The sequence below is a fragment of the Brachypodium distachyon genome, chromosome 1 (genome assembly GCF_000005505.3).
Source record: "Brachypodium distachyon strain Bd21 chromosome 1, Brachypodium_distachyon_v3.0, whole genome shotgun sequence".
NCBI lineage: Eukaryota > Viridiplantae > Streptophyta > Magnoliopsida > Poales > Poaceae > Brachypodium > Brachypodium distachyon.
This window is the reverse complement of record NC_016131.3, coordinates 66149672-66201565: the sequence shown is the minus strand read 5'-3', so window position 1 is coordinate 66201565 and position 51894 is coordinate 66149672. Positions and strand designations below refer to the sequence as shown.

The 51894-nt window shown below is 45.6% G+C and overlaps 8 protein-coding genes and 1 pseudogene across 11 annotated transcripts; 6 read left to right on the top strand and 3 right to left on the bottom strand.

The window, feature by feature from the left end:
* Positions 1-2467: 2467 nt before the first annotated feature.
* LOC100824529 (nodulation-signaling pathway 2 protein) lies at positions 2468-4255 on the top strand. The gene has a single exon (XM_003558252.4). The coding sequence runs from the start codon at positions 2468-2470 to the stop codon at positions 4103-4105; it is 1638 nt and encodes a 545-aa protein (XP_003558300.2). The 3' UTR covers positions 4106-4255.
* Positions 4256-6557: 2302 nt separating this feature from the next.
* LOC100824225 (mitochondrial phosphate carrier protein 3, mitochondrial) lies at positions 6558-10081 on the top strand. The gene is made up of 6 exons (XM_003558251.4): positions 6558-7156; positions 7241-7602; positions 7696-7739; positions 8869-9083; positions 9209-9333; positions 9436-10081. Exons 1-6 carry the CDS (start codon positions 6857-6859, stop codon positions 9512-9514), a joined length of 1125 nt encoding a protein of 374 aa, XP_003558299.1. The 5' UTR covers positions 6558-6856; the 3' UTR covers positions 9515-10081.
* Positions 10082-10510: 429 nt separating this feature from the next.
* LOC100823915 (splicing factor 3A subunit 2) lies at positions 10511-13999 on the bottom strand. Its single transcript, XM_003558250.4, has 7 exons — positions 13785-13999; positions 13517-13686; positions 12337-12413; positions 11556-11621; positions 11376-11450; positions 11192-11266; positions 10511-11098 (listed from the first exon to the last, which is right to left on the bottom strand). The coding sequence occupies exons 1-7, from the start codon at positions 13934-13936 to the stop codon at positions 10751-10753; spliced, it is 963 nt and encodes a 320-aa protein (XP_003558298.1). The 5' UTR covers positions 13937-13999; the 3' UTR covers positions 10511-10750.
* Positions 14000-14907: 908 nt separating this feature from the next.
* LOC100823612 (protein STRICTOSIDINE SYNTHASE-LIKE 13) lies at positions 14908-16660 on the bottom strand. The gene is made up of 4 exons (XM_003558249.4): positions 16206-16660; positions 15819-16103; positions 15571-15738; positions 14908-15484 (listed from the first exon to the last, which is right to left on the bottom strand). The coding sequence occupies exons 1-4, from the start codon at positions 16583-16585 to the stop codon at positions 15079-15081; spliced, it is 1239 nt and encodes a 412-aa protein (XP_003558297.1). The 5' UTR covers positions 16586-16660; the 3' UTR covers positions 14908-15078.
* Positions 16661-17566: 906 nt separating this feature from the next.
* Positions 17567-18797, top strand: LOC106865705 (annotated as a pseudogene).
* A 7221-nt stretch (positions 18798-26018) lies between these two features.
* On the top strand, positions 26019-29295 carry LOC100823099 (selenoprotein K homolog). Of its 3 annotated transcripts, XM_010230529.3 has the most exons (6): positions 26041-26122; positions 26203-26253; positions 28327-28422; positions 28504-28607; positions 28725-28890; positions 28980-29295. In XM_010230529.3, exons 2-6 carry the CDS (start codon positions 26235-26237, stop codon positions 29012-29014), a joined length of 420 nt encoding a protein of 139 aa, XP_010228831.1. In that variant the 5' UTR covers positions 26041-26122; positions 26203-26234; the 3' UTR covers positions 29015-29295. The 3 variants fall into 3 exon arrangements, with proteins under 3 accessions (XP_010228832.1, XP_010228831.1, XP_003558296.1); XM_010230530.3 differs by lacking the exon at positions 28327-28422 and having other exon boundaries at positions 26019-26122; XM_003558248.4 differs by having other exon boundaries at positions 26069-26253.
* Positions 29296-35076: 5781 nt separating this feature from the next.
* On the top strand, positions 35077-39167 carry LOC100822787 (probable BOI-related E3 ubiquitin-protein ligase 3). Its single transcript, XM_003558246.3, has 4 exons — positions 35077-35264; positions 35363-35460; positions 35553-35848; positions 38450-39167. The coding sequence occupies exons 1-4, from the start codon at positions 35173-35175 to the stop codon at positions 38978-38980; spliced, it is 1017 nt and encodes a 338-aa protein (XP_003558294.1). The 5' UTR covers positions 35077-35172; the 3' UTR covers positions 38981-39167.
* Positions 39168-40912: 1745 nt separating this feature from the next.
* Positions 40913-44054, top strand: LOC100822476 (uncharacterized TPR repeat-containing protein At1g05150). The gene has a single exon (XM_003558245.4). It carries the CDS (start codon positions 41261-41263, stop codon positions 43787-43789), a length of 2529 nt encoding a protein of 842 aa, XP_003558293.1. The 5' UTR covers positions 40913-41260; the 3' UTR covers positions 43790-44054.
* Positions 44055-46732: 2678 nt separating this feature from the next.
* Positions 46733-51173, bottom strand: LOC100822162 (ASC1-like protein 3). Of its 2 annotated transcripts, XM_003558244.4 has the most exons (6): positions 50714-51160; positions 49578-49786; positions 48958-49113; positions 48076-48261; positions 47812-47990; positions 46733-47322 (listed from the first exon to the last, which is right to left on the bottom strand). In XM_003558244.4, exons 1-6 carry the CDS (start codon positions 50816-50818, stop codon positions 47303-47305), a joined length of 855 nt encoding a protein of 284 aa, XP_003558292.1. In that variant the 5' UTR covers positions 50819-51160; the 3' UTR covers positions 46733-47302. The 2 variants fall into 2 exon arrangements, with proteins under 2 accessions (XP_003558292.1, XP_014754223.1); XM_014898737.2 differs by lacking the exon at positions 46733-47322 and having other exon boundaries at positions 47818-47990; positions 48188-48261; positions 50714-51173.
* Between the last annotated feature and the right edge of the window lie 721 nt (positions 51174-51894).

Here is a 51894-nt window from a genome sequence, read left to right as displayed (position 1 = left end):
GTAGATTTTTGGGCAAGTTGTTGCTTTGCATAAGATAAAAAGTAGTAGCCCGTCAATTATTGCTTAGGTTAACAGTGGTTCATGGCTGATAAATAAGGTTTGTTCATGAGCAACTTGGGAGGTCAGGTCAAGATGCCAATCTGTTGAACCCAAAAGCAAATATAGTACGTTGTGTTTCCTCCTGAAATGGGTTGCCCTGACTCTGAGGGCCGGGCTTCCGATGGTATAGCAATGATTCTAAAATGTTTACACTTGGAATTCTTAAAAACAGGTTATTCCCGTTCTTTATTGGGTTCAGCCACAAAGCTTAGCATGGCCGCCTAATCGAATCCAGCAGATGAGACACCAAAAGAGACAAATTAATGCTCACTTAGCTTCACTACTCAACTTTGTTTGGGGGAATCTTTTTGGTGCAATGGTAACCTACAACTCATCATTCTTAGATGCAATCACAAACCATAACAAACATATTATCCAACGGTACAGACAAGAAAAAAAGGAAGCATGGACAGAAACAAGAGCAGGGCAAAATATTAGTGAAGCCAAACCAAGGTAAAGATCTCAAAATCATTGGGCTAAACCTTTGTCTTTTTGAAAAGGAAAGCCCTTGCCTTTGACGCACACATAAATGACACAACCTGGGATGTGCAGCTTCTAGTTTCACCATTTGAGAGCCATTTTGGTTTGTTTATCATGTAAAATAATGTTTTGACATGTGGTATGCTAAAGTAGGAGTTATTTGCAAATGTTAGGAAGTTGAGGGGGTTGTTTGCTCAAGAAAAATTATAGTTTCTCCCCTTGCTCGAAAATAGTCAATGAGCTGTGTGTTCTTGAGAGCTCTAGTGTTAGGGTGACAGGAGAGACATTTGATCTGCCAAATTCACCTAAATTTGTGATAGATTGCTGAGGATTTGGAAACTTCCCATCCTTGTTGGCATGAGTTCCCAATATTGTGTGGGGAGAATACACAGCGATACCTTTTTTAATAATTTCTTACTAAGAATAAAGAATTTTAAAAATTATTGGGTGTGACGTGCCCCACATAACCCGACTGGGTCCGCCCCTGCAGCTGTGGATTAGATGCCGGGGTTCACCTGCGCGGCAAGGCCTGGCGAGATCTGTCCACAAACGCCACCCTGATTTCTAATCATTTTGGAAGCACAGAAACATAATCGTTTTCGACGGTGTGAGCTCGAGCATCAGCGAGGCTTAGGAGGCCATCCATTCGGAAGGTATACCTTGGAGAGATGCCAGCCTGCTGGGAGGCAGCGTCAACTGTTTCTGCGCGGCTATGTGGTCAAGTGTTGAGTGGAGAGATGCGGGGTAATTGTAATTTCATCCACCCTTTAGGGTTGTAACTCCTTTGCAGTGTTCTTCAATGGATGATGCACCTGTTTTTGTGTATTCCAGAGAGAAAAAAATCGGTCTATCAACAACGCGCTTGCTTCTATCTGGCAAAGTCCCATGTTAGCTTAAGGTTAGGTGCACAGTTCATGTACATTCAAACAGATGAAAACACTACAACATAGTTAAAACGAGTCATAATCGTCATTCGATTAAAGTGCTCCGAAGATGGTTACATACGACATAGCATCAGTACAAAGTTTTGCTTCAATGTACCGAATCTTCTGAGTGTCCATTTTCTAGCGTGCTGCAACTGGCGTGTAGGCGTGAAATCAGATTATGACTTCCGTACCCGTAAAATCAGGATCATGACTTCCCTATACGACACTAGAAATTAATACTCGTGGCCATCGTCAAGACCAAACAGGTCATTTTTTTTCCGTGAGTCCTCATACCAGCCCAAACCATGTGCACAGGCCTTCTGATCTCTCCCTGATCTGTACAGTATGACCTTGAGATCTCTGTGCGTAGTGCATTGATGTTATGGCTAGAGCGTCAATGTATAAGCCTACCCACTCATTGAGTGTACGTAGGGTTTGCTCTATCCACGGAGAGACAAAATTGAGGATTATTAACGTGCAATGGACAAAAGTTGAGCGGTCAGTTTAACGAGAAAAACAAAAAACCCGCCCGTCTTGTCCAATATTCTAGGCCCAATTGCGCTCCAGGTGTTCGAGAGTGCCAGAACCGGTGCACCGTCGCTGTTTATTCCCGTTTCAGCGCGCACCTGCTAGTGCCGGTCCGGCGGAGGCCCGGTGCTTTGATCCATGGCCTATAAATAAGGGCAGATACCGTGTCCTCCTCTATACTTTAAATTAAAATCCGTGCTCCCTGCCCACCGCTCTCTCCTTCCCCTGTTCCCACGCGCCAAAACATTACGTTCCCGATCGAGCACCAAAACCCAGCGTGAAGACAGACAACGAGCTAAGCTCAGAGTGACAGATTAAATTTGAGAGGCATGGACGTGACCATGGAGGATGTGGTCGGGGATCTGGAGATCTCCGGCTGCAGCAGCTCCACCGCCACCTCTTCTCCGTCCTCCTCCTCCCTCGTGGACGACGACATGGGCCTGTACGCGTGGAATGCGCTGTCCCCGGTCGCCGACTGGGGTCCCTTCTGCTCCGACGACGGCGGCCAGGACCTTCACGGCCTCATCGAGTCCATGCTCTCCGACGACGCGCTCGTCGGCGCCGACCCGGCCAGCAGCCTGTTCCACCAGGCCGGCCCGTGCTACTCCAACGGGTCCGACCCAAGCAGCACCACGACAACGAACCCTGGCACCCCAGTGTACGACGACCCGGCTCAGGCGCAGGCGGAGTGCAGCCCCGAGAAGGGGCTCCGGCTGCTGCACCTGCTGATGGCGGCCGCCGAGGCGCTGTCCGGCCCGCACAAGAGCCGGGAGCTGGCACGGGTGATATTGGTTCGGCTCAAGGACATGGTCTCCAGTACCAGCGACGCCGCCGCCTCCAACATGGAGCGCCTCGCCGCGCACTTCACCGACGCGCTCCAGGGCCTCCTCGACGGCTCCCACCCCCTCTCCGGCGCCGGCAAGCAGGCCGCCGCCATGGCCGCCGCCGCGTCTTCTTCTTCCCTCCACCACCACCACTACAACGCCAGCGACGTGCTCACGGCGTTCCAGATGCTCCAGGACATGTCCCCCTACATGAAGTTCGGCCACTTCACGGCCAACCAGGCCATCCTGGAGGCCGTGGCGGGCGACCGCCGCGTGCACGTCGTCGACTACGACCTAGCCGAGGGCATCCAGTGGGCGTCGCTGATGCAGGCCATGACGTCGCGCCCGGACGGCGTGTCCCCGCCCCACCTGCGCATCACGGCCGTCACACGAGGCGGCGGTGGCGGGGCGCGGGCTGTCCAGGAAGCCGGGCGGCGTCTCGCGGCCTTCGCGGGGTCCATTGGGCAGCCCTTCTCGTTCGGGCATTGCCGGCTCGACTCGGACGAGCGGTTCAGGCCGGCGACGGTGCGGATGGTGAAAGGGGAGACGCTCGTGGCCAACTGCATCCTCCACCAGGCCGCGGCCACGACCACGGTCAGGCGGCCCACGGGGTCCGTGGCGTCGTTCCTGACCGGCATGGCCGCGCTCGGGGCCAAGGTGGTGACCGTCGTGGAGGAGGAAGGGGAGGCATCATCGGAGAAGGAGTCGGACGAGAAGGAAGAGGGCGCGGCGGGCGGGTTCGTGGCGCGGTTCATGGAGGAGCTGCACCGGTACTCGGCGGTGTGGGACTCGCTGGAGGCCGGGTTCCCGACGCAGAGCCGGGTGCGGGGACTCGTGGAGCGGGTCATCCTGGGGCCCAACATCGCGGGCGCCGTGAGCCGCGCCTACCGAGGAGGGATGGACGGCGGCAGGGGCGGGTGGGGCGAGTGGATGCGGGGGAGCGGCTTCAAGGCCGTGCCGCTCAGCTGCTTCAACCACAGCCAGGCCAGGCTGCTCCTCGGCCTCTTCAACGACGGCTACACCGTGGAGGAGACCAGGCCCAACAAGATCGTGCTCGGGTGGAAGGCCCGCCGCCTGCTCTCGGCGTCCGTGTGGGCGCCGCCGCCGCTGTCCGTGCCGTCGTCGCCCGCGGAAGCCGTGTTCCAGCCCATTGGGATGGCGATGGCGCCGGCGGCAAGCGGCTTTGGCCGGATGGAGTTCGATTTCATTGACTCCTTCCTCGTAGAGCCTGCTTACGCGCTAGTCTGAACTTTGCATTTGCAAGCAGGTTTAGCTTTAGCTGTCATTTCATTGGAAATATTCAGATGTCTTGTACAAATTAAATCTTATACGGAGTAGTTGCTTTGTGAGGTTGAATTTCCCGCTCGTTCGTGTGTCAAAACCGGTCCGATTGCAAGATGTTGAGAGTTGCTGACTCTAGTGCCCAATCTACTTCCAGTGACTGGTTTGTGTCGTACGGTGTAGGAACTAGAAAGTTGAGTACAAGTCAGAACAAAAGAGGTACGGTTCGATTCTGATGCTCGGGTGTACGAATATACCTGACTGAATTTTTATCCACGGAGAATACATACGGTAGCTCCTTGAGCTCGCTGAAGTTGATCTTTTACTTTCCCAGTTCGAATTAGATGTTGCCTTCGACAACGAAATAGCTGTCAGATAAGAGCAGTCCAACTCTGACGTGGAGAAGCTATTTACTTGTGGTGCAGAAAATTTGTAGATTTGCACGGGCATTCTTTTTTTGATAGAGTATTCTTTTGTGGAATTTTGGTATCTACTCCTCCATCCCATAATTCTTGTCGTTGTTTTAGTTCAAATTCTTGTACTTCCTCCATCCAATAAAAGATGTCTCAAGTTTGTCAAAATTTAGATGTATCTAGACATGACTTAGTGTATAGGTGCATTCAAATTTGGCGGCGTATCCAGTGAAAACCTTCATTCGGTGCAAACCTTGCAAATTTCATAAAAATCATGTTTAAAAGTTTTAGAAAAATTCTACAAAAATGCCATATGTTGGGAGTGTAATGTTCTACAAACCTGCAAAATTTCAAGTTCAAGGTCAAAATCATTTGGAATGAATTAAAAAGAGAAATTTACGATGAATAGTGTCAGACATTGAAAGATCACTATTCATGCAGAATTTGTTTTTTTCGCTGCTACCAAATGCCATTGAGTTTGGACTTGAAATTTTGCACATATATAAAACATCACTTTTCTAACATATGTAATTTTTTTGAGAATTTTTTAAATCTTTTTCGATGGAGTTTTCACAGTTTGCACCGTAGAGGTGGTTTTTACTGGATATTTTGCCTTCAAATTTAGTCAAAATTGATACATCATTTGTTGGACGGAGGAAATATCAAATTTATAATAAAACAATGACAAGAATTTGAACTAAAACAACGACACGAATTGTGGCATCGTGGGAGTAGTACAATTTTGAAAGAAAAAAAAGTGTTTAGCCAATTTCACCGTGCAAGTCACATCCATCTTCTAACCAATCCCATGACCAGGAAAGATTGACCCGGAGTTAAGAATACATGCACATCAGCCAACTTGTAAATAGCAACTTATAAATAGGAAAGCAAAGTTTTTTTTGAATGGCTTGAAAGAATATATTTAAACATGTTTCCTGCGACCTGGTTTTCGGCCTGCAGGCCAGTTTGATTACCATGCATTTTAAATACGATCAAAAAAATAAAAATGTATCAATTCCAGACTTGGCCGTCTCTCCCTCTGTCTGTAGTTTGAACCTCAGACTCTCCTAGGGCCTCCTCCTTTTTCAAGAATCTACTCTGCAGGCTCTTTTTTCTGGTGGTCTACTGTCCTTTCTGCGGATTACTCCTGTTGAAGGCCTTTATCACAATTCATAACTCGTGGTAGGCTGGCAGCTCGTGTTAATTTGAGCTTAACTGTATTCTTGGGCCTTTAAAAGGACGGTGATGGGCTGGGTTACCATTTCCAGTCCAAGAAACAGATAGTCGGGCCTGCCACTCGTTGAAATGACATCCTCCGCCTCTCCGAGTGTAATCGTGCCCGATGATAATAAACCTCTTCGCTCCGAGAAGAAAACCGAGGAAAATGTTCAGTTTAACGTTAGTTTGCATTTGGTAGTACAGTAAAAGAGAAATCATACTTAGCATTGTGGTACTAGATCATTTTGATTTAGCTTTTGCACATCTTACCACTTGGACAATTACTTACATAAAGATTGACACGGTTTTAAATTAGAGATAGTTTAAATCCATGCCAACCTTTATAAAACGGTGGCACGGTTTTAAATTAGAGCCAGTTCAAATCCATGCCAACCTTTTGTTTATTTTACTATGTGTCAGAATAAATTCCAACAATAAAGCTCACTAACCGTAAAACAGAGGATGTTGGAATATCACTCACATGCTGAGAAACGCTGACACGCTGTTGCACTAGCTGGCGTCGCTTATTGCCTGCCAACATGTCGAAACTATCAGCGCCAGGTTACAGAAGAGCTCAGGGGGGAGCGGCAGATCAACGGCGTGGCAAATGCGGCACAAGCTTTGTGTAGGGTCAAGACCACGCGCGGCAACACGCGCTTGACACCCGCAGTGCATGCCGCGACCGTGCTGCACTGCTGCTGCAAGCCTGCAAGTGTACCGCGGCATATTCCTCCGTCGATCATAAATCCTACTCTTCACCGCATTTCGTAGTACAACCTTTTTTTTTCTCTATCTCCAGGCAAGCGTGGTGGGGTCCGTCCTGGCCGACTGCCCGACTGGCCGTTGCGCGGGGCGGCAGACACCATCGCACCCCATCCGCCTCCGCACGCCCCCAAATCTCGCGTCGGCGTCCCAGGGAAGGAATAGCCGCCGCCGCCAGTGCAAGCTCGAGAAGCCGAAGAAGCCCCGGAGACCAGCGGGCTTCTTCGCCCGAGCCTGCTCCCTCCCCTCTGCTCCCCCCTACCATGCGCGTCCCCGCCCGCGACGCCCTCCCTCCCGTGTACTCGCCCCCAGCTCCAGTCCCCACATGGCGAGCCGCGACAAGGTCAGCGTGAGTTGCTGCAGCCCGAACACGCTCCCCCTCGACCGCCTGCTGGCCTCGCTCGCCGCCAACGTGGAGCAGCTCGGGAAGAGGTGGGAGATCGCCGTCCGCGACCAGAGGGCCAAGGGGCGCAGGGCGGCCGCCCGGAGGGCGGAGGAGGCGGATGTGCCGGTGCAGCTGCACACGCCGCTGTTCTACGCCACCTGCGCCCTCGGCGGGGTCCTCAGCACCGGTCTCACCCACCTCGCCGTCACTCCGCTCGACCTCGTCAAGTGCAATATGCAGGTCTGTGATTGATGTGTAGGGCGAATTTCTCGCTTCCCCTGATGTCTAACTGTAGTTGCTTGCCTCAATGTCCGTTCTTTGCAGGTTGACCCTGTTAGGTACAGGGACATATCATCTGGCTTCCGTGTCTTACTCCAAGAGCAAGGTCTTGGTGGGTTCTTCAAAGGCTGGATGGCCACACTGGTTGGTTATAGTAGCCAGGGGGCATGCAAGTTTGGGTTCTACGAGTTCTTCAAGAAGTGCTACTCGGACATTGCTGGCCCCGAGAATTCTCAAAAGTTGAAGACCGTCATCTACCTTGCCGCATCGGCCTCGGCTGAGGTCATTGCAGATATAGCTCTCTGCCCCATGGAAGCCGTCAAGGTTCGAATCCAGACACAGCCGGGGTTTGCTCGATGCCTGACCGATGGGCTTCCGAAGCTTGTCCAGTCCGAAGGTGCCTTTGGGTATAGATACTGCATGTCTTGTATAGATTATGTTAAGATTAGTTCCATGGAAGGTGCTGCTGAACACTCTTTAACGCCGTGTGTTAATTTCAGGCTTTACAAAGGACTATTTCCTCTTTGGGGCCGCCAAATACCTTGTGAGTTGAATTCATTACCAGTTATCTTCCTATTGTATTTGCATGCCAAGGGTTTCATGGGCCAAACAATAGCAGTATTGACTAAATTTGGTATAAGAATCTTCTGTTGGCTCTTTTCGGATCCACTATTTTAGAGCTCATAATATTGCGTTGAAGGCCTTAAATTTCTCGGTTTTGCTATATCTAAGTCGCCTGATTTTTACTTAGAGATTAGTCGATCATTCAGCCTTCGGATCTGGCTTGTGCTTTAAGACTCGGAATGAACGATGGAGATGAAGTGTAGAGACGGTGTCTAGATACAAGTCCGACGGCTTAGATACCGCCGACTGAGATTTAAGCCTTGTGCTTAAAAATCAGGCGCTTGAGACATAGCCACACCCTAAATTTCTTGCGACATGCATGGGGTTGGGGCTGACATAATTTCAGAATGCCCACGATATTGAATTAGCCATTTATCGCTCCTGATTTTTCTAGAGATCAAACAATCTGGGGGTCTCTTTGATTGAAATGAATTTTGAAGGATTATATTCCAAAGGAATCTTTCCTATACTACCCCTTTGATTTGTTGGATTTGAAACACTAGGAATTTTTCTATGAACTACTTTGCATGCAATTCCAAAGAAAAATTTCCACAAGGTCCAACCTCATGGAAAATTCCTTTTGTTTCTATGACAACTATGGCTAGCATATAATCCTTCATGTAAGTTCTTGTATTTTTCCTGTGGTGCAATCAAACAGCTTCTATTGCAAATTCTTGTGTTTTGAATTCCAGTGGGATTCAATATGGCATGACATTCAATTCCTCTGTTTTTCCTATTCCTGTGTTTTTGAAATTCTGCAAATCAAAGAGGCCCTAGAAGTTTGACGCTACCTAATATCTCTAATTTGACCTAGTTTGCAGCACTTGCTCCTGCACCATGAAAATCCTAGTTGATTTTTTTTTGCTTCCTATTATGGAGGTATGCGAAAATGCATAATCATCATGAGGCAACCCAAGGTTGTATGATCTATGTACTTGATTGCTTGCTGTAGTCTAATCCATATCATCTATAGTTGTCACTGCACTTTATTGTTTAGCATGGCTACACAACAGTAAGGTGTGCACCTGATTACCTTCATTACGTTGCAGACACTATGATGAAATTTGCTTGCTTTGAGACCATTGTTGAAATGGTTTACAAGCATGCTGTCCCAAAACCAAAAGATCAATGCAGTAAGCCACTCCAGCTAGCAGTGAGTTTTGCAGGTGGGTACATTGCTGGAGTCTTGTGTGCTGCTATCTCTCATCCTGCAGACAACCTGGTGTCTTTCCTCAACAATGCGAAGGGCGCCACCGTGGCAGATGTAAGCTGTAAATCCTATCCCAACACAGAATAAAATGCTCAGAACTGTAACCATATAGTAGGTTACATCCATCTCATTGTCACATGGTATTTTCGAACTGTACTGATCATGAACTCCACTTCCAGGCTGTAGCAACCCTTGGGCTGTGGGGCCTTTTCACTCGTGGTCTTCCGCTCCGTATTATCATGGTCGGTACTCTTACGGGAGCGCAATGGGCAACATATGATGCGTTTAAAGTCTTCGTTGGACTGTAAGTAGATCTTGATATGTATTGCATGCCTCTCTGTCTCCGTCCACAAGTTTTTACGGCGATATCAAGTCATATCATGATTGCTTGTGATTAATTCTACAGACCAACATCCGGGGGAGTCATCTCTAGTTGTCATGCTGCCACTGCGTCGCACCAAGTGGGTCATGTAAAGCAGAACTGACTGCACTGGGCAGGTCATGTGCTGAACTATCTGTAAACAGAGTAGATGAATAACAGGCACTCTGGTGACAGCTCTGATTCTTGCAAGAGCTCCAGCATAGGAGTATGAAGCGTTAAATGAGAATTGTGACACTGCCTTTAACCGGTAGGAAGTTTCACTTTCAAGGGGGTTTTGTTGCTACCTCTTGGATGTCACAAAATCTGTTTAGGAATGCGACAAAGCTTCAGAGGTGTATCTGGCACATTGGCATACTGATCTGGTATTTGGCACATTGCCTCCGCTTGTCTGCCTGCCTGGTTAGCTGTCCGTGTTTATCAGGACCTTAATGGATGTTCTGCCTACATAATTGGAAGAACGAAGGAAACGAATTTGAAGAAATCGTTGGGTACTCAAAGTACAGCTAACATCACTGGTCTTAGATAACTTTAGACAAATCCTAAGTCATTGGTCACTACGTAGTGCTCCTAAAATTGCCAGTGCAGATATCATTGCTGTAAGAAATGGCACTACAGTACAAATTTCCCTCGTGTACTGCACTCTAATACCCAGTACCATTTTCGTGGCAAACACTATAGCACGAGTAGCACTTTAGATTTGCATGAGGTTACTTGTTTAGCTGTTTGATTTACATTTCAACATGGGTGTCACTTAAGCAACGGTAGAGGTTTTCTCTTATGCATTCCACAATGTTTATTAAAGAAAATAAAACATGATATCCGATAGACGGATAGGTTACCTTCTGGCATCATATTTTGGAACTGATGTTGGATGAATAAAATGGAAAACGTTGTTTTACCTTGTGAAGAAATCATTCTTTGTTATGAGAAGACTCACACTTTTTTTCATTCCTCTCTTTTCTTTCACATCAGCAATTATCAGAAGTGATATTGTTAAGAGAAAGCTGACATCACTCATCGTTACCGTACATGCCCTAAACAGACTATGGAAGAGAAAATGTAACTTGCAGAAAAATTGGTTGACTCACAAAAACCGCCATTCACAGGTTCAGCAACAACCATAGATCCATTATGAAATGACATTTTTAAAACAAAGATCCAACGAGATAAAACATAATCAAATAAAATACTTTGCTGGAATAATTCAACAAGGTTACAGTATATTGATGTCTCGATTACCATGTCATGCATATGGCAACATGCTGGTTTGGATCAAAAGGGCGGTAAAGCCTGTGTTTAATATAGGTTGCCTGATCTTGGTTGTTGTCCCTCAAGTCACCTACTGCTGAGGCCCAGGAAAGCCTTGCATCGGAGGACGTGGTGGGGGAGCTCCAGGAGTGAAGTTAGCCATTGCACCACCAGCAGGAGGCGGAGGTGGTATTGACCGTGGAGGACCATTTGCCATCGGAGGTGGCGGGGGTGGAGGTTGAAGACCGCTCATTGGTGGCAGTGGGATCCTAGGGGGCATCCCTATAGGTGCATTAGGTGGAGGGGGTGGCGGAGCCTGTGGCTGGGATGGCGGCCTCGGCGGAGGACCAGGAGGACCACCTGTCCCATTTGGGACAGTCCCAGGAGCTGCTGGCTGTCTGTTAGCCTCTGGTGGTCTCGGCTTGAAGTATAGTTGCAACTGTTCCCAAAAAACAAAGTGAAGGTTGTCAAACCAAGATCGTTTATAAATGCAGGTAAATGAATAGCAAAAACCAGTATACAAAACACTCACAATGTATGACTTCTTGTCTGGATCCCAATATGAGAAAAACTTATCTGCTGATTTGTCAATCTCTGTGCTTGGTATCTGCAAACAACAAACAGTATTACTATTACATCCAGTGGGCTGTGGGTCTGATATCCCAGCAGCAAAACTTTGCAAGAGATGTTGTCAAAAAACTTTGCAAGGGATGCACCTTAAAGCTAATGATTTCATAGGGGTCCGCTGCGAAAAGTAGATACTGGTACCTCTTATCCCAAGATTCAATTTTCTGCACAAATAATAGTAGCACGTTAGCACATGGAAGAGTACAAGTGTGCAATGGAAAAATAGCATATATCTGGCATGATCAAAGCTCACACTTAAGTTTTATCACCTGCTCATACGATGCCATGAAACGGTGCCTTGGCTTGATATTATCTTCAATTTCAGGGTACTCGATCTAAAAACAAAATGAGGAATTTACCACTCCAGAATATAAAAATATTTAAAAATTAAAACAAAAGAATCTTTTTCATGCCCATCACTTTGCGAGTGAACTGGTGCACTATTCAAGGATTTGTTACTAGTCTATTCTGAATGGTTAACTCTTCAATAAGGACGTTATCAAAAGATAAAATTTCTAGAGAGCAATATGAAATTAGTTTGCCTATGTGAGTAACCGAAAATGTATAAAGAATGTACTAGAAAAATGCAAGAATCTGGAAGATGGAAAAGGGAACTAACATAAGCGGTATCACTACAAGATCCTTGGCATATATAATTATAATTCAGAGGCCCTACACAACATAACATGGACACAAAATGTACAAAAATATTATGTCTAGATATGGGTAGATGGGAGGAAAAGTAAAACTCAACAGACGAGGATTCCACAATAGTACAAAATCCCATATTGGCTACTATCTCCTTTTCACAATATCTGTCACGTGTACATATGGAGGCACAAAATTGAATTAATGTTTAACAGAATTGGGCCATACTTGTTCTAGGTAGATAGATTAGTGGTATATCTATCTAATTGTAGCAAACATGGTCCGACTATATCAAATATTAGTTAACCTTTTGCCATCTAACTACGCCCGCATAACATGGTTATGAGGATATGTGAAACATAGGGGGAGTGCCACATGAGTGCAGACACCACAAATACTAACCTCAAAAAGAAACGAGTGCTGCTTCGTGTCAGGATCATATTGTTTGGTCACTGTATACCCAGGTCTACCAATCTTAACTGCAAAGCAAGGAAACATGGTTATGAGAATAGTTAACTCAACTGTGTGCAGAGAACACGTCGAAGATAGCATAACTGTACGACAACAAGGAAACAAATATAAAGGTCCAAATAGCTTATACAACACAAAACTCGATGTCATTGATGTCTTAAACTTTCAGGAGTTGATTGACTAAAACTATGCCTAGCCCGATAAAGCCCAAAATTCATTGTTTGGTAAAAAAACACAGGAATTTTTTCTATGGATTATGTACATGCCATAGTTGCCATAGACACAAAGGAAAATTTTCAAGAGGTAAGGACGTTGGACCCAATGGAGATTTTTCTTTGGAACTGTGCTCCAAGAAATATTCCTTAGGAACTAGGGGCCAAGCGAGCGACAGAAAAAAAACCCGTAAGGATTCTAATCTTGAAAATCAAACAATCTGTAGGAAAAAAAAATCCTGGGACTGATATCCTACAAATTTACTTTGAATGAAAGTGGCCCAGAGGTTAAAGACACATCTAAACAACAGTTGATAAATGAAGATCAGGCTATTATGAAACTAATGTTTGCAAACTTAATACACATTCTGCTATCCATCAGAAACATTCTAACCTGGCCATCTTATCATCATGCCATTAAATAAAATTATCAAAAAACACAAAACATGATACAAGATTGCAAGATAAAGGTGCAAAGTATGACACTCTACAGATCCATAATGATATGCATCCAGCAATCTCACGCTTGCACCATTGAAATATACAGAGGACAGGATGATTTCATGCCAAAGATGAAACTTGAGATACCATGAAAATCTTCATAAAATTAACAAATATGAGCACTACATCGCTCAAAGCATCAAATTCCATTGTAACAAAAAGAAAGAAACCAAATGTTATATGAGGGTATGGCTCACTCTAAGTACTACAAACAAACCTACCCCGTAACAGACTGATAATCGATTTAACAAACGTAGTCCCAGCAGATGCAGAAGAAAATATATAAATTCTTAGCTAATGGAACCATGCGAAGTCACTGCAGCTTAATTCTAGTAAGGTAATTCAATTCTAGACTTCTAATAGGCTCAGAGGAAAAGAGAGGGGAGCAATAATTCTACCAGACTTGCGGGGCGCGAGCTTGCGCTTGTTAGGCTGGGGCTGCGCCGGCGCGTCCTTGGCCTCGCGAGCGGCGCGCTTGGCGAGATTCGTCTGGTGCCGCTTCCCCTGCGTGTGCGCCAGGTAGTTCCCCTCGTTGTTGTGCAGCGTCAGGCAAAGTTTGCACTCGTAGCTTGAAAACACAATAACCAAGCGGAATAAGCACGCAGAGCGAAGCGAATCGAGAGGCAGGGTAAGCACGAGGAATCTAGGGTTTAGCGGGGGGAGTACCTGCCGAGATGGTTGCGCATGAAGTAGGGGTCCTTGGCAAGGTCGATGGTCTCGAGGGCGAGGCGCCGGAGGCGCTCCCGCCGGTCGATGGCCTCATTCTGGGCGGAGGCCGCGCCGCCGCTGCCTGGCTTCGAGCCCCACTCGCGATCCATGGCGTCTGCTCGGCTTGGCCGCCTCTCTCGACTGTCGGGTTAGAGACCCTCTTGTTATCTTTTGATGCGAGCCGCTCTGTTAAGATTTAGAGGTCGGTTGATCGGCCCGAGCCCAACTTACCGACATATACTGTGAATATTGTTCGGATGGGCTTCAACCTGGGCTTTCTTCCCTCAAAAAACAACAAGACAAGACCCATACGGCCATACATTGTTAGTTCAGCTTGATCGCTAAAAAAAAGTTTAGCTCAGTTTGTGCAAGTATGGTATTCTGTAATTTTGTCAATAAATACGTGGAGAAGCATCAAGATGCGAAGGATGGATCAAGAGAAGTTTACTTCAAAGGACTACAATGAAGTTTTTAGTTTTGTTGAGTATTTTTGTCATTTGTGTTCGTTCGTGTATCGATCTTTTGTATTTTATCTCATGAATCAATAAAGCCAGATCGTTGCTCTAAAAAAAACTTCAGAGAAAACTCCTACGGTTGTTTCCCGAGAAAAATAGTGTTCCGATGTTGTTGGTTTTTTCAGACTGGAATTCCGAACAAGATGGAGGCAAAAATATTTATCGACGCTATACGAGCGTCATTTAGCGCGCTAATAGCGAGAATAGCGGCAAAGCGAGAAAAATTGCTTAAACGTAGCGTCGGGTATTCAGATATGCTATAGCGATGCTATAACGTGGAAATAACGCGCTATTAAAAACCATGGGTAATACATTCTTTAAATACGAAAATACCAAAAATAATATTATTACATCAACAAGATATCAAGATATCAAGTCATAAAAACCGTAGCTGCCGTTGATAAAATCCTGGCATGTTTTGTGAACTGCATTATATTAATCTTCCTTTTCTTCTCTTTTTTTTCCCTTCTGAAATTATAGACCGTGTTTTTTTTTGACCAAAAAATTATAGACCGTGTTGGTGTCAACTAATGATGTTATTTGTACTAGTCTAATTTAATCGATCGTAAAGGTAAGAAAGTGAACCTCCTTGAAAGCCTATACCAAGAATTCACCACCAAATTCATAACATGGTCATTAGACAAATCCAATAAACAGACCTTAAACCGATACACATTCTTTCCAATGAAAAAAGGAACCCCAAGCAAATGCATGTACTGCATGCGCGCTAGCTCCCGCTATTCCAACGGGTAGGGGAGCGTGGCGATGTGGTTGTGCGCGACGGTCCCGATCCACAGCCTCCGGTCCACCTCCCTCACTTCGCTCACCAGCTTCATCACCTCGCCGCCCCGGTCCTCGAGCACCTCGACGACGTTCCCCTCGACGTCGAGGAGCGCGAGTAGAGTGTACATTCTCATGCTCACCATCTTCCCGAGCGCCTTCATCGGCACCGGGATCTTGAAGTAGGCGGCCCGCAGCCACGGCCTCCGCGCGAACACCTCCTGCGTCGGCGTCCGGCAGCAGTCGATGGCCACCCAGAATTGCCCGTTGCTGTTCAGGCGCACGTTGTCCGGGAACCCCGGCAGGTTCGCGAACAGCTCCACCTGCCCCGCTCTTGGGCCTTCCAGCCAGTACCTCATTATCCTAGGGGTGCATGAGCCGTTATTAGTTCCTGATCGAATTTCTGGTTGATTTTTCGAACTGGTGTTAGAATCCTGAGTTTATTTTACCTGCAGTTTGTTGTCTCGGAGAAGAGGAGGAATCGTTGGTCCTGTGAGATCTGCACGCCATTCGGGAAGACCAGCCCGTCCAGCACGACGTGAGCAGAACGGGTGTCTGGGTCATATCTCAGCAGCCTGCCCGTGCCTTCTCCTTCTAGCAGAATGTTCAGATGGTCCCTGCATAACTAGTCATAGTCAAACACAAATATTGACAACCAAATTAAACACAAAGGCATCATACCGAACATTCTGCTCACTTTCTGCTGTATCTCGTGCTGGTGTCGGTGAAGAATATGGAGCCGTTCTTGTGGACGTCAAGGTCGTTGGCGAAGTGGACCGGGCTGCCGCCGGCTTCCCTCGCGAGGGAGGTGGCCACGCCGCCGCTCTGGCCGACGGACATGAGCCCGTAGTACGCGTCGGCGATAAGGAGCTCGCCCGTGTCCCCGTGAAACCTCAGCCCCAGAGGCCGGCCGCACCACTGCTCCTTCCCGTGCTGCTTCCTCGTCGTCGACTCCACTCCGTTCGCACAAACTTCCTCCGACCTTTTTCCAAACAAAGAACAATGTTAATTTGCACCTACACGCACGCTGTGAATTTCTGTAAGAACAATATAATCTTGGGAGTACTGCGCTTGGTTTATTTACCAGTCAGGATTCATGACGGCGAACGTCTCCCACCCGGTCTCCTCCCCCATCCAGCGCACGACGCGGCCGTCGGCGAGCCCCGCGTACGGCCCGCGGCCCAGGCGGTCGAACTCGATGGACTCCGGCCCGAACACCTCGTTCACGAACTCGAGCCTGCCGAGCCTGAGCCGGCTGCCGTTGTCCCTGGGCCAGCGGGCCATGACCTCCCCGTACGGCGCGAGCTCGTGCCTCACGGGCCGGTAGTCGATGCCGGCGAGCGGCCCGAGGTGGAACGGGTCCATGACGAGCAGGGCCAGCGCCAGGGCCGCGAAGAAGAGGTGCGGGTACTGAAGGATGCCGCCGCCATCGCGCTGCCTCCGCGGCTTCTTCTTCTCTTCCATGGAGACTATAGTTATGGAGGGCAGAGCTAGGCAGGCAGGCAGGCAGGCAGATCAGATTTTGGTTTGCATGCAGAGAAGGATAAAGTGCTGGAGAAGGTGAACTTAAATTCTTAATGGATTTGGTCCGGAAGTATATTCCGACATGCACGGGAGTTTCATGGGCAAGTGTGACTGTTTGGGAGTAGGTGCACTTTCGGTTCAGAACAGCAAGGATCTCGCACTTTTGGATATTGTGAGTTTGTTGTTTTCGTTGCTCACAACGTGATGCAAGATGTACAGGTCAACAAGCATAATAGATGATGCTCGAGGATACCGTCGATTTTAGCGTGACTGAGGGGTACAGTCTGCAATTTGACACTAGGAAGAAATTTTTCCAGAATCCACATGTGAGAGACATTCCTGTAAAACTTTAGAGCATCACCAGCAACTTTAGAGCATCACCAGCAGACTACCTAAATGTGAGCTCTTAAATTTTCATATGGGGACTCCCTAGTATACATTCACTCTCTAAATTTGTCATCTCCACGTCAGACTACCTAAATCTCACCCCCTATAATTCATTCATCCATATTTTATTCATATGTTTCAACCGTTTTTGTAAAAAATATATATTTCAAACTACTTGACTTGAAATTATATATTTGAAACACTTATAATTTAAATCGAATAGTTTTATTCTTATATTCATTTAAGTATATAAACTATAATATTATAATTTAATTATCAAACGGCTATATTTCCGACGGTTATATTTCCAAACGGCTATATTCTCAACGGTTATATTTTCAAACGGCTATATTCTCAACGGCTATATTTCCAACGGATATATTTCTTGGTCTACATATATGTGGAGCTCTGAAGCCATTGTCCATTCACTCTCCACCTCCATTCACTCTCTACCACATCTCTCAGCCTCCTCTCAAAAAAATGAGTCGTAACTTACTTTGGCAATACGTGAGTTTGTCGTTGTCGTTGTCGGAGGAGGAGGAGGAGGAGGAGCATGAAGACGACGACCATGAACTAATGGTTGCTACAGCGGCAATAGTTCTCGACGCGAACACGCGGTTCAATGCTCGACGCCGTCGCGGTTCAGTGCCGTGTCGTCAGGTAATTAACCGTGATACGGCAGGTGGGCATGCTAGATTATTCAAAGACTACTTCGCGCAGCATCCTGTCTATGACCCCTCGTATTTTCGCCGAAGGTAAGCAATGTGTACATATGGTTTTTACTTGCATTTATATTGTTCCTCTAGTGTTCAACTAATTACCTTTGTTTTCACAGGTTTCGAATGTCTCGGCCGTTGTTTTTTCGCATAGTGAAAGCTGTGCGGGAACACGATAGCTATTTTGTGCAGAAAAGAAATGCTGCTGGAAAACTTGGGTTATCATCTCTTCAGAAGGCTACCGCAGTGTTCCGAATGTTGACTTATGGTGTAGCAGTGGATGCTACAGATGAGTACGTTCGGATTGGAGGAAGTACTGCTTTGAAAAGTATGAAAGCATTTGTTAGAGCTATTGTTGAAGTTTTCGGAGATGAGTATCTTAGATCTCCAAATGAAGCCGATACCGCTAGATTGCTTGCAATTGGAGAGAGCAGAGGGTTCCCTGGAATGCTAGGGAGCATCGACTGCATGCATTGGGGGTGGAAAAATTGCCCTTCATCATGGCAAGGTATGTATACTGGCCATGTGCATGAGCCCACAATCATTCTAGAAGCTGTTGCTTCACAAGATCTTTGGATTTGGCATGCCTTCTTTGGTTTATCTGGCTCTCTTAATGACATCAATGTTCTTCACCGTTCACCGATCTTCGCAAGGCTAGCAGAAGGGCAAGCTCTAGAAGTTAATGTTACAGTAAATGGTAACAATTATACAATGGGGTACTACTTTGCTGATGGCATATACCCGCAGTGGGCAACATTGGTGAAGACAATACCCTCTCTTCACTAGGGCAGAAGAATAAATATTTTGCAAAACGTCAAGAAGCACATAGGAAGGATGTGGAACGAGCATTTGGAGTGCTTCAAGCTCGTTTTGCAATTGTTCGTGGACCAGCAAGACTGTGGGATCAAGAAGTACTACATGATATTATCACATCTTGTGTTATCCTGCATAACATGATAGTTGAAAACGAGCGAGATGAAGGTCCACAAGACTACAATTATGGCAACATGGGAGAAAAAGGTTATTCCCTCTCATGCACAGACGGCTGAATTCTCGAACTTCATTCAAAATCATCTTGACATCCGCAACACACAAGTCCACTCTCAACTAAAGGATGACCTGGTTGAGCACCTATGGCAAATTTATGCGGCAATGTAGTGTGCAATGTCGTATGTAGTTAGAGTTAGGATGTAAGTCGGAAAGGTTTTGTCCCGAAGAAGGTTACCCTGCCGACTTGATCTATTTAGCATGTACTATTTTTACATTATGGCGGGGTGCATAACATGATAGTTTAAAATAGCGTGTTACAAGTAAAAATAACCGATTGGCTATTAGGTGAGTAATGTTTGAATGGTATATTAAGCATTATTTATTTTCAAAATATTTATGAAACATCAAAAGCCATGCAACAACAACATAGTCCATACTCAAATATTTAATACAACAACATAGTCCATACTCAAATAGTGCATAGAACAACATAGTTCATACTCAAATAGTGCATAGAACAACATAGTCCATACTCAAATAGTTAATACAACAACATACTCAAATTGATCTTTTAGATCGTCAGTCAATGATATCACGCCGTAGCATCTTGTAGTATCCTTTTTGGTCATCATCCAACGAACTAAGATCCTTGTTTATGATCTCCATTGCCATCTGCCTTTCCTCAAATTCATACTTCCTTTGCTCCTTTGCAAGTGCTCCGACATAACGCTTTTCCTTTGCATCATCTCTTACTTGTCTTGCCGTTTCTCTTGCCATCTCTCTTTTTTGTCTTGCCATTTCTCATGCCATCTCCATCTCTGTCCTCTTTGAGAACATAACATCCAAAGCCATCACAACATTACTATCTTCTAAAGAGGTAACATTTTTACCTCGACGTTGCCGTTCTTTCTCTGCTTTCTTCCCAATAGGTCTCTTCATGTGATCCGCTTTGATAGGAGATGTAGCTTCAAAGTCATCAAGATGGATCGTGTTGGCTTCTTGAGTAGACATGCTTGGACTTGCATTGGAGTTTAACTTCTGCTTTTTATTACTTTGAGATGACCTATCAACTTGAGCTAACCACTTTTGTTCGAAACGCAACATGTTCCAACAATGCATTAGCACAAACCCTTTATTGGTCTTATCTTGTGACTTGAACAATTTGAGAGCATCAACAATCTGCACAAGTGAACATGTCTCAGTATATTTGCACCTAACATATGAATATACAATGAAATTAAACAACTAGGTGAATTACCTTGTCTTGCTCTGTCTTCCCGCTTTCACGCCTATGCATAATTTGCTCGTAACATCCACAAAACCTACCCACTTGTTCTTTCACAGCGGACCAACGATGCGATAAGGAATTGACATTGCGATCACTTCCTTCTGGCTTGTGGGATTCATACTACTCATGAATCCTATTCCAACAAGTGGCATTCTTTTGCTCAGTACCTACTATTGGATCCATACTAGCATGCAACCATGCAGCCACCAAAACTTCATCTTCTTTATCAGTGAAATTTCCTTTCCTCTTGTTATTTGCTTTTACTGGAGGAGTAGGAACTTCAGCATGCATTGGTGTATGATCTGCTGTGTACAAACCCATAGGACTACTCAAATTTTGGCCCCAAGCTTCTTCGTTGTATCCTTCACTCAACATATTTGTGTACAAACCCATAGGAGAACTATGATCATCCATCTAGTGTATGAACTGCTACCATGCAAGAAATTATAAGCAATTTAGTCATAATTGTATGATCTAATCTCATGAAAGAACTACTAAATTGATCTACCAAATTAACCTCTTCTCTCTTCTCTCTTCTCTCTTCTCTCTTCTCTCTTCTTTCTCATCTCTCTGCTATCTCTTTCTCTCTTCTCTGTTCTGCCAGCGCCCCCGACCTCACCTTCCCTCCTCTCTGGCTCTCCGTTCTGCCCGCGCCCCCCCGACCCGCCCAGCACCGCCGCCGGCCTCCCCATCTCGCCCAGCACCGCCTCCGGCCTCCCCATCTCGCCCAGCACCGCCTCCGGCCTCCCCATCTCGCCCAGCACCGCCGCCTCCCCATGTCCCCCATCCCGCCCAGCACCACCGCCGTCCTCCCCATCTCGCCCAGCAGCGCCTCCCCATCTCGCCCGCCACCGCCGTGACCCGTCCCCGACCCATCCTAGGCCGGCGACGCCTGCCTCCTCATCGGCAAAAAACACGAATCGAGGGAGAGAATGGAGGGAAGGAGGACGAACCTTGGCGCGAATTGGAGCTGGCCGTTGAGATCCTTGCTTCCGGGAGCCCCTAGCCGGCACCTCAGTTTGGGTCGTCGGGAGGGTGATTTGGGGGCGCCCTCAGTTTCGGGAGGAAGATAGGGAGACTCCTGGATGCGTTTTTTTTGGCTAGAATACCTATATTTGAGGATAGGGGGTGAAGTAGGGGCTCTCCTGGTGATGCTCTTAGAGAGAGGTGGGAATTTACATGGGACTTGGGACTGGGAGAGAGATTTGAGTACGCATTTGCTCTAGTTCCAACTTGCTGAGTTTTTTGAAAATCTCAATCACCCAAAATTGTCCATGTTCAAAGTGCATCGAACATTTGTCTAGTGCGAAATTTATGTTTCAAATATTTTTTTACTGAAAATTTTCTCACGGAATGGGATTGTGTCTTTAAAAAGGACGCAATCCCGCATATCTTTATTACTACTTAATTTCCAGTTACGTGCGTGCGTGCGTGCGTCCGTGAGTCCGTCCGTACGTCGTGCCTCCCGCTCCACGCGAACCCCACGCATGGGCAAAAAACCAGCAAAACCAGCCTCTTTCTTCCGATGCACGCACGGAAGTAAAACTGTGAACCAGAAAAAAACGGACCCCATCGGCCGGGCCGTGTCCCTCCCCTTCCTCCCGATCTGACCCCACACGGCCTGACTTGCCCCCTCCCGTGAGTCCCCTCCTCCTGATCTGGATCAAAAGCACACGCCGCCGCGCTACAACTCTCCTCCGCCGCTTCGGCACCACCCCCGTGTCCTCCTCTAACGCGCCTTGAGCCATCAAAAAAATTGTGGTTAAAGTTTAACTTAAGTGTGGGGATCCTACATAGCGGAGCATTAGCCCGGGTGGTGCTATATAGTTTTCATAAGGAAGGTATTGTTGTTTTCTGGAATAGCAGAATCTAGAGAGAAAATCTTCAAAAAAAAAACCTTTTTCAAAATGATGTTTGTTGCTCGTAAAAAAACAAAAAAGAAAGTTTTGATGCTTGTATTCGAATGTATCACTTTATTTTGTTGCTCCGTTGCAACGCACGGGCAATTCAGCTAGTATGGTCTGGTGTACAAGAAAATGCATCATTAACACTTTGCAAAAAATGAACTTTAAAATGCTTTAACTCTCTGACTGTGCAGCCAATTTACGGATTTATCTTCACCGTTAACTTTGTTTCTCGACGACAAATGTAGCTCTCATATTGGTAATGTTTTGATATATTTTTTCTGCCTTAGAAGTTATCATTTACCACACAATAATATATGAAGTTGTCATCGTGAGTAACAAATTAACATGTCATAAATTCATACAGATAGTGTGCTAACTTGTGCATCAAAATTACCACACAATAATTACGAAGTTAGCACCAGAAGCGGAGCCAGGCGTGGTAATAGTTGGAACACCAAAACAACAAGGCTGCCCGTAAGAGAAGCTATTGACTATCTACTCAGAAGGATTAAGGACGAGAAACCTACAAGCATAGTACCATAAGGCCCATCTTAGCACCGTATTCCCCCAGTTTCCGGCTCCGCCACTGGTTACAACGGTGTTAGAATAAGTTACCACACGGATTTCTTTCTGGGTAGGTTACTAAATTATCATCCGGTAAAAAGAAAATGATTTTTTGTTGTTGTTGAAAAACAGCAGAGTGAGATCTTGTTATAAAGCTATTGTCGATACAATGCTAAACGGTGAAGATGGATTGGGTACTGGACAAATTTTTTGATCTACAGAACATTTTAAATTGCTGAAATCTATTAGTATAATATGTCCCCATACGCTTAGTGCATAAATGCATGCGCACTTTGTGTGAATCGTTTCCCGCTGAATGTTAGGAATTAGGGATTTTACACATTGTTCCCACTTAGTTGTTTGATGTTACAATTGAGTCCGTAAGATTTAGCGGTTCTTTGGCATTCCATTTTCATAAGAAAATCCCCATTATCTCAAATTTTATTGTCTTTTCTCTAGATTAGAAAGAGGCTTCTATTTTAGTTTTTTTATTCTTTTATGGTATAACAAAACAAACATTCGATGCAAATTCTTGATCGATACAAACTCAATCGAACACTCTCTCAAAATATAGAGTGTATAATTTAACTACCAAACTTTTTAAACTTCAACTGACCATATAACAAAAAATATCAACATTCCAAACGTGTATTGCTAGATACATTGCGAATTATGTTTTCATAGTATCTTGGTTTGACACTGTAGATGTTAATATATTTTGTTATATATGGTTGGCCAAATTTTAGGCGTTTGCCTATCAACCATAGTTATACATCCTACATTTTCGGACAGAGGAACCGAGGGAGTATGAAACAGAATAGTACGAATGGTATTACGATTAGAGATGCAGATGGATTGCATTTATGTCGTGCTTCAAGGCCATCTTAGATTATTAGTTCAGAAAATTGGCTCCAAGTTTGTTTTAAAAATGTAAATAAAAAACACATATGCGAGATCCGCTCATAAGTCATGTTTCCGCGAATCACAAAAGCTAGTCACATGAATCACGAAAGCTAGTCATAGTGAGAAGTAACTTAGAGTAGTAACGTGAATATACTGCTAACTTAAGTTACTGCCTCCATAGCGGATAGTAATTTATATGTAGTGTCATACATTATACCATTTGTTTGAAAGAAATTTGCCCGAGAGGCAATAATAAAATGGTTATTATCTTATTCCATGTTTATGATAGATGTTTATTTCTCATGCTAAAATTGTATTAACCGGAAACGTTAATGCATGTGTGTCTAATAAACAAACAAGAGTTTCTAGTGATGCCTCTCTTTTAACTAGCTTGTTGATTAACAGATGATCAAGGTTTCCTGATCATGAACATTGGATGTTGTTAATAACAGGGTCACGTCATTAGGAGAATGGTGTGATGAACACACACCCAAAGTAGGCATAGCAATACGATCAAGTCATTAAGTTTACATTGCTATATCAGACACATACAAAGTAGCCCTAATCCTTAGACCATGAGATCATGTCAATCACTGACACCAGAGGAGTGCTTTGATGACATCAAACGTCACACCGTAACAGGGTGACTATAAAGGTGGCGTTGGGTACTCTGAGTATTAGTTGAGGCTCATGGATCAAGAGTGGGCTTTGTCCATCCAGATGACGGAGAGATATAATCTGGGCCCTCTCGGTGATATCACATCGACACCGCTTGCAAGCACGTGACTAGGTCACAAGGATGTCATATCACGGAATGAGTAAAGAGTACTTGTCGGTAACGAGATCAAACTAGGTATAGTTGATACCGATGATCGGATCTCAGACAAGTAAAATATCGCGAGACAAAAGGAATTGGTTAGGACGTTTATCGTTCACGCGAGATTCATCGTTGAATGAGTGGGAGTCATTACGGATCTCCAGATCCCGCCGATGATTATTGATCGGAGATATGTCTCAATCATGTCCACATCATTCACAAACCATAGGGTGACACCCTTGAGGTTCATCGACGCTTTTGAGTGGATACGGAACACCGGAGAAAAGATTGGACAGCGCGGCGATTGTTTTCGAGGAGCATCGAAATTGTTTCGGGATATCGGAATAGTTCAAGGGGATAAGTGTTAAAGTTTGTTGATTAAATGAATTGACAAATATTAAATAAAAGAATTAAAATGTTTTATTCATCTGTGGGAGAAAAATCCCTTCATTTTGAGTGGAGTTTTACACCCATTATGGGGACTTTTGAGTTTGAGTGGAGTGTCCACTCACATGAAGAGGGGAGAGGTGGGGGCACTCCTTGGGCTGCTGCCCTTCCACTCATATATATAGAGGGGTGGTGCTCCTCTCTCCCTGACACACTCATTTGCACCTCTTGGTCCCTTCCTCCCGTTGCTCCACCTCACGAGTCATGGCTTAGGCGAAGCCTGTTCAAATAGTTTCTCCACAACCACCACCACTCCGTAGTGCTGCTGGAGTTCCCGGTGGATCCACTACTTCCGTTGCCTCGCTGGAACGAGGGATCGGAGGTCGTCGTCGATCCGTACGTGTGACCAAGTGCGGAAGCGCTGCCCGTTTGCATCGCTCATCTTCGCGATCTTGAGATCGGCAAGTGATCGTCTACATCATCCATGAGAACCGTTCTCGTTAACAAAGCTTTTGGTCTTCGAGGGTGAGTCCTTCTAAGACTACGGTTTACCCGTTACTTTCATCTCCTAGATATGATCTTGGCTTGTTTGTGGTTTCAACCGTAGGAATTTTTTTGTTTTCTATGCAACGAACCCTTCATTGTTATGTTGTAAACTCAAAACTCATTTTGTCTTGATTTGTGTGATGTCATGTTATGGTAACATATCTACCCACTCAGTTCCATAATTTGTATCTATTCTTAAAAGTGTCTAGATATTTATAATATTTCGACAAGAATTATGTAACGGAGGAATAATTACCACCTTTCTTACTTTCTTCATTGGTTAGAATGTCATGTCACCAAAATATTTAGTTGACATTGCATGAGCATGCATGTTAGTATCTAAGTTGGCGGCGTATCTGGTGAAAACATTCATTCGGTGCAAACTTCATAAAAACCATGTTTAAAAGTTTTAATTTTTTTTTACAAAAATACCATATGTCGGGAGTGTGATGTTCTACAAACCTGCAAAATTTCAAGTTCCAAGTCAATCATTTGGAAAGAATTAAAAAGAGAAATTTACGATGAATAGTGTCAAACATTGAAAGATCATTATTCATGCAGAATTTGTTTTTTTCGCTGCTACCAAATGGCATTGAGTTTGGACTTGAAATTTTGCACATATTTCTAACATATGTAATTTTTTCGAGAACTTTTTGAAATTTTTTCGACAAAGTTTTCACAGTTTACACCGCACAGGTGGTTTTCACCGGATATTTTGCCGTCTGGTTACTTCCACCGTGAGCGCAAATACCAGTGTTATATTATCAGCCTCTTATCATCGATCGAACGGCTCACGAAGCACAATATAACGTGGCGCTGTCCTAACCGACGCGTTATATCAACGAACACCGACATGTGGTCCCGCGCCGCACCCCAATGTTCGGGTCAGCGGGTCAGCAACCAATGAAACGTCACAAGCCACGCAACCATCGGAGCCATCGCCCACCGGTCTCTCCACGCGCAAGGAAGAAGGTTCGCGAATTCTCCGTTCGGCTCGCTTCTTATTTCGCCCCCCCCCCAGAGCCAAAATCTGATCCCAAAATCCATCGCAGAGGACTGGAAGGACCGTCCGGCTGGGGCGACCATGGCTTACGTCGAGAGAGGTAAGCTAATTGCCCGATTTTGTACATCCCGCATAGGATCTGTCCATGCCTCCGTGATTTCTGTTCTCCGTGGAAGTTTTGATATGTGATTTTGTATTCGTGAGTGCGTACGCCTCCCCAATCTGGATGTTAGTCTAGACAATCAGCAGCAGCTACAGGAATCACTTGGGTCCTGTTTTGGTAGGGGTGATTCTCTGGATCCAATAACCCGAAACCTACAAAAAAATTCAAACAAGCTGGATATCGACCTAAGTCACAAACTGTTTTGGGGAATTTCGGCTACGAGAATTGTTGGGACTGTTCCCGCACTCGGTATTTTGAGCACAGTAGAACTATACCTTTGATTTGTTATGTGGTACCATACTGAGGTTTTACCTCACATAATCTGTTACTAGTTATTTCCATGTCGAATAAGGAATTTGACCCAAATATTTCACGTATCAATACTGTTTTCTATGCTTGCTAAGATGGAAATGTATTTTTCTTGTTGTGAAGAGTTGAAGTGAAGATAGAACAAAAGTACCTGACATCATTTATTTGTGTTTGGAGAGGTCCAAATTTGTTAGGTTGTCGTAATGAAGAAACTCCTTGTATGATAATTGTAACTTCCAACCTTGAATGATTTTCTTTGTGAACTGGTCTCACACTAAGCCATCCTAACTAACTGCTTATGTATTTGGTGTGCATTCTGTGGAATCACAACCACTAAATGACATGCTGTGGTTGAACCACTGAAGAAGAGAAGTGAGGTTAGACATGAACTTGAGGGAGTTAGGTGCTGTCCATAGGCCAAAGGAAGGGATCAATAGTTTGTATCTTTTCCCTAATGTATGTAGGCTATAGTAGTATCACCACCCACACTTGCTGCAGGTTTCTGGACGATGGTTGCTTCTACTATCACCATCTTTGCATATCTAAACTAGTTACAGCTTCCCAAAGTGGTCACGCAAATGTCTTTCCTTAAGAGGACATCTTCTCATGAAATAATGCTGATAAATTTATTAACCCCAGTCCTTTCAACTAAAAGGTCTCTAATCAAAGCATCTTGTAAGTATGTAAGATGTAAGGGTTCATATTAATTTAGTTACGATGACATGGCTTACTTAAGATTTTGGCATCGGAGTCAGTTTTCTAGTAGAGGAAGACCATTCATTTAGGGCATGTACAATGGTCTTCTCATAGCGGTGCCACATACGATAATACTATTAAGAGAGAATGAAAAAAAAGGAGCTCTCCTTCTCTTAACTAAGATATGGTCTCTTCATAGCGGTGCTACATACGATAATTGCTGACTTGGAAGAGAGAATAAAAAAAAGATGTGATCTCTTCACGTGAAAGATATGACAACTTGTCCCATTGTTCTAGATTTCATCTTTTCATCATACATTTCTTAATTCATTTTAATCATCACATATTTTGTATTCACATGGGCATTAATCATGAGAGGGTAAGAGGTGGCACTAAGAGATAACCTATTGTGTAACATGCCTTATTGTCTTCTCTAAATGACATGGAGCGCAGAAGAGAAGACAATCTTCCCTACCCCGTGCATGCCCGTAGTGGAACTTCAAATTTATGTGACATCTTCATGACCCCACAGCTCACTTCTGGGTTTCCCTTGCTTATTTTTAATAATAATTCGTTTACAGCTCAATTGCATCAAGTAAGATTAAAATGGAAAAAAATGTTAATGATTTATTGGATTACTGCTCTTATGAATTAAACGTATCATGGAATAAAGTAGTTTCATTCTTCAGTCTTGTTTAAGAAAAGTATGGGGTGGCATTTTGAAGGTACTTTATGACATTTGATCTGTCTTTGGCTCTGCGCGGAAGCCAATATTATACTCCTGAGAGATTGGAATATGTCGTCTTTCAAGTTATGGAAAGTGAGACAATTTGGTGAAGTACTAAAGCATCAAATGATTGGAAATAACTTGTTGTGGTTATTGATATAAATGGACTTTTTGACTGGTTGCGTCAAATTTCAATGCTGCATCCCTCCTGAGAGATTCCCTAGGTTTATGATGTATCATGGACATATCACAAAGTGACATCATTCACCCTTTTGTAGAAATAATTGCATGGTTGTTAAATCTGTTCGGATTTGTCTCTGGCGCTGATTGTTTTCTGTGGCTATATGACTGCGTTTTTGGTCTTAGCTTGGCATGTAAGTCTGTACTCTTTAGGGTCTCCCTCAAGTGGACTGACTATTACTTGGAGGTGAATGTTTTCTTCATATATCTCCCAGGTGTCGTGAAAGGCAAGCGTACAATATGGCGATTAAGCATAATCCCTGACTTCTTTAAGGCTGTTTTGAACTTCATCAGAATGTTCTTCCTCACCATGTTCTCTGTAAGTAATCAAAATTAAACTACTCAAATTATCTTGTTATTGCTGAATTTGCCTTTTGTTCAATGTTAATTTGAAAATTAAGAACACATCCTAAATCCATGTACTCTTTTCCTGCAGATTGAGAAAACAGACAGCTATAAGAAAGGATATGGTGGTGGTAAGAAATGGGATGGTGGACCTGGTGGGGGAGGTCCTGGTGGTGGTCCATATGGCGGTGGAGGTGGCGGGGGTGGTGGCCCTCGCGGTCCTCGCACATTGTCTGACCTCCGGTCAAATGATCAGAGTAAGTCCTAACTTCTGAAATTCCAGATTCTATTGTCTTATTTCAGCGTGGTGGATTTAAGATTTTTAAATCAACCTCATCAATTTCAGGTTCTCTCCCTGCTTGTGGATCCTGCTGCGGTTAAGGAGCACACAGCTATCTTTATGACTGCTTAACAGAAGCATACAAACTTAACGAGCACATAAGAACCTTTGCATGTTTCAGTTTCAGCCGAGCAAAATTGTTGGACGTTTGTGAAGACTCTAATACGTCAAGTAAATAATCTTTAGGTTGTTTCTCATGCAATCTGCATACTGGCATACTGCATTCATCATCACCTGTCTGGGCTTGTGATATTTAATCATCGTTAGTGGAGTCATGAAGTCATGAATCATATTGCTATACAGTTGTTCGGGTTTCGTGTCCTGCTGCTTTTCTTATGTCTGGTCTGCTTTTCTTAGAGACTGGGATCGTTCTTCCAGGCTCAGCCAGGAAATAGTTTAGAACAAACGTCTCTTGGATGAGTGGAGGCCACTTACTGCGAGATCTACTCTTTCTGCCTTGTTCGCTGGTTTCTGCTTTGAGATGATTTTCAAATGTGTCGGGCATATCGTGGCACAAATATCAGAGTTACATTTGTCGGTGACGGTGTGTATCACGCTGACGGAACGTTCTTCGCTTTAGCAATACTAGCTCGTAGTGTCATTCTGTATGACACCAATCGGCTAGTTATCTCGACGGTGCAACTGATCGATCAGTCAGGGTCGTGGCGCATGGACGGAAGCCCTGTTTTCTGTGACACGGTGGTTTTCCGCTGCTACCGGGGTGTGATCACGTAAAATGCGTAGAATTAAGTTTTTGCACATACTACTGATTTTGTCGTTTGAGGGTATAACCTCATTTCACCTCAGGCCCACCTGTTGGGTGAGTAAAGAGTAAATTGCATAAAACCATCGCTAGGATTCCATTTCGGTACCCGTCTACATTTTATTTACTAAAAACTGACGGATTAGACTATCTTAACTGAACTACACTCCATTTCTCCTTCCTCCCTCTGTTAAGCTTGTGCCCCGAACCGCCCGCGTCTTCCTCGTCATCTCCGCCCGTCGAGCCGCGCCCCGGAGCGCCTCCATCGGCTTCGCCGTGTCTTCGGGGAGCGGCGGCGCGCGGGAGAGAGCGGCGGCCCGAAGGGCGCGCAGGGGCGAGCAATGCGCGTGGGGCGGCTTGGAGCTGCGGCGCTGCGGGAGCGGCGGCCGGAGCAGCGGCACGCGGGGGAGAGCGGCGGCACGCAGGGCGCGCGAGGGCGAGCGGCAGCAGGCGCGCTGGGGGGCGCGAGAGAGAGAGGCGGCGCGCGGGGGGCGGCTTGGAGTTGCGGCGCTGCGGGAGCGGCGGCCGGAGCAGCGGCTTGGCGGCGAGGAGATTCTCGGGGAAGAAGGAGAGGAAGCAGCAGACGAGTGAGAGCTTTGGGAATAGCCGAGAGAAAGGCATTTGCCACGTGGGCCTGACCGGTGGACCTGATCTGTCAGAAATGTGATTAGACGCCAGCGAGCTAAGGATTGAGTAAATCCAGTGGTTCTTAGCAACTAAAACGTAAACCGGTATCAATGTAAAACCCTAACCCTTAATGTGGTGGTTTTGTGTAAGTAAATTGCACAGAACCATCACATTACAATGACTTATTACGAAAACCATCGGTTTTGCTAATCTTCGCGCAGAACCACCGCAATTCAGTAAAGTTGTTGCACATAGCACTGATTCCGTCTATTGCGCCGTATAACCGCGTTTCTGACCGACCGGGCCCACATGTCAGGTTGACCGGGCCGAACCGGGGTTATGCCGTCCGTTAGCCCGGTTGTCCAAGCCTTTCTCCTCTCCCACTGACTGCAGCCCCCACCATCCTCCTCCTCCTATTCCTCATCCACCTGTCTTTGTTCCCTATCAACGCCGGCCGCCTCGCGCGCCGCTCCTGGTCCGCCGCCGCGCGCCTTCGCTGCTGCCCCCCGCACTGTCGCCACCCCCGCTCCGTAGTCGCGCGCGCCGCCCCCTCCCTGCCTGCTGCTCGCGCGGCACCGCGCTCTGCCGCCGATGCTGCCTGCCGCTGCGCGCGCCGCCCCTGCTCGCCCGTGTCACCGCGAGTGCCTGTCTCCGCATGTGCCGCCCTAGCCTCCCCGCGCGTCCCGCAACAATTTCACTCAATTGCGGTGGTTCTGCGCGAAAATTAACAAAATTGATGGTTTTCGTAACAAGTCACTGAAATTTTGTGGTTCTGCACAATTTACTCTCTGTCGGATTGACCAGCCCGGCCGGCGTTAGCGTTCTCCGTCAGCTCCTCGGAGTAAATTGCATAGAACAACCACATTTGAGTCAGTTGTAACGAAAACCACCGGTTTTGCTAATTTTCGCGCAGTACCACCTTAATTCAGTGAAGTTTTTGCACATACCATTGATTCTGTCGTTTGGGGCATATAACCTCATTTCTGACACCTCGGGCTAGGGGTGCAAACGGGATCCCGCGAAGAGCCTTCTAGTTTATTTTTCAAATCTTCTATTCAAAATTCTATTGTCTTCTATTCAAAATTTTATTCAAAATTTGAAATCTTCTATTCAAAATTTTACTCAAAATTTGAATAGGAAATTTAAGAGTTGAACTAGAAGCGGGCCTTTCACGGGATCCCGTTTGCATCCCTACCTCGGGCCCACCTGTCGGGTTGACCGACTCGACCGGCGTTAGCGTCCTCCGTTAGCTCCGAGTGAGCTGCACCCCTCTCCATTCTCCCCCTCTCTACCGAAGCTCTATCTTCCCTCCATTTCTCTTCTTTGTCTGCAATGAGTAAATTGCAGGTCTCCTCTTCCCGCGCTTCCCCATACCTGACGCCAAGCGCAGGAGCACCGTGCCGACCTCGCGAAGCCCCCACGGCCCTCGCCCAAAGCCACAGCGCCGCGTATCCGACTATCTGCTACCTCCTTCCGCCTCTATGTGCACGCGCAGGTCATCTCGACGTGGTTGTAGTGGTAGTTGTGGTTGTCCTTTGGGTGTCCTGCAGTCGCGGCGGAGTCCTGTTGGATTTGGGCAGCAGTGCTGTTTCGGGGACGACGCGGCCAATGGCGACGATGGCTCACACAACCTTGTCAAAGAGGTAGACTCGTGCACATGGCGGCCACCGCTGCAACAAATTCCCCTCGCCCGCGGTCTCCAAGGTGTCCGGCGCCGCCGGCTGATTGGAATAACATGAATAGGAGGCTCGGACTGGTCCAAGCGGCATTAACGGAATGCGCTGATGCTAGGACAGGCTGGTCAACCTGACATGTGGGACCGAGGTATCAGAAATGAGGTTATATGCCCCAAACGATCACTGATTAAGTGGTATGTGCAAAAACTTTACTAAATTGCGGTGGTACTGTGCAAAAATTAGCAAAACCGGTGGCTTTTGTTACAACTGACTCAAATGTAGTGGTTGTGCGCAATTTACTCCGAGGAGCTAACGGAGGACGCTAACGCCGGTCAGGCTAGTCAACCCGACAGGTGGGCCTGAGGTGTCAGAAATGAGGTTATTCACCCCCAAACGAAAGAATCAGTGGTATGTGCAAAAACTTCACTGAATTGCGGTGGTTCTACGCGAAAATTAGCAAAACCGGTTGTTTTCGTTAGAAGTGTCTCAAATATGGTGGTTCTGTGAAATTTACTCCGTTAGCCCCTGACTTGCAGACTGAAGAGTGCCTTGCAAATAGGGATGGCAACGGGACGGTTCACCCGACCGCCGATGGGGTTTTCCTCTATTAAGAGACATGTATAGTACATAATTAGTCCCATAGGGACCATCACGTCACAAATGGCCTCCCCAACGAGTATAGCAGATCGGGTGACGTTTTCGTAGTCCCCAGACCCGAAACCAGTGGGGACCCAGTTAACATACATTATGTGGCAGATCTAGTAAAATCAGGTAAAATTCGTCTAATCAGGTGACATACTGTTAATTAATCCCGCTAATCAAGTGAACTGACATCAATTTTTTTCCAATATATGCATTTATCCTCATGCAATCCTTCATTTTTACTATTGTCACCGTTGTGCTAATGATAATTTTTTGTTAGGTTAAAGTTGCTTACTCGGTATGGGGAACCCGTGGTTCTGCCGCACCCGATGGGTGGTGGGGATGGGAAAAATTGGTCCCCGAGATGGGGAATGGGGATGGGAATGAAATGGTTTTTACTGTGTGGGAATGGGGAAGAAATAACGATTCCCGAGCGAACAGACCCATTGCTACTTGCAAACCTTAGTTTTCCTCTTCACGACCGTGGGCACTCGCTGGTGGAAGTGAACACCTTTGGTTTTCTTTTGTAATTGAAGTGCTGGAAAAAAACTTTTTGCTGATTCTAAACTCGTGATGTAAAATACATTAGCATCCACAAATTTTACCAAGTTTTAAATTCTTTAACATGAAACTACACTTATATTTGATGCTCAACACATGGCTTCGCCACAAAAGTTTATTTTCTTTTGGGGAGAGAATTCCTCGAGACTAGTTCTTTTTTAGAATTTTGCATTGCGGTGATAGTTGATGCAAAGTTAAAGCTTTTGTTTGTTTGGGTTACTGTACTTGCCTGCAAGCTCTTTTAATCGCATCGAAAGATATAATCTTTTTTGGATCTTTTGTTTTGCACGTGCATCTACATCTATTTATTTTTGCTCTCTCCTCTCTTTGATTTTTACAAAGTTTGAGCTCTAGAAATACATGCTAACATTTTAGTTCCAGAAATGCGACAATATAAGTTTTGAGATCTTTTTATGGTAACCATACTCCCAAACAGAGGTGCCGAGTACCAATCAACCATAACACTTGATTCTCAAAGGCGTCATAGACTTTTCTTGTTAATTACATAATTTTTGGAATAGTTTGTTCCTACGAGTTTAGGTTTGAGATCTCTTGTATTTTGCATTTCGACCCTGTCAACACGCCTCCTGATTTTTTGAGAAAAGCAAAGCTCCGCGCCTCGATGCATTGATAGGTAAGAGAAAGTATGTACAAGGTCGTGAAAGGCCACTTCTGATTACAACATGACTTGCCTAACTAGGATGAGCTGACAACAACGTTCCCAAATGCATAGTTCCCGCCCTAGACCACTGCCAAGCTTTCACCTTGATCAGGTCGATGAGGGAGGCAATGTTGGTGGGAGCATTATCGAATATTACCGCGTTGTGGTGTTCCAAATTGAACACGCCGTAAATATGACTAACGACGTAGTGCCCTTCTGAGCGGATGAAGGAAGGAGTGGATTGCTCCCTGCCACCAAGCTACAAATGCGATATCATATCATTTTTCTTTTCATCAGCGAAGAGGAAAGTAATTATTTCCCTTGGCGCCAACCCGTTGACACGGTGGCCTTGCTCCCATGGCCAACTACCTGCTCCCGAGTTTAGGGTTTAATCATTGTAATGCTTTTTTTACATATAACACAATGCTTATTTAGTCACAAAATGACCTAATGTGTTCATTAAAAAAAATGTCAGCAATCAACCCCGCCATAGTTATAAATTAATGTCAATGGTACCCCTAAATACTATGTTGGGGCGTCTATTAAGATTACTCGTTGGATTTGACTAAATGGACGACTTGTATATGTATCCTAAGGGTTCCGTTGATTCAAAGAATTTTCATAAGAGTTTTGGAGGATTTGAATCCTTATGAATATTTTATATATGAGTTGTTTGATTTGTAGGATTAAACCCTATGAGAAATTTTCCTAAGGATTCCATTGCACCACATTTCACAGGAATTTTTTCAGCCACTCCAACCTCTTTTTCAAATTTCTTTGTTTTTTCTGTGTTCAATAAAACAAACATTGGTCTAACCATAATCCTGTAGGCTTTGAATAGACATGACATTGTAATCCTACGATTATCTTATTTCTGTGTTTTTTTTTATCCTGCGAATCAAAGAGGCCTGAAAGAGTTCTTAAAGCGATATATAATTTGCTGTTAAGAAAAGCGACAATGCAAATTTTGCAAAGAATATTCCGAGACAAGCATAGATTAGGAACAAAGTTTAGGACTTTTAAGCAAAGTTCATCTCAAAACCCTATGGAGCACGAGAAACGCACAATCATGTTACTGACTTGTTGGTCCCGTGGCATATGACCCCACATGTCAACTGCAGATCCTGTAACAAGTAAGCGAAAACGCTGTATCTCTCTCTATTTGCCACCACTACAGTACAGACCCCCATGACGCCTTCTCTCTCTTCTCTCCCCTCCCTTTCCGACTAGGCGACCTGCCGCTTTCCCCTCTCGCGCACCTTCCTCGCCATGGCGTTCTTCTCCCACCATCATCTCCAGCAGCCGCACCCGGCGGCACCCCCGCAGCAGCAGCAACAGCAGCCGGCGCCTCTTTCCTTTAGGTGCACCATCTCAATTCCGTTTCCGTGCCGTTTCTCTGCTATGGTAAGATGAGAATCCCGCTCAAATCCCCTTTCCTGATGCCGTAAATTTTTGGCAGGAACGCGCTGCCAGTGCCCGTCGATGGCCAGATCCCGGCTCCTCTCGCCTTCTTCAACCCGCCGCCCGCCTTCCCGGACCAGGCTGGGCAGCCACAGCGTAAGCTTTCTCCGCGAATCTCCCCTTCGCCCTGTTAAAATTCCGTTTGGATTGACGCTTATTTTGGAGGTATTTTGCTCTGTTCCGTGTAGTTGTTGACGCGGTGGGGCTGACGGCCGCTGCGGGCATGGGGTGGAGGCAGCCGAGGGAGCAGGAGCTGCTGGGAGAGAACTCGCAGATGTCGTCTATTGATTTCCTGCAGACGGGTTCGGCGGTGTCGACGGGCCTGGCACTCTCTCTGGAGGACCGGCGTCACGGCGGCGGCGGCAGCGGGGCTGGGAACTCCTCAGGCGATTCGCCGCTACTCCTGCTGCCGATGCTGGATGATGACATCTCCCGCGAGGTTCAGCGGCTTGATGCTGATATGGACCGATTCATCAGGGCTCAGGTCACGTGCTCTTGAACTTTTTTCCTTTGGAGATTTACTACTAGCCTACTACGGCAATAGTACGTGCATTTGAGTTGTACAACCCACATGCTCTTGGGTCAATTAGTGAAGTGTTAATGTTTTCAGGCCATACAGTTTGTGCAAGTGAAGGGTGTGCATAGACTTTTTGCTAATGTTTGTGGTTTCTTCTTGGTCATTAAGACAGTAGGCACTCAGCTCATGAGCTAATGATCATTTCCAGTTAAGTGCTTCAATATGCCATTTAGATAAAACTCTGTAGGAGAAAATAGGGTATATACCATTGGTACCACCCAAATATCAACATCTCAAAGTTCAATTGACTACGACCAGACTCCTAAATGTCAAACTTCTCTTCATTTTAGACCTGTTGGGTTCCGGTACACCCTATTAACGACAATGGCCTGATGGCTTGACGCTGCCGATGATGCAAGGTGGCGGTTGGGTAGGAGCCTAGGAGGTGGTGCTGGCGCATGGGCGGTCGGAGGAGGAGGAGGAGGTAAGTAGGGCGGTGTTGGCAGAGGATGTAAGGCGGCAGCTGTCGGGGAGGAACTGCGGGGAAGACTAGGGTTGGACTTCAGCCCCTTGTCTCGGTCCAAGAGGAACAATGTTCTGTAGCCACAGATGTTGCGCTTGCCTGCTAATAACCTATTGTGCTTTAAGAACTGTGCCAGTTTTGTTAGGTGGAGTACTGAAAGAAGCTTGTGGACCAGATCAAACCCTATGCCCAATAGATGTGTAGCCTTTCTGATAGAAGTTGGCCAAGGATGACATGCTTGGATGTTGGCAAGTAATAATATCCTAGGGCCCAAAATTCGCTGAACCATCACCCGCACCACCTTGCAGGAGGGGTCTACACATATCTAGCAATTGCTTGGGTTTTTGTCCTTGTTCTGAAAAGGATCACCTCTAGTTACTACATATGGACCCTCAAGCATTATTTGCTAGTACAATCCATAGTAATTTTCCAGTGTGTAGCTAACCTGCCACCACTTCTACACACATGTGCACCTTGGCTGCTAGCATGCTATAAATGGTATGTAGTATTACAAGAAAGGATTCCACCCGTGATTTTTGATGAAATAACTACTGAACCAACGTTTTTTGTGTGTACAAGTTGTGCTCTTCTTAGCTTTTACTCTTTCCTTTTTCCGCTGACAGGACAAATTTGAGACATCTATTCTCGATTCATTTCTTTCAACATTGGTTAGATTACATTTCATGGTTTTTAAGGTGTCGAAGCGCCCAGCGACGTCAAGGCGTCGATCTCGCCTTAGATTTCGAACTACACCGTCCAGGGGCGTCGCCTAGGCGCTGAAATCGCCGCTTCGCTTGTTTCTGGACGCTCTCGATAGAAGGTCGAGTCAGAAACAGAAATCGGTGGGAGAAACAGAGAAATTGGGGGGAAAACAGAGTGGGGAGAGAGAGGGGGGGGGGGGGGGGACACAGCAGTGGTATAAATCGAGGGAAAAGAGAGAGAGAGGAGCTCCCGCCAGATCCCATCCTCCTCCGCCGGCCTCTCCCTCTCCGGGCAAGCTCCTCCGCTGGCCCTTCCCCTCTCCAGCCAAGATCTTCCTCCGCCGGCCCTCCCTAGGGCCGAGTGCTCATGGATTTGATGGTCTGTGGTGTGGCGGCTGCAGTTCGTGGGGAGCACGGGAGAGGGAGAAGGAAGAAAACCCTTAGTTCAGCCCACTTAATGGGCCTTGGGCCAGCATGGGCTAACTATATTCAACAGTTCCCCTAGCGCTTTGCAAAAACTTCGCGCTTTGAGCGCAGAGGCGCCCCCCCCAACGCCTTAGAATGCCTGGACGCTTTAAAAACCATGTTACGTTTACTAAGTTACATCTTTCAGCACTATTGAGTTTCTTGGCTCATACTAAAAACATTAATATTAAGTTTGTTGAGAGAAACTTTTGTTGCATGTGCTCAGTTGAGGTGTCAACTTCCTAAACCATGTTACGTTTACTAAGTTACATCTTTCAGCACTATTGTGTCTTGGCTCATACTAAAAACATTAATATTAAGTTCGTTGAGAGAAACTTTTGTTGCATGTGCTCAGTTGAGGTGTCAACTTCCTATTGGTAGCGACCAATCAATGACAGAATAAAGTTTCTCTTGCCAGTAAGCTACTCCCTCCGTCCCATATTAAGTGACTCAAATTTGCCAAAATATGGATGTATCTATGCCTAAAAAGCGTCTAGATACATGTAATAGAAAGTCACTTAATATGGGACAGGGGGAGTATAAGTTAGGATCACGCCTAGCGAATTAAAAAAAAAACTTATACATTCGTTTATTTCTTGGAGAAGTAACATGAAACCTTCCTAATTCTTGAAAAGAAACCAGAGCCAGTGAAGGAGTTAGTGGAACATCAAAAGAACAGATACACTTAGCAGAAGCAAATATTCATGCCTCTGATAAATACATCCAGTCCTAACAGTAAGTGTATGTTCCAAATTAGGACTATGCATGGATGGTTTTGGGCTTTACTAATGCCTGATGTCATCAGAAGTTCACAAAATAAATCTTGCTGTTCAACATTTCGAATACTTTTGTCTTCTAACAAAATTTGTTAATTGGCAGAGTGAGCGCTTGAGGCAGTCTATATTGGAGAAGGTGCAGGCGAAGCAATTTGAAGCTCTGGCTTCTGTTGAAGATAAGATCCTCAGAAAAATACAGGATAAAGAGTCAGAAGTGCAGAACATTAACAAAAGGAACTCCGAACTTGAGGACCAGATTAAACAAATGGCAGTGGAAGTTGGTGCATGGCAGCAAAGGGCCAAGTACAATGAGAGCATGATCAGCGCACTAAAGTACAACTTGGAGCAGGTATGTGCCCATCAAAGCAAGGACTTCAAAGAAGGTTGTGGCGACAGCGAGGTAGATGACACTGCGTCCTGTTGCAATGGTGGTGCCCTCAATTTGCAACTGATGCCGAAGGAGAATAACCACAACAAGGATTTGACGACCTGTAGGGTCTGCAAATCAAGTGAGGCGTGCATGCTCTTGCTGCCCTGTCGGCATCTTTGCCTATGCAAAGAGTGCGAGAGCAAACTGAGCTTCTGCCCCCTGTGCCAGTCCTCCAAGATACTTGGTATGGAGATATATATGTAATGTAGAATATAATTTATGTACACCTTGAGTATCTTTCGAGATACTGCTGTACTTGGACAGCAAACTATTGTCAAACTGTAGCACCTATGGATCCTTTGCGATCTCACTGTATCGAGAAGACTACCATTTATGGTAGATTTACTGCAGCAAATTTCTAATTAGAAGTGCATGATTTGGACTTCGGAAACTTCTTTAGCAGTCCCTCCGTCAGAACTAGCTCTAGTTGAAAACTGTGCCAATCTTTATGGAACGGAAGGAGTACGTAGTTTGTTTTGTGATAACTTGGGTGCCTAGGGCCCAAATTTTGTGAAAAAGGTGTGCTTAATCTTCAAAGGCAAACTTCCGGGGATCGTACTGAATTGTTTTTTTTTTCCTTTTAGGGAGATCGTGCTGTGTAGTTAGTTATGCCTATAGTTATCCTTTATGGGCTTGTCGTTTGCTGGAAGTTTTTATGACAAATAAAATAAAATGAAATGCTATCCTTTATCGAATGTCCCCGAAGGGGCAATAAAATGCTATTCTTGTGCTGGAACTTGTTTTTGCAGTATATTCGAGAGTGATGGTGGATGGGTATGGATGAAACACTGTGAGGATGATGTAATCACATCGACTCCTATCAAGTTACATTTGCTTAAGAAGTGATCATATTATTTATGTACAAATTATTTATTCCAAAGGACGGTTGTCCTTGGGTTTTCTCGTTGAAATACACCTTATTCAAGAGCCGTTTCAACTTTTAAATGTTCTATAGAATAGTTGGTCAATGTCCTCCACTCTTCAGAATTTTAAACAAAAACAGCTTGTGAATATATTATTTTCAGTTGGATAGTGTTTTGACCTAAACCGTTTCTTCTATGGAAGTTTTGGCAGAATTCTGAACTCTTAAAATTTTGTTTATTCTTTATTAAGAGTGAACATGAAGGTTCAGAACAGAAGCAACCATAGTTAATTTGCGAAACTCATAATTCTGCATTGCACATTAGTTGCCGTACACGCATAGCAAGCGTCTGACTTTACACGTAATAACCTTTCTTGCGCTGCCTTGGGGCGGATTACGGCAATTATGATTTGGTGGTTTGCGAAAAGCCCCGAAAGCTTATCTTTCAAGGACAGCAAATCGATTGATCTGTTGGCGCCTGTTTGTTTGCATATCTCACGGCTTGAAAACTGAACCAGCCCTAAGAAATGCTACTCTCACATCAGACAGTTGCTAAGTTTTGGTTTTGCAACTGGTTAGCACAAAATTTCTCCTCAAAATAGGACTCAGGACCAATCAATCGTTTTCTCACATCCTCACTGTTTCTCTTCCCTCTTTATTTCACTTATTACATGTGGTTCAGAAGCCACGTTTCATTGGCACGTCCTGCGAAGTGAAATTCTGTCAATTTAAAAGAAAATTAGGGAAAACATACATTGAGATATTAGTCTTTTGAATTTTACAGAATTCCGCGTTTGAATATATCCCCAAAGTATTTGGAATTACAAGAGAGTACAAGCCGCCCATAAACAGTGGGCGACCACTACCATCGACTTTGCAAGAGCAATACAAACAACAGGTTTCCATTCCTTTTGACGAAGTTCCGCGCACCGCAAATCCCTATCTATGATCTTGGTCGGAAGGGCGACATATGATACCTCAAGTGCCTCATAAAACAGCGGTGGTCGTCTTGTTTAACGGCTTGACGCCTCCTAAATCCAAATTAACGGTCCCCAGGGCCAGGCAACAACAACAACAAAGCCGGCGCCGGACCATTTCCCCACCAGTTTCACCGCCAACAAGACACTCCTGCTGGTACCAGCGCCAGTCTCCACTGCAAACATAACGGTGCGACCGTGCGAGACAGCGAGATCGCGACGGGCCCTGCGGTCCTCTGCCCGCACCACAAGTCCAAAACGTGCTCCAGAATCGAGCCTTGCGCGGCTGGCTGTGCTCTCTGCCGGAAGGAGTGATCGAGCCCAGCAGCGACGGGGCGGAGCGCCCTATCCATGTGAACCAACCAACGAACGAAGGAAACGAAAGGAACCCTCGCCTCGCTGCCAGCCAGCCAGCCAGCCCCCCCAAAGAGACCATCGTCTCCTCCCCTTCGCCCACGCCGCGCCACAACCGCCGCTCCTCCCCCAGCAATCCTGGTCCGACCATCACCCCTCCCTCAAATCCCCAACCCGCGCCTCCCCGTCTGCCTCGCCCGCGTGCCTGAATTCGCCGTCAATCGGGGCGCCCCACTTTTTTTTCTCCCCCTTTGCGTCTCCCCCGTGCCGGGCGCGCGGGCTTCCCCCGCGATGGCGCTGTCGGCGTCGGCGGCGTCGGCAGGGAGGGGCGCGCGGGCGGAGAAGGTGCGCAGGATCTTCGAGCGCTTCGACACCAACGGGGACGGGGGCCTGGACCGCGGCGAGATGGCGGCGCTCGTCGTCGCCGTCAACCCGCGGGTCAAGTTCAGCGACGACCAGATCTCCGCCATCCTCGACGAGGTCTTCCGCACCTACGGCGAGTTCATACTCCCCGGCGGCCGGGGGCTCTCCCTCACCGGCCTGCTCCGGACCTACGACGACGGCGCCGGGGACGTCGACCGCGACTTCCTGGCCCTCTCCCTGCCCACGGTCGACTCCGACGCTTCCTCCCCCGAGATCGCCGCCGGGGACTCCGCGGTCTCGTCTTCTCCGACCCCCGGCGCCGCCACCGCCGCGTCGCTGCTCGACGACCACCTCAAGCCGCTCGGAATTGGAGGTACGCCGCCTTCGTCCAGCTCCCGCGCCGCGGCCTCCGCGCCCGCGTGGGCGACCTCTCCCAGCCACGGGATTGCGTTCGACTCCTCCTGGGCGCTGCTCGACGACCTGGAGATACTCGTCAAGCGCCTCCGCTCCAAGCAGCTGCGGAAGACCCCCTCCATCGACACCAGTGGCGGCGCCAACAATTTCGACTCCTTCTCTGAGGCCGGGTGGTCCAGGGAGATCTCCGGCTCCGCCGATTCGGGCTTAGCGGCTGCGCCATGGGACGAGACGAGCCGCGACTACCTCACCTTCGTCAAGGAGCTCGCGGTTCTCCGCACGCGCGCCGACGCCTCCCGCTCACGCGAGGAAGCATTTGACAACCACATGGTCATTGGTCGGGCGCTCTCCGAGCACCGTCTCTTCCGGGACGCACTTGCCAGCTTCCGCCGTGGCTGCGAGCTGCAGCCTACCGACGTCCGCCCACATTTCCGTGCTGGTAACTGCCTCTACGCCCTGGGCCGTCACGCTGAGGCCAAGGAGGAGTACCTCCTTGCCCTTGAGGCTGCAGAGGCAGGTAGCTCCCAGTCTGCCGACATTCTCCCACAGATTCATGTCAACCTTGGAATTGCCATGGAGGCTGAAGGGATGGTCCTCGGTGCATGTGAGCATTATCGAGAGGCTGCCATACTATGTCCATCCCATGCCCGTGCGCTCAAGCTCCTTGGGAGTGCACTCTTTGGTGTCGGGGAATATCGTGCAGCCGAGAAAGCACTGGAGGAGGCCATATTCCTGAAACCAGACTATGCTGATGCGCACTGTGATCTTGGGTCGGCTCTGCATGCGGTAGGGGATGATGACCGCGCAGTTCAGGAGTTCCAGAAAGCAATTGATCTGAAACCTGGACATGTTGATGCCTTATACAATCTTGGAGGATTGAACATGGATGCAGGCCGCTTCGTGCGGGCCGCGGAGATGTACACTCGTGTGCTGAGCATCCGACCGAACCACTGGCGTGCTCAGCTGAACAAGGCGGTCGCTCTGCTTGGGCAGGGAGAGTCTGAGGATGCCAAAAAGGCACTCAAGGAGGCATTTAAGATGACACAAAGGGTGGAGGTGTACGACGCCATCTCACATCTGAAGACACTGCAGAAGAAGAAACCAAAGCCCCCAAAAGGAAAACATGATTCTCAAGGAGAGGAAGCCTTTGTCATTGTAGAACCATCCAAGTTCAAGAGGGTTGGAAGGAAGACCACCTTGCGGCAGGATTTGGCCAATGCCCTTGATATAAGGGCCTTCGAGAGAACGACAAAGCTTGGCCACTGTGATGTGGAACTTTTGAGGAAAGAGATGAATGAGACTGATGTCCCTGTATCATACTCAGGCACTGGCGTCCCAGAGAAGTCAATAAGGAAAGCAGCTCTTGAGGTTATTCTGCGCAGGCTTCTATCTTTCCTTAAGCCAGATACCTTCCAGGGTGCTGTCAAGGCAATGAACGAAAGAGTTCTCTCCGTCCTTGATGCATCTGGTTCTGGCCGTGTTGATCTTGGAATGTTCTTTGCTATCATTGCTCCAATCTGTTCTGGTCCTGTGGATAGGCGCAAGCGTGTGGTCTTTGATGCGCTTCTTTGGCGTCCTGCAAGCGAAGGCAGTCAGGGCCAGATTAGAAGGAGTGATGCGCTAAGTTACATTAAACTTCTTCGTGCCGTTTACATACCCATCCATGGGGCCAGTGACATGCTTGAAATGCATGGCGAGTCTGACCCTACCATGGTATCATACACGGAGTTCCTTGAAATGTTCAATGATCCTGATTGGGGATTTGGAATCCTAAGCACATTGGTGAAGCTGGAAGATAGTGATCACGTTCGTCATGGCAGCCACACCTGCTCCATATGCCGATATCCTATCATTGGCTCTCGGTTCAAGGAGACAAAGCACTCTTTCAGCTTGTGTAACCGATGCTACAGTGAAGGGAAGGTTCCATCAGCTTTCAAGTTGGAGGAATACAGGTTCAAAGAATACGGTAATGAGTCGGAGGCTCTTATTGACAAGTGTATGTGCTTCAATTTAAATTCTAAGAAGCTGGAAGCTGATGCGTGATCACTCTGAACATTGGTGTCGAGTGTTCAAGCACGAACCTGTGTATCCCCTTTCTAGTTGTGAAGATGCCTAGTTAGCTCTCCTGCCCTCTTGTACACTAAGGTGCTGTATTTTTGGTGTTCCCTAAATGTGTTCCGATCCTAAGCTGTTAGCTGCTGTTCGTTTCAAGCGTATGGAAGTAAGAACACGTGTAATCCAAATACACTCCTGTTGCCATCTCAATTCCAATGCCACAAAAGGCTTTGAAGTGTTTCTGATCCGGATATGTTTTCGTTCAAACCAACGAATTTTGGTCTTTTTATTCATATCATACTCTTGTGTTTATATTTTAAATTTGGACTAAGTCGGTGGCTGCTCCCATCATTTCGCAGCATCAGGTGAGTTTTTTCGATGACCCATGTCTGAATCGTTTGCTGATTGGCTGTTGCAGAATTCTGCTGTTCCACCCGCGGTTCATATATTGAACAAGCTGGGGTGGGCAGGGTTTCTTCGCGGTCAGGCAAAGGACTAGCAGTGTTTGGATTATCTTGCCTTTGCAGGTTATTATTTCACGGTATTCACCACATGTTCAATGCTCTGGTCTTGAAGGTCGTTTTTCCTGATCGAAAATTCTATATGCTCACTTGTTCAGCATATTCTCACACTGCACAAAATTCTGGGTTGTGTAGCTCATGCTTTCTTTAGGACGAATTATGGATGTGTACATAACAGTTTTTACATTAGCTTTTCAAGTTGTTTCTGCATTCCAAATGTGTTATGCTACTCCCTCCGACCCATATTACTTGTCGCACTAAATCAACGACAAGTAATATGGGTCAAACGGAATATTTAATTGTTCCACGTCAAAAAATAATTGCGTGATGAAGTGTCAGTCCGTCATGACAGTTGTTGAACTAGAGATTATTGCGCTTTATACATTTCTTCTCATTGGAATGTGCCCATGCTGTATTGCTGTGCAGGTGTACCACAAAGCATATGGCTCCTTACCGCTCTTTTCCTTTCCTTTGATTTATTCCATCCTCCGTTCCTTTGGCTTTTCCTCAAAAAAAAAAAAGAAAAGAAAAGGCAACACTAGTAGGGTGCGTGCGGCAGCCAGCATGCTGTGGGCTTGTGGCGGCGCACTCGCATGGCTGCAGCGTGACCCGGCTGTAAGGCACGAGTGCTGTGGCGGCTGCGACAGACCCCGTGGAGTGTGGATTGACTGGAACGCTCGGTTTATTGGCACGCCGCGTCAAGAGTAACACTCACCGTGACTGTACTTAGCACGAAAATTCGCTTTTGTCGCTGTATTTTGAAAAAAATGAAAGTGACTCTCAACTGAGCTTGCTGAAATATCGTAGGTACGGTCACTTTACTCATTATACTTGTAAACGTATTCTGATGTGTGATTTAAGATTGTGTTTGGGACAGTTTTAGCTCCAATTTGATGAAACAAATCATGCACAGCTCGTTTGGCGACTAGGATATCATTTCATTTGGTAGAAATGAAATGAATTCAAATTTTCCACATGATTTCATTTGGTTGAAATGAATTCCAAATTCAAAAATCATGTTTGGCTACCACATGAATTTCACAACGGAGATCACTGGAGACAGAGATCCACAACAGAGATCACTGGAGGCGGGACGGAATCAAGCAAACGGCAATAGGAGCTCGAGGGGGAAGGGACGTATGGAGAAGAGGACTGGACGAGGAGGGAGGCGGGGGAGGGGGCGGAGATGATTCCGCTCACCGGCAGCAGCAAGGGTCACCTGCGGCGGGAAGGACGAGCACCATGGCGGCGGCAGGGAGGGCGAGGAGAACGGTCGGGGGAGAGGAAGGAGCTGGGTTGGAGGAGAAAGCGACGTCAAATCCGGAAGAATGACGGCCTCGAGAGGGGAATTGGGTTTAGATATCGCGGGATTCCATGAAATCGGTGATTGAATTCCAAGGCCCAATTCCCTGGCCGCCAAACTTGTTTGGTCCGGAATTGCGAAATGAATTCCACGATTCTCAGCCCAATTCCTGGATGCCAAACGAGCTGGCATAGTTTTACTTTTTTGTGGAGCTGGAGTTATGATTAATTCAGAAATACAACAACATAAAACTAGAAAACATCTCTGAAGTATTCACTCCACGAAAAAATATACTCCCTCTGTTTCATAATTTTTGTCTCAAATTTGATTAAAAAAATGGACGTATCTATTTCTAAAAAGTGTTTAGATACATGTAATGTTTCGACAAAAATCATGAAATAGAAGGAATACATATGAATGACCAACTACAACAAGTTGACTACAACTAACACGTAGATCGTCAACAAGGAACACACATTTTGGAAGTACAGTGCACGCATTGTGGTTTTTTCACTTTGCCCCTGCTTCTGTTTAGTTCCCCTGTACAATTGTCCGAGAGGAACAAGGGGAGACTGCGAGTAGATAAAAGGAGTCAACCACATAGGTGGTTGTGTGCCACGTAGTCAACAGAAGTGTTCAGTCAATAGTACTCCCTCCGATTCTAAATTGTTGTCGAAATATTACATGTATCTAGACACTAAAATGTTGTCCAAAAATTATATATATCTAGACATTTTTTAAGAATAGACACATCCATATTTAGACAAATTTGAATCAACAATTTAGAATCAGAGGGAGTAGTAACATAGACCACATCATCAAAATACGGACTAATATGCCCGTAGGACCCTAAGTGGGGGAAATTACGCCAAGCAAAGTGATATCAGTTTCACTTTCCAAAATACAGTGACCAAACTGAGTTTTCAGCTAAGTAGAGTGGTCGTGAGAGTACTTTACTCGAGCATCGATGCAGGCACACCAATACTGGGGGATGCCCTAGCTCAGTATGTCTAATGTCAGAGCAATTGAGGTTTCTCGCTTGAATTACAGGAAGGTGAGACGCCGAAACATGTTTCTGCATGACACCAGAGGAAAAACATGGTCTGCTTTCACATAATAAGGGTCTCTTTGATTCACAGGATTGGAAAAATACAAGAATAGAAAAATGAATAGTCAAGTACTCAAACATACAGATACGGACACCAAAACTAAGACAAATCATCACCTTCGAAAATTTATATGTAGCTGCATGAGACTCTTGAGACCTCACTTGACATGATTAAGATACAGGTGAGATTCACTCCTGATCAAAGAATCAATTTATTCCTTCCCATGAATTAGAACTAAACCTACTCATAGTCGCAGTATACAAAATATGGTACAGAGGGGTCTCTAAGCTTTGGAAAAAGGTACAGAAAACGACCTCTTAAATCTTTTCTAATAACAAAGAAAGATGAACTGAAAATTATGAAGCGATCTTCAAGTAAGTTCCTAGCTATACCCGCTATGTAAGAACCTGCTCCGTTTCTTGGTCTAGCCATGTTTGATATTATATCGAACCTGCTCAGTTTCTTGGTCTAGCCATGTTTGATATCACAAGGCAATGTACAATCAACTCTGGCAAACATGCGCAGAGCAGAGACATGGCACATCATAATTGTCAAAGAAACTCCCCTATCACTCGTCATCCTCCGAATCTGCATTGCGACAAAATCCAATAGCTTAATTATCAGAACTAACAAAACCCTGTGTTAATAGTTTCTGGTCCAATGAAAATTGAAATATCTATATCTGTCTATGATGTAAGGGGGCTCCCAAACAATGTACCAGAGCCATTTGCCAAAAGGTAATTTGATTAATATATGATTTCTTATGTGATCTTGTGATTCTATTCATGTAACTAGCCAAAATTGAAATGCAGGGTTATTAATTCATCATGTATGCCAGACTGATTTTCCCTCTTATAGTTTGTGAAACCAGGGTTCTCATGTTTCATGTAGGAATAGCCAACAAGGTTAAACATTGCATTCTTTGGAAGGAAGAGGGTGAATCCAAATCAACACAAAAATGGAAAAATGCAGGTAATTGCAACAGAAGTATGTAGATATCAGAATAACAACAGCCAGGACTGAAAAGGATGAATGCAAATCAACCAACAAGTAATTGCACCCGAAAAAAAATCTTACCAGATCGAACATCCTCTCCAACCTTTCCTTTATTATTCAATTGTCTCATTATCATTAAAAATATGAGTTTCCCCCAGTACATATGAAACACGAGTAATGTGAGGAGCATTGTGTTGAAAATGTAGTACAAGGTCGTCGGGAATCTGTCCAGCTTCCTCAAGGATATGATGGACTGATAGCTGAAATTGCAAGAACAAGAACAGTAGGTTTCAACCTTGGAACGTAAAAGAAACACAACAAATCATTAAGGCATAGAAAACAAACCTTGAGGTTTTGATTATCCAAAATGGGAAGTAAATCAGACGCAATAGGAGCCAGGAGAGAGCAAAAAGCCCAAAAAACAAGCTAGCCCCTAGTTCCTTTTCTGTGTACTTACACAATTTGGCGGTCTCCAGAAAAACATCACTCGCGTCATGCAAAGCAAGAATAATTGTCCCTATTCGAAAAAATCTGCAGAAAACCAACTTTAGTTGCCTTAGAATGTGTTGAAATGTTGATCTCGACTGATACAATGTAAAAGTCAACTATATCCTATGAAAGCTCGTAACCAAAAGAAAGAAATACATCACTCGCATCATGCAAACAAAGAACAATTGTCCCTATGTAGCACGGCAATTTACAGAAATATCTGCGTACTGCTAGATGCAATAAATAAGCTGCAAAGAGAAGGGCTAAATTAGAAGTATGGCACTGAAGCACAATGATTTTCAAAAATATCTGTGTAAAGTTAGATGACACAATCATGCTGCAGGGAAAAATTCCAAATCAAGGATCGCTTAACAGAATATTCAGATCAATCAACAGCAAGGGTTACATTGATCTCTCCTTGTCACTATAAGACCTGCTTCCAATTTCCAAATTTTCTTACATTTTTTAAGAAACATATATTTTCTTACATAACTATGTTCATCTCAAGGAATCAAACCAGCAAGTAACTAGAAAGAACTGGATATTATCAAAGTTCAGTGCACACTGCACAATCACTGAATTCTTGCGCAATTGATTGGTAATTGATGATTATTCACCTCCTAGACGCATAATGACCAAAATTGACCATAAATATATAAGCTCAGAACATAGCAGAACTAAGTTGTTGCAATTACAAATCCAGAAAATACACTATTAAAGGGGCTAAAAATATTTTACCCAGTCAGATATGAATATCCAATCAGAACAGATGTTACCACATGATGAGACATCATTACAGCAAAATCTTTTCTGCGGGTTTCCCAGGCAATAAGGGCAAAAATGCTGTAGATATAGAATCCACACTGGCACATGTAGAAAAGTGTCAACAAGGACCTGAGAGACAGAAGGCAACACATATTAGGAAAAAAAAAGAAGGAAAAATATCACATGATTCCAAACAACAGGTTAAATGGTTACAAAGAAATATGCCAGGGAGTGTATCAGATGGGAGTTCCAGTTAAGATACGTGAATGATAAGTTGATATCTTTCAAATCTGGTCCATTTGATCAGTGTGAGAATGAACACGGGGAATTGTTCATAACAAGGAGATCATGTATGTGTGTTTTCACAGTTACCGATTTAAGAGATAACTAATCTTCTGTCAGCAGTATAAAGCACTCAAATGCCCAGGAATATTCTGAACTTCATACTTAGTACATTTAGAGGATAATACATTGCAATAAGTTATTTTCTTCAATTTGACTGGGAGACCAAGTAATTTGAAGGGGCAACAGCTAATACCACACTAGTAAGCCCAAAAAATTTAGTAATTTACGGAAGTATAGTTTGCACTCACGGGATGGGCTGATTCGGCCAGCCATCAAAGTATTGCATTGTATCCAATGACCATGGTTCTTGCTTTATTATCAACAGGACCCATGCCTGAACAGAAGCATAATATGTCAGCTTCCAAGTGGATTCTGAGAACTTGACAATCTTTGCTTGTCTGGCCTCATCATTCATCAACTTAGAACCCTTGCTGGTGAAAAGGTAAACTGCCAACGGCTGAAATGAACAATACAGATAAACAAATGTAAGTTGTGGTGATTAAAATGACAGATACTCTGGCGTGATTTTTTTGTCCACACTGACATTTCGAGAACTTTGGACAGAAATAAAAAACATATACTCCCTCTGTCCCAAATTAACTGATGTGGATTTGGGACTGAGGGAGTAGAAAGTAAGAAGATAACAGGTTGATGACAATATGATTATCAATTCCTCTGCAAGGCAATTTAGGGTGTGTAAAATAAATAAAAATAGTTCTATTATTCAGTAGCCTACAACATCATGTAAATTATAGGCACCCCTCTCCTCGTGCCACCCATACGCTACCCTGCAACGCATCTGTGATTTTCACCTTGATCTGGTACAGCTTCTGATCTAAAAACATGTTATGAGCCTTGCAGCAGTTATCAAGACATAAATCAATTGGTCAGGCATACTGCATGTGGATTCTACTACGCTGGAACCGAAACCGATGGTAACAATCAAGTGCAGTAATGTATCACGTACACTCCTTACGCAAGCATCATACCATACGTCCAAACGTTTGTTCACTGCGGAGTACTCGAGCCACAACAAGGCATAAGAGCAACCAGCAAGCTCAGATCACTATTAATTGTAGTACCACAGGCAAAAACGAAGCACATTGATCCGAAATAGAAGTACTCATCGATAAGTAAGGCAACCATTAATCAACGACCAGTTTCCGTTCAGGTGACTGTCAGCGTGTTGCATCACGTGCGCACGAGATGATTCGTCAAATAAGCCGGATCACATTGATCGGTTACGAATTCGCAGCAGCAACATCAATGAGTAAACGAGCAGCAGCAGGGCGCTGCCTCGCGGAGAGCGAGCGGGGACCGCGAGATCTCGCGGAACCCAGCGCGAATCTGGGCGGCCGAGGAGGAGGAGGAGCTGATTCCGTACCTTGTAGACGAGGCGGTCGAGGAGGAAGCGAGCACAGAAGAAGCCGAGGGAGAAGAGGAGCGTGAGCGGGAAGAAGGATGCCGCGTCCGGGCCGCGGATCGCCATCGCCGCCGGCACCTCAGTCCGCGGGCGGCACCACCACAAACACCCAGCAGCGACCGCACGGCGACGCCCCAAAAGCCGGGCGGCGAGGCGCTCGCTCGCGCGCACGCGGCTAATGTGAAGGGGTTGGATTGGTTTAGGGAGCAAGCGGGGATTAGGCGGAGCGAGAGGCCCAGGCGGCACGCACTAATCCTGCTTCTTCTGTTCCCCTGTATTTCTACGCAGGCGCAGGTGGAAGAGACGGGCACGAGGAAGGGAGGAGGAGAGGAGCAGGACGATGTGCGTGCGGCGGCGTGCGTGCGGGGGGCTCTTTCAATTGCCCCCTCGCCCTCTCTGGACTCTGATCAATGTCTCGGTTTGTCTCTGCTGCGGACCGCCGTAGCAATTGATTTTTCTTTATTTGTCGGCTACTATTCAGTTTTCATCGTGCCCTTGGGGTTCAACACCAACAGAGAGGAGGTTTCCTGCCACCTAGAATGTTGGCCGGTTCGTGGTCTCGCTCTCAGCACACGTCTCAATGTTCGCTTGCAGGCGAACCAAATCTCTAACGATGTGTTGTACAAGTGCTTTGTTCTAGAAGTTCATTTCAACAACTTCCAGTGCAGAGACGACGTCTCCAAACAATTTGTCTCTATCGGCGTACTGGTCGGTGACTAGTTTGTTCGCTACTTTGATCCGACCTTATTCACCAAGTAAAGAAAATTACATCAATTCGAATAGACAGAAATACAGATGAACAAAAAAAAATCTCTGATACAACCAAAAGTTATCAAAAAAAATTCGAAATTATTGTCTCTAGCGTCATCTTTTGCATCTCAATTTTTCCTAAGTCTTTGATGATGAAATAGCAAAGACCAAATATATACAAGTTTGGTTAATATCATATGCTTTGAAAAACCACATTGATGACCCCAATGATTAAAAAACTAAGATCGTTGAACGCATTGTGGTTAGGGACATAGCCCTTTCAACACAGTCTACGAGTTGTTGCTTCATTGGTTTGTAACTAATTTGCTTGTTATTTTGATCCGATTTTATTAGCTTGGTGGCGTCCGAGAAGGTTTTATCCCCGCGTGACG

Excerpts from the sequence above, each read along its gene's own strand:
- LOC100824529 (XM_003558252.4), top strand. The coding sequence starts at position 2,468 with ATGGGCCTGTACGCGTGGAATGCGCTGTCCCCGGTCGCCGACTGGGGT.
- LOC100824225 (XM_003558251.4), top strand. The coding sequence starts at position 6,857 with ATGGCGAGCCGCGACAAGGTCAGCGTGAGTTGCTGCAGCCCGAACACG. Across the intron at positions 7,157-7,240 it reads TCGTCAAGTGCAATATGCAG|GTTGACCCTGTTAGGTACAG; the intron begins GTCTGTGATTGA and ends CGTTCTTTGCAG. Across the intron at positions 9,084-9,208 it reads AGGGCGCCACCGTGGCAGAT|GCTGTAGCAACCCTTGGGCT; the intron begins GTAAGCTGTAAA and ends CTCCACTTCCAG.
- LOC100823915 (XM_003558250.4), bottom strand. The coding sequence starts at position 13,936 with ATGGATCGCGAGTGGGGCTCGAAGCCAGGCAGCGGCGGCGCGGCCTCC. Across the intron at positions 11,622-12,336 it reads AGCACTCGTTTCTTTTTGAG|ATCGAGTACCCTGAAATTGA; the intron begins GTTAGTATTTGT and ends TTTTGTTTTTAG. Across the intron at positions 11,451-11,555 it reads TCATGGCATCGTATGAGCAG|AAAATTGAATCTTGGGATAA; the intron begins GTGATAAAACTT and ends TTATTTGTGCAG.
- LOC100823612 (XM_003558249.4), bottom strand. The coding sequence starts at position 16,585 with ATGGAAGAGAAGAAGAAGCCGCGGAGGCAGCGCGATGGCGGCGGCATC. Across the intron at positions 16,104-16,205 it reads GCCGTCATGAATCCTGACTG|GTCGGAGGAAGTTTGTGCGA; the intron begins GTAAATAAACCA and ends GTTTGGAAAAAG. Across the intron at positions 15,485-15,570 it reads TCCGAGACAACAAACTGCAG|GATAATGAGGTACTGGCTGG; the intron begins GTAAAATAAACT and ends ATGCACCCCTAG.
- LOC100823099 (XM_010230529.3), top strand. Across the intron at positions 28,608-28,724 it reads TCTTCCTCACCATGTTCTCT|ATTGAGAAAACAGACAGCTA; the intron begins GTAAGTAATCAA and ends CTTTTCCTGCAG. Across the intron at positions 28,891-28,979 it reads CCTCCGGTCAAATGATCAGA|GTTCTCTCCCTGCTTGTGGA; the intron begins GTAAGTCCTAAC and ends CATCAATTTCAG.
- LOC100822787 (XM_003558246.3), top strand. The coding sequence starts at position 35,173 with ATGGCGTTCTTCTCCCACCATCATCTCCAGCAGCCGCACCCGGCGGCA. Across the intron at positions 35,461-35,552 it reads CCAGGCTGGGCAGCCACAGC|TTGTTGACGCGGTGGGGCTG; the intron begins GTAAGCTTTCTC and ends TGTTCCGTGTAG. Across the intron at positions 35,849-38,449 it reads ACCGATTCATCAGGGCTCAG|AGTGAGCGCTTGAGGCAGTC; the intron begins GTCACGTGCTCT and ends GTTAATTGGCAG.
- LOC100822476 (XM_003558245.4), top strand. The coding sequence starts at position 41,261 with ATGGCGCTGTCGGCGTCGGCGGCGTCGGCAGGGAGGGGCGCGCGGGCG.
- LOC100822162 (XM_003558244.4), bottom strand. The coding sequence starts at position 50,818 with ATGGCGATCCGCGGCCCGGACGCGGCATCCTTCTTCCCGCTCACGCTC. Across the intron at positions 49,114-49,577 it reads TGGCCGAATCAGCCCATCCC|GTCCTTGTTGACACTTTTCT; the intron begins GTGAGTGCAAAC and ends TCTGTCTCTCAG. Across the intron at positions 47,991-48,075 it reads TGGATAATCAAAACCTCAAG|CTATCAGTCCATCATATCCT; the intron begins GTTTGTTTTCTA and ends TTGCAATTTCAG.